Source organism: Anolis carolinensis, chromosome 2, assembly GCF_035594765.1.
Source record: "Anolis carolinensis isolate JA03-04 chromosome 2, rAnoCar3.1.pri, whole genome shotgun sequence".
NCBI classification, from domain to species: Eukaryota; Metazoa; Chordata; class Lepidosauria; order Squamata; family Dactyloidae; genus Anolis; species Anolis carolinensis.
This window is the reverse complement of record NC_085842.1, coordinates 231,837,462-231,909,550: the sequence shown is the minus strand read 5'-3', so window position 1 is coordinate 231,909,550 and position 72,089 is coordinate 231,837,462. Positions and strand designations below refer to the sequence as shown.

Below are 72,089 nucleotides of genomic sequence, written 5' to 3'. Positions count from 1 at the left end.
CATTAATGGCCTTGCCAGCTTCATCCCTGTAGGAATTTCTTGTCTGAAATTCCCCTGTTTTTGACTGTTGTTGTTTATTTACTGTCCTGATTTGAGAGTTTTTTAATACTGGCAGCCAGATTATGTTCATTTTCACGGTTTCCCTCTTTCTGTTGAAATTGTCCACATGCTTGTGGATTTCAATGGCTTCTCTGTATAATCTGACATGGTGGTTGTTAGAGTGTTTCAGCATTTCTGTGTTCTCAAATAATATGCTGTGTCCAGGTTGGCTCATCAATTGCTTTGCCATGGCTGACCACCCTGGACATTCCACAGATATATAAACCCCACTTGCCTAGTATCCAAAATACCTCACAACCTCTGAGGATGCCTGCCATAGATGTGGGTGAAACGTCAGGAGAAAATGCTTCTGGAATATGGCCATTTAGGCTTCTGAAATATGACAATGCAGCCCGAAAAACTCACAGCAACCCAGTGATTGCAGCCATGAAAGCCTTTGACAACGCATTAAACAAGGATTGTTTCTACCACTGGGTGGGGAGAATAACAGGAAATGGAAAGGGGAGGAATGGGTTTCCTCCTTCAATCTACCATCCACCCCCATAAAATGGATTATCCTTTTCTCTCTAGTGCCCCTAGTGGCCTCCGCTAGGATAATGAACAGTACCCAAATCAGCACTGTCATGAGGTTTTTGTGTTTTCCTGGCTGTATGGCCATGTTCCACATCTACCGCAGGCATCCTCAGAGGTTGTGAGGTATACTGTCTGAGTTTATGGGATTTGTTTCAGCTTGTGCAACCTGATAATGTGGACAAGATCCTTGGAGCGGTGAGGGCAACCACCTGTGCCCTTGATCCTTTCCCTTCCTGGCTTTTAAAACAGGCCAGTGGTGGGTTAGTAGATTGGTTTGTGAGAATTATTAATGCGTCTTTAGAGCAGGGCAAATTTCCATCTTGCCTTAAACACGCCATAGTGAGGCCAGTTCTGAAGAAGGCTTCTTTAGATTCTATCGTTTTAAGTAACTTCAGACCAATCTCTAACCTCCCTTTTTTGGGCAAGATCTTGGAGCGGGTGGTTGCCTCTCAGCTATAGGGATTCTTGGAAGACACTGATTTTCTGGACCAATCGCAGTCTGGCTTCAGTCCTGGGTACAGTACTGAGACAGCTTTGGTCGCCTTGGTGAATGACCTCGGCGGGGAGCTGGACAGGGGGAGTTTGCCCCTGCTAGTTCTCTTGGACATCTCAGCGGCTTTCGATACCATTGACCATGGTATCCTTCTGGGACGACTCTCTGGATTGGGCCTTGGGGGCACAGCTTAGCTGTGGCTCCAGTCCTTTCTGGAGGGCCGTTCCCAGTCGGTGAAGCTGGGGGACACCTGCTCGGACCCCTGGCCTGTGGGGTCCCGCAAGGTTCTATTCTGTCCCCCATGCTTTTTAATATCTACATGGAACTGCTGGGAGAGGTCATCCAGAGTTTTGGAGTTCGGTGCCATCTCTACGCAGATGACACCCAACTCTATTACTCTTTTCCACCAAAATCCAAGGAAGCCCCTTGGATACTGGACCAGTGCCTGGCCGCTGTGTTGGTCTGGATGAGGGCGAACAAGCTGAGGCTTAATCCTAACAAGACAGAGGTCCTCCAGGTCAGTCGTATGTCTGATGGGGCATAGGGTGGCTTGACGGGGTCACACTCCCCCTGAAGGCGCAGGTCCGCAGCTTGGGGGTCCTCCTGGTCTCAGAGCTGATACTTGATGCTCAGGTGTCGGCGGTGGCTGGGAGGGCCTTTGCACAATTAAAACTTGTGCGCCAGCTGCGACCGTGCCTCGAGAAGTCAGATCTGGCCATGGTGGTCCATGCCTTAGTTACCTCTAGACTGGATTATTGCAATGCACTCTACGTGGGGTTGCCCTTGAAAACGGCCCGGAAACTTCAACTAGTCCAGTGCTTGGCAGCTAGGCTACTAACTGGAGCAAATTACAAGGTGCGGTCTACCCCTCTGTTTAAGGAGCTCCGTTGGCTGCCATTTATTTTCCAAGCCCAATTCAAGGTGCAGGTTATCACCTATAAAGCCCTTAATGGTTCGGGACCAGAGGTGGTTCAACCACCAGGTGAACTAGGCACTTGCCTGTGGCACCATTCTGTTGGGGGCACAGTTGAGGCACTTCCTGGTGCGTGCTCTGGACCCGCTCGGCTTCAGGGCCTGTGCCCAGCTTCCAAGGCCTGCATCTGGCCTTCGGAAAATAAACGGCCCAAACCTATGGCAGAGGTTGTGAGGTCTGTTGGAAGCTAGGTAAGTGGGGTTTAAGTGTGGAAAGTCCAGGGTGGGAGAAAGAGCTCTTGTCTGTTTGAGGCTAGTGTGAATGTTGCAATTGGCCAGTTTGATTAGCAATTAATGGCCTTGCAGATTCAAAGCCTGGCTGCTTCCTCCCTGGGGGCATCCTTGGTTGGGAGGTGTTAGCTGGCCCTGATTGTTTCTTGTCTGGAATTCCCCTGTTTTCAGAGTGTTGTTCTTTATTTAGGCTTTTCCTTAATCCCTCCTTATTATCCAACATTTTAGCTTATCCAACGCGTTTATTTTTCAGTGATTGGTTTGAGTGGGGGCGCCAAAATTCTTTTCGACTACACTTGAAAATCACTTTGGGCCTGCCCTGTTCGGGACCCACCTACCTTCGTGACCGTATTTCCCCCTATGAACCTGCACGGGCTCTCCGTTCATCAGGGGAGGCCCTCCTCTCGATCCCACCACTGTCTCAATCGCAGTTGGTGGGGACGAGGGAGAGGGTCTTCTCCATAGTGCCCCCCCCCCCCCCGCTCTGGAACTCTCTCCCCAGGGAGATTAGGCAGACTCCTACCCTCCTTATTTTTCGGAAGAGCCTGAAAACTTGACTCTTCCAACAGGCTTTTGGCAACTGATTTCCTTAGTTTGGGATTGCCCTCTTTATCCATTCTATTTTTATAGTATTTTTAACTCCTTAGCCGTATATAGTCTTTAGGTGTATGCCTCCTCCAGCACTTTAATGGGATAATAGTCCCTGGTACCTACCTCTTTCCTAATCTGTACCTTACAAAACTATTGCACTTTTCTGGCCCACTACCCCTTTTAGGAGCCAACCCAGGTTTTTTTTTTAATCAAAGTGTGTTTATTGTTTATTGGTATATGTGATTTTATTTGTTTATGATTTGTTTTTATTGCTGAGTTTTATATTGCTTGTTGCCTGGGCTTGGCCCCATGTAAGCCGCCCTGAGTCCCCTTGGGGAGATGGGGCAGGGTATAAAAATAAAATTATTATTATTATTGACACAACGACGTTGTATGACACAGCAAACAAGATAGATATGCTGGATTTCGTTTCACAAAACCACAAGTTGAACACTTCCCAAGTGTCTAGGACTGTGTGATGTATTTTCGGATGATGCGTGCAGATCCCAGCAGGGTGGCCTTTTGCAGTTGGCAGATTGTAATTTTGTCAATGTCTATTGTTTCCAAATGCCGGCTGAGATCTTTTGGCACGGGACCACCTGCACTGGCTTCTGCCAGAGTCTTTGAAGTTCAATCTTGAGGTCCTGATAGCGGCTGAGTTTTTCCTGTTGTTTTTCGTCAATGCGACTGTCACCTGGGATGGCAACATCAATGATCCAAACCTTGTTCTTTTCCACAACTGTGATGTCTGGTGTGTTGTGTTCCAGAACTTTGTCAGTCTGGATTCGGAAGTCCCACAGTATCTTTGCGTGTTCATTTTCCACGACCTTTGCTGGTTTGTGATCCCACCAGTTGTTGTTATTATTATTATTATTATTATTATTATTATTATTATTATTATTATTATTATTATTATTATATTATTCCAGAGACTGGGTGCAGTTGTTCCCAAGACCACCAGTAACAAGAAAGTTCAGAAGCTACACCAGTGACTCTAAGACACTCCCTACTTTTAGAGATGTCTATATAGAAAAAAACTGTGTCTTAATTTTAAAGAAATGCAGTATTTATACAATATACATGCACAGGTAGTTCTCAAGTTAGGAATAAGATAGGCGAGAAGAGAAGAGTGGTGGGGGGGAGGAGTGGGCGGATCTCGGTGCTCCTCCCAATCAGGTGCGACTGAGAGGAGGAGAGCGAAGGGGTGAAACCTTTAAAAGGAAGGGCTTGGCTCAACCCATCATCCCCGCCTTCCGCCTCCTGGCCGACGTGAGCGCCTCCTTCTCCTCCTCTCTCTGAGCGTGCTAGCCTCGCAGCATGTCAAAGAGCATCCGTGGTCGCGCTCGGGCTCGGAGGCGCTGCCTGCGCCGCCTGACGTCACTTCTGCCACGGCTCCTCCAGATGGTGGGCCTGCGGGACCCTCGATGGAAGAGGCTGGTTGGCAAGAAGCGCCGCCGCTTCCGCAGGAGACCCCGTTCGGGTAAGAACAGGCCCAGGGGCCCCCGATGCCGAGGCAGGCCTTGGCACCGAGTCCCCACCCCACCTTTCCAAGTCGTCCTCCGCTTCTGCTCATCTCTGGGTGCGCTTCGCAGCCATGCAGGTGGATGCTACCTCCTTGATCATACTTAGCCAGAGAAAATATTCGGGAGTGGGGTGGGGTGAAAGTTTTTTTAGCGAATCATGAAGAGTAGTTCCATAACGCAAAATAATTTAGAAATCAGGCTCCATCAATAGACTTCACTGGACACTCGAGACAGATCAACTTCAGTGGGCACTGGTTAACCAGTTAAAATTCATGAGTAAACCAGGTTGTTTTTTTTTGGAGGGGGGTGTTGAACCCCTAACCCCCTCCCCCTACAGCCCTGATACTTATAAGTTGTAGCACCCTCGCTCTTGGGCAGAGAAGGAGACAGACCATGTGAAATTATGACCACTAGGACTCCACCACATGGTGGTGAAAGTGCGGTTAAACAGCACTCATTCTTTTCTTTCTTTCTTTCTTTCTTTTTTTTCGGGAAGGGAGTTTCTGCATGTCGAGGAAATAAATAACTACATCTTTTGTATCTGCAATTGCTTCTCTCTCTATTCCCGCCCAAATTCACGGTGTAAGTCCTCCTCCTCCTCCTCCTCCTCCTCCTCCTCCTCCTCCTCCCTCTCTCTCTCTCTCTCTCTCTCTCTCTCTCTCTCTCTCTCTCTCTCTCTCTCTCTCTCTCTCTCTCTCTCTCTCTCTCTCTCTCTCTCCCTCCCTCTTACCTCTGCCTCCATTTTCTATCTATCGCTCATTTCATGGCTCTCTTCCCGCCCAGCTTTGGCTGCTTCAAGTTCATTGAAACCTCTTCTGCTTTTCTCATCTTGAATATAGAAGAAACTGAGGGACAGTTCATATTACAGGCTATTTTTTTCCAGACTTTTTCTCAACTCCATTTCTTACTGAGCTTCACCCATTTTAGGGTGATTCGTGGAGCCGGAGCTGGCGCAATGGGTTAAACCCTTGTGCCGGTGACCGATAGGTCGGCTGTTCGAATCTGAGGAGAGCGGGTGAGCTCCCTCTGTCAGCTCCAGCTCCATGCGGAGACATGAGAGAAGCCTCCCACAGGATGGTGAAACATCAAACATCCAGGCGTCCCCTGGGCAACAGGGACGGCCAATTCTCTCACACCAGAAGCGACTTGTAGTTTCTCAAGTCGCTCCTGACACGAAAAAAAGGTGATTCGTATATATGTCATATAGTTGTGAGGGTTTGGGGAAATAATTTTGAACCAAATGGAGGACATGGAACTGATTCATTAACTCCCACTGGGAAATCGTTCAGGAGTGGAGTATTTTTTTCTCAAAACTATTGTGGTACGAACTCCATTTTTGGAGGTGCCAGAAAGAAGGTTGAATCTACATTGTATAAGGTGCAATAAATACAGATATTTAAATATCAAAGGAAAACATAATTGGCATCATCAATACATAAAACAATAACCCAATAAACAACACCACAATAAAATCTATCAACTCTAAAATAAACATCCTTAAAACTTTAGGGTAATTATGGGCATATGTGTTGTCGAAGGCCGGAATCACTGGGTGGCTGTGAGTTCTCCAGGCTGTATGGCCATGTTCCAGAAGCATTCTCTCCTGACGTTTCGCCCACATCTATGGTTGTGAAGTCTCGCAGCCTCTGAGGATGCAGCAACCCATAAAATGAATAGCAACCAACCAGTCATATAAAATGCTTTCGGTGGAAAAAAAAAACACCACTGGATCTACAATTTAAAAATCCTTTGGGCTCCATACCTACTGAAAGGCTTGGTTAAAAAGTCAAGTTTTTAGGTTTTTAGGTATCTATCTATCCATCTATCCTATCTTTCATCTTTCTATATATCTATCCATCTATCTATCTGTCTAGTCCATCATTGACCAAGAAAGAGAGCCACAAGAGGAAATGAGCAGTAATAGTCTTCTTTTAATAGCAATTACACCGGCGTCGGAAAAGGGGGTTCACTGTGGAGCTTTGGCTTCCCTCCCTTGCCTCCTTCTCAAATGAATCTGTCTTGGCTCAAAAGGACACCTTCCTGTGTTTGTTCCCAACAGGGAAGCGGGGCTAGGAGCTCAGCCTTGGAACTGGATTTCGACCACCGAGGAAACGACGGTGAGTGGGGTCCTGGGGGTCTTCCATGTGTTTTTGCCCAGGCCTTTGGTCTAACAGGCCTAACCAAGGAAGCCCATGGAGAAGGAGGGTGGTCCAAAACTCTCTGGCAGGTCGAAACATTCAAGTGACCTTTTGGAAAGTTTCTAGAAGGGATGGAAATCAAACGTCCGTCATAAGGACTGTCCCGCAATTCATCCTGGTGTCTCGACTCCTCCTAGAATAATAAGGGAACGCCCACCCATCTCGCCTCACCTTGTTCAATGGAAGTTTTGGAGTTGAGATCTGATGGTGTGGGCTGAAAAATAACGCTGGCCCACACACATGTTGGTGCCTCAAAGGTTAGCCCTGTTTCTGGGTATATTTGACCTGCTGATTCCAAAAATAGCACCAATTTTCCCCCATCGGCCCTGGTTTTTGAGATACTCACCCATAAGAAAATCATGATAGCCAAAAAACTAGAGCTGTTGCGGTTTATCCAAGACAATTTTCTTGATCCCCACCCCAAAGACTGGCTGTGTAACGAATCCTCAGATATAGTGTTATTTTTTCAAAATTTGTTTGAAAATTCCACTTATTAGAAGAAAAAAATCTCCACCTTTGTCTCTTGCAAAAGTCTTTGACTGTGAGAATCCCCTTTTATGGAATCGGGTTCAGCTGCACCATTTTTGCATTTTATGGTGTTAGCTGGCCTTGATTGATTCTTGACTGGGATCCCTCTGTTTTCAGAGTGTTGTTCTTTATTTACTATCCTGATTTTAGAGGTTTTTTTTTAAAAAAAATACTGATAGCCAGATTTTGTTCATTGTCATGGTTTCTTCCTTTCTGTTGAAATTGTCCAGTCCACATACTTGTGGATTTCAATGGCTCAAACAGACAAGAGTTCTTTCTCCCACCTTGGACCTTCCACAGATATATAAACCCCATTTGCCTAGTTTCCAACAGACCTCACAATCTGTGAGGATGCCTACTAGAGAGGTGCGCGAAATGTCAGGAAAGAATGGTTCTGTAACATGGACATACAGCCCGGAAAAATCACAGCAACCCCATGATTCCAGCCATATAAGCCTTGACAACACGTTGTTGTTGTTGTTGTTGTTATCTTCAGAAGATTAGGGCTGAATCTACACTGTCATAGAATCCAGGTTTTGGAAGCAGATAATCCACATTGTCTGCTTTGAACTGGATTGTATGTGTTTACACTGTCATATAATCCAGTTCAAAACAGATAATCTGTATTTTGTATGGCAGTGTAGATCCAGCCTAAATAGATAAGGCATACTTCTGGCTGTTGGGTGGTATTGACCGGACACATCAAATATAATAGCGATGGAAAACCAGATCCCCTGTCGAGCCATGCATTTGATGGAACTGTGTTTTAGGCTCCTTCCACACAGCTGAATAAAATCCCACATTACCTGCTTTGAACTGGAATATATGGCAGTGTGGACTCAGATAACCCAGTTCTGGGTTATATGGCTATGTAGAAGGGCCCTTAGTTTACTGCTTAATGAAAGTGAACTAGCTTTTCAAGAACTGAGGCCGCCAAATCGAGACGGCCAATTCATGCACCCATATAACGGCATTGACTTACAGTATAGGGATCTACACTGACCATAGACTGCATTGTTTGACAGTGTAGACCCAGCCTGTAAAATATCCTTCGGTTTTACTGCGAACAAAAGGTTCCCAGAAGTTCTAACATTGTTTTTCCCCCCTCGGTTGTTTGTTTACCTTCTCATTCTGTCTCTGGATGAAGCTTCTGGAGAATGAAAGCAATTTTGAGAAACTTTGACATTCCCGGGGATGTTGGAGTATGAAGCGAGCCAAGTCTCCCCGTCTCCAAAGCGCGATTTCCTCCTGTCCAGACGACGGCTGTCGGGGGCCTTGGAGAAACCTCGGGGAACGATCGACACTCGAATACATTCCCTTTGCATTTTTCTAAATAAAGGGTTTTTGGCCTCGTCTGAGTTGGTGTGAAGATCTTTTCTTTCCTTATTAAAGTTTGGGTTGCTGGGATATTCTTCCCACAGAACTTGGGGCCCTTCCACACAGTCATATATCACGGTTAGAAAATCCCACAATATCTGCTTTGAACTGGAATATCTGAGCCCACACTGCCATATAACCCAGTTCAAAGCAGAGAATGCGGGATTTTATACAGCTGTGTGGAAGGGGCCTCATTTGATCAGTGGTCCTCCAGGTGTTTTGGACTTCAGCTCCCAGCATTTTAGTCACCCAAAGTTGTTATTGTTGTTGTTGTTGTCTCTCATTGCCAAACACAAGAGTTGTAATGGGATAGCAGCCCTGTTTAGTCCACCAAAGTTATTATTGACAAAGTTATTATTATTACTGACAAATCGTATCACAAAATTGCAAGTCCAACACTTCCCATGTGTTTAGGACTTATTAGGATGTATTATTATTATTATTATTATTATTATTATTATTATTATTATTATTATTACTAGCCCCATTGCCACACATCAGTTGTAATGAGAAAGAAGCCCTTTGTAAGGCCCTGTTTAGTCCCCCAAAGTTTAATCCCAACAAAGGATTACCCCAGGCAGGAAGTAGCCAGGCTTTGAAGCTGCATGGCCATTTAATGCTAATCAAGGTGTCCTATTGCACCATTCACACCCGTCTCAAAGAGACAAGAGTTCTTTCTCCCACTCTGGACTTTCCACACATATATAAACCCAACTTGTTTCCAACAGATTTCACATCCTCTGAGGATGTCTGCCATAGATGTGGGCAACCCGGAAAACTCACAGTAACCCAACTAAGGAAATTTTAGTAGGTTTTAAAAATTTTTGAAATAACATAAATACATTTTGCTAGTCAGCTCCCAAATATAGCTTAACGGCCCATATCAAGAAATAATCCTGGATTCAACGCTTAAACTTCTATTTTGAATCATGTATAGAAACATTTGCATTATTTTGGAGTTTTTAATGTATGGTGTCTTTGAAAATCCAAATATAACATTAATACCTTCAATATCACAGTTATAAGGCAGTATGCAATATTTTCAACTATCAAAATATTGCATTTTTTTAAAAAATAATAAAATTCTGAAATCTCAAAAATACATATCCAATTTAGCATCTAGTTGGCCAAGTCTATTAGTTTTCTACAGGTATTAAGTTAAGGAACTTTCATGTTAACTAATACCTATATCACCTTAGCTTGGCCTACTGTAGTGACAAATGGCATATTTTCATGTCCCCCCTCTTATATATATTTTCTGGGTTTTGCCAATCCTGAAGCAGTAGAAACATATTCCAGTGAATTGCCCTTTAGAGAAATGAGCAGGGTCATTATTTACCCAGGGATAACACTGAAACCAGATGTGTCTTATTTCTTATAGCTTTACATAATATATATATTTCACAATACTAAACTTAATTCAGCAAACACAGAAGACTGAAATATGAAGTAACAACACAAAATAATGTTCATTGTCATACCAACCACTTCAACCACGTTTAAAGAAGGCGTTGTGACATTTGTTCCCAGTTTAAAAATGTAATTACTAGTCTCTCTTTGATGAATCATAGAGTTGAATAATCTAAGCAATAACATTCAAACACTAGGCTATCTTTCGCTTTTGTACAGATCTTCAAAATTATAGGCTACATAATGATATTGGATGTGCAATCATGCTGTTATTGTTATCACTATTTAAATAATACATGTTCTCTATAACCCTCCTTCCCATTACCCAAACTGAAGAAATGCAAAGGGAAAGATGGCTGACAGCAATGAAAGAGAGATAAGAATAAGAATTGTCAAAAAGATACCAGATACACAGTAGTAAAATGAGTAGAAATTTGAAAAAAACCCATGCTAGTTATTATATTGTTACATTAAGTGGTAACAACTTCTTAAAGTTTTCTGATTAGTTGACTATCAGTACCTATCTCAAGGTCTTTGTGTTTTTTAAAATCTATTATGATTTAATAATGTTTTCCAGACCTGGACAGTGAAGTTTTTAGTTTGCACTGCAGCATAAAAGACCACATTTTTTTTCAAAATGATGTAAGGTGCATCTACACTGTCAAAACTGCAGTGTATTAACTTATGTGCATTCATACAATGCATGCAGACTGATGCAATTTAACCCTTTAACCCGGGGTAAACTATTTAATGCGGTTCAGGCAATCCAAGGAGATGGTATGGCTGTTCCTTCCTGCTTTCTTCACACCTGATTTTTCCTCAGAGAAGAAAATAAATCCATCTACCACATAGCATGCAGCCTCATCTTCCTGTTCTGTACCACCTGACTGGCAAAAGAACCTGTGTGTGTGTGTGTGTGTGTGTGTGTGTGTTGAAAACCTGAAAACTGAGCCCATGCCCAGTGGTGGTGAACTGGCTTCAGCTTGGCTGGGCTGTTAGGACAGTGTCCCACGATCTGTGTGGCTGTATTGTGGTTCAGAACCTGCATTTTTCATGCTAGTTCTGAGCTGCATTATGTACCTGTGTAGAAGGGCCAATGATCTCCTGTTTAGGTAGCAAATAGCCTAAAATCAGGTCAAAAAGAACATTCGAAGCAAGAGTCAAATACATTTTCTATTGGAAATAACTGCACCCAGTCTCTGGGCAGAGATTCTTTTGGAAATAAATTGCAATCATAACCTTATTGTAAAGGAAAAATTATGTTATATCTGTTTGGCAAATGTGAATCTCTATGAACATGTGGAAGCCACCCTTTTGAAAACCACTAGTCAAGAAAAGCATGATCTTGTTAGAAGTCAACCCTTTGAACAAGTGATATTCATAAGCATTCATGCGATGACTTACAGGTAACAGCTGTTAATCTGAAGAACCATGTCTTTGAACTGCCCAGGACAGACACGCCGCTATAAAAATATATTGGGTTAGCAGAGGATGGTTGTTGCTTTGAAATTGAAATTGCATTTGCAATAGTAATTGTAATTGCAGTTGACCAAAACATATACAATCTCTTGAAACCTCTTAAAGTATGTGCTCAGATATTTTTTTTAAAAAAACAAAGTCTTCTTTTAAAAATAACACATCTTGTTTACTCACAAACATCTTGTATTAATTCACCATACAGGAACATATCTTATTAAAGTTCAGTCATAGATAGGATGTAGTTCTCTGTGTGTCAAGTACACCGGGTATCATTCTTTAGGTATAGTTGTACTCCCTGAAGTCCATAAATCATACTTCTGTACTGAAGCCAAAACAGCACTGTGCATCCACTCCACTGGGGTCTGATGCAAACATGCATCCACCTCCACTGAGGTGTAAGGCAGACACACATCAACTTCCATTGAGGGGATAGAGGATACAATACAAAATGGAGTCCTGAATCTGAACATGCTCAGTACAAAATCACATGTCTATAACACCCCCCCCCCCTCCACACACACACCAAAGATGTACAGTCAAACTGGCAATTCAACATACACATAGAATACAGATTAACAAATATATACATAAACAAATAAACAGTGAAAAGCTCGGGAGGTTGCTATTTCCAACATTTTCTGCTGTGTTTCGAAATCCTAAGTGCCTTGGCCTTTTTCTTTGCATGCTGTTAACCAAACTGTACAGTATTGGGGGGGGTTGGTGGTAATAATCACAAATGTTTATGTTCCTAAGTAACTTTCAATTAATGCTGTATAATCTGAAGTGGAAAGTTAGAAAGACTGAGCTGTACGGGTTCCTTATGTACAGGCATGGGAAAGGCAGATGGATTGGTGTTGAGAATCTGTGAGCTGTTAGGCTCAAAAATAACCCTCTTTGTGAGGTAGATTCCCAAAAATATAGCAGAGTGGCAGAAGCACGCCTTCCAAACAGCAGAAACTTACATGAGGTGAGCTAAGGGAAGCGTTTCTTCTTTAGGATGGCAAAGGATTGCAAAGTCAGCTTAAAAGTTCAAAAGGTATTTATTGAGGTAAAAAGAAATCCATTGTAGATAGAAAAGGTTTTGGAGCTAACTAGCTGTCTAAGCTAGCTTCTAAGGCAGGTAGGCAGGTGAAAATAACAAAGATATCTAAATAGCTACATTTTGCCTAAGAGAGTGGCAAAATGTGTCCTTCTTGGTAAGAAGACAAAGGGAGAAGAATGGTGACCACCGCATGGTCTGTGCCTTCTCTTTTTGGAGCAATAAAAATTCCAATCTACATAGAGGAAGTTACCTCATCCCTGAAGAGATCACATGGCTAAAACAACAAGGTGAAGGGAGTGGATGTAAACAGGATAGGAAGAGGGAAAACAGCAAAGCCTATCTGGGCATGCATGGATTATAGAGAGGATTCCCTCAGTCTATTCTATCTACTACCTATCTAATAAATGAGACTTATGTAGTCCAGGATGATTTCCAACAATTGGAAGGGATGGTGCCCCCCCTCGTTCACTTAACACCAACTTGACTCGTTACTGACAATAGCAATAGATGGTGCCAAGCTGGGCAGTTGGCCAGTGCCAACTTACAAAGAAGACCAGGTGCAATGACACCCCTCTAAGTATCTCTGAAGCAAAGTCTAGGGGAGTGAATGAGGTCTTGGACAAAACAAAGAATCCTGTAAATGACAGCCAATAACTGAAAATTTCCCGCTTCATTTTCTCTGAAAATGAGTTCACCAAAGCGCAAAAGAACTGGTTATAATGGAACCCCCACCACCACCACCACCACCCTTGGCTACACCCTGATGGTCTTCTTCTTTATTCGTTCAGTCGTTTCGGACTCTTCCAGTGTCTCAGCAGACAACCATCTGATGGTACCATCAATAAAGGCATGGAGATTCATCCCTTTAGCTTATGTGTAGTTCTGTGCCTGTTGTTACTAATCCAAGGAATGGGATTATGGAGAATATTACTCTTCTCGATATCTGGAGAAGATATTTAAAGAGGTTTGTTTTCTTCTGTTGATTGTGAAATGTTCTCCCATAAAGTCAGGGCCGGCCGGAGATATTTTTTTATGTAAAGCGGGGGTGCTGAAAAGCGCCCCCGCCACCGGCGCCCTGGCCCCGCCCAGCGTGCCCTGGCCCCGCCTCCCACGCTGCGTGGGAGGCGGGGCCAGGGCGAATAGTGAGGGGGCGGGGCCAGAGTTGGCCCCGCCCCCCGTGCCCTGGCCCCGCCTCCCACGCAGCGTGGGAGGCGGGGCCAGGGCACGCTGGGCGGGGGGGCGGGGCCAGAGTTGGCCCCGCCTCCCACGCTACCCCCGCTCGCCCGTCTGGCCTTTTGTAGCAGGCCAGACTCAGTCTGGCCTGCTACACAAGGCCAGACGGGCGAGCGGGGGTAACGTGGGAGGCGGGGCCAGCTCTGACGCCGCTCCCCCCCCCCGCCCAGCGTGCCTTGGCCCCGCCTCCCACGCTGCGTGGGAGGCAGGGCCAAGGCACGCTGGGCGGGGGGGGGAGCGGCGTCAGAGCTGGCCCCGCCTCCCACGCTACTCCCGCTCGCCCGTCTGGCCTTTTCTAGCAGGCCAGACGGGCCAGGGCGCACTGGGCGGGAGGCGGGGCACCGTCAGGGCGGTGCCCCGCCTCCCGCCCAGCCTGACGGCGCCCCCCCGGGCCTGCGCCCGAGGCGGCGGCGTCAGCTGCCGCATGAGTGGGGCCGGCCCTGCATAAAGTGTTAGTTGAGGTAACGCTATCGTTTTCGAAACATTCTGTGGGTTATAGGAATACCGGTAGTTGAGGATAGGAAGGGGGTTTCTTTTGAAATCGAGGAAGGCGAATTGGATTGACAAGTCCTTCCAAATGGAAGGAGACCCGACTTTTCCTGTTGAGCCCTGGCAGACTTTTCCTGATAAGTAACTGACCTTTCTAGGGAGATCTCTACTTATATGGGTTTATCAGAATGAAACTGTAATGCTGTTTCTAAGAGTTGCCCCATCGTAGTAGGAGTTGTGTTTGGAGTCGCTCTGTTCAGAATTTGATTATGTTTAGTGTGCTTTTTCCTTATTAGTGAGCACCAGAGACTATCAAAAATGATAGTTTAGTTTCAGTTATCTCAAGACAGAGACCTATAAAACAATTACTGCTCAAGAACAGTTCTGAAATGCCAAATTCAATTCCATCACCTCATGTTTTTTATCCTAACAAAGCAGACATCATACATTCATATCGTGGATCTCAACCTGGGGTCCCTAGATGTTTTTGGCCTACAACTTCCAGAAATCCCAGCCCGTTTACCTACTGTTGGGATTTCTGGGAGTTGAAAGCCAAAAACATCTGGGGACCCCAGGTTGAGAACCACTATACAATCTCCAAACATAACCTTAAATACTATCAGGCTAAGACTTTTGAATTTGGAAATACAGCATTTTTGAGGTTGTCATGCTTTCAAAATGTAGCTCAAATATTTATGCTGTTTTCCACTGTTATCTGATCTAATAACTAATATTTCAGTTAAGATAATTGCAGGCCACAAAAGCGCCTTGAGGTTATCCAATGCTAACAGATTCTCATAATCACATTGACACACACAAAGCATAGCTTGAATAGATATATACAAAACAATGTTTTTGCTTCTTCAAGTTTGTATCGCTTGGACGGTTTTTGTCTATATTAATTTGTGGTCACCCTAAGTGTATCTTCCTGACAAGATTTGTTCAGGGGCTGAAAGATTTGCCTCTGAGTCTGAAAGAATGTGACTTGCCAAACTGTAGTTTCTATAACCAAACAGAATCCTAACCAAATTCTCTCTTGCCCAGTCCTATCATATGTGACACCATAATATTCATCACACAAAGTTGACAGGTACACACTAATGTGTTAATGTCAACTAGGCATGTCAATAATGACATTATAGCGGCAAAACCTGCTGAATGTCTGTATTAAAAGGGGTAACCCCAACAGGTGAGAGATGAGATGCTTACCTATTCCTTTTGTGGACATTGAAGTGGAAAGATTTCCTAGTGGGGACTCCTTGCAAAGGAAGGCCAGCTGTCAGCTCTAGTTTGTAGTGCAGTTTTCTTGTACTGATTCTTTGTCTGCTGCATTTTGATGTGTTTCTGATTTTGACTTCAATCAAAGCAGGTTCTTCACTTTCCTTTACATATTCTGCCAGGGCATGGTTTTCTTCTTTGACTGCTTGTTTTATTTGTAAGAGTCCTCTGCCACCAGATCTTCTAGGCAGATATAGCCGGTCAACATCACTGCGAGGATGCAGTGAATGATGAACAGTCATTAGTTTTCTTGTTTTTCTGTCCAAATTGTCCAGTTCCTCCTGCATCCAATTTATAATGCCAGAGGTATATCTTATGACAGGTATGGCCCAGGTGTTTATGGCCTTGATGGTGTTGCCTCCATTGAGCTTGCTTTTGAACATTTTTCTGACCCTTCGAGTGTATTCTTTGCTGACCACAGTTTTTATAGGTTCATGTTTGATGTTGTCCAGCTGTAGTATGCCCAGATATTTGTAGGCCTCTGGTTGGTGACATTTTATCATTTGGCCATTAGGCAATTATTATTATTATTATTATTATTATTATTATTATTATTATTATTGTGGTTGTGGTTGTTGCTTTTGTTATTATTATTATCATCATTATTATTATTACCATATTTTTCTTTTTTGATCGAGACCCAAAGCGGCAACCGAGTTCTGTTAGAAATATATCCCACCAACCCACACTTAGCAAGGGAAGAAAGGGTCTCCACACGACTCAGAGGGGGCCAAAAACCGTTTATTTAGAGAACTGCAGGAGGAACGTCCTCCGAATTTTTCTCAAGGCGAACGACAGCCGTCCTCTGGATCTGAAGAAATCCCGCATCCCGGGGAGCCTTGGCTTGTTTCCCTCCCAGCAGACCTTAGAAGGCGCCTCCAAATGGCTTTCCATCTCTAGAAGTTTAATCCAGAAAGAGAATGAGAAGGTAACTAACCACCAAAAATGTGGTTTGATGAGGAAATAACGTTTCAGTGGAGACACCTTTCCCCTTTGATAAAACTGCCTATAGCTCTGAAACAACTACTTTTATTTCGCAAGAAGCTTTCCTGGAGGGCTCTCTCAAATTCGAAGCATCACCAGATTATCCGATTTCCCTTTGCGTTTACATTAGACGTTTCTAGCCAATGCCATCTAACAACTGGGTATTTACGCGCCTGTGGTCTCCTAAGGTCCCAATTCGGCTGCCACTGAAAGCTGGGTATTCAATGAGCCGAGAGAAGCCCAAATAGAAAAAAGTCCCCATTCAACCGAGTGAAGCTGTGTTTACTTCCTGGAGTAGACTCCTCGCTGACAATCCTCTTATTTTCCTTTTACAATATCTCAGGGAGATATTTGGGGGGGGGGGGGGGGGAGAGAGAGAGAGAGAGATTTTCCGCTCTGTATGGTCATGTTCCAGAAGCAATCTCTCCTGACCTTTCGCCCACATCTATGGCAGAGGTTGTGAGATATATTGGAAACTAGACAAGGGAAGTTTATATATCTGTGGAAGGTCCAGGGTGGTAGAAAGAACTCTTGTCTGCTGGAGGCAAGTGTGAATGTTGCAATTAATCACTTTGAATCGCATTGAAAAGCCTTGCAGCTTCAAGGCCTGGGACATGAAAGGCACTGCAGACTAATCCAACCAGAGAAGTCAGCCATAGCAGAGCACTTGATGAACCAACCTGGACACAGCATGTTACTTGACAACACAGAAATGCTGGACCACTCTCACAACCACCATGTTAGACTACACAGAGAAGCCACTGAAATCCATAAGCATATGGACAATTTCAACAGAAAGGAGGAAACCATGAACATGAACCAAATCTGGCTCCCAGTATTTTTTTTAAAAAAAAAACACACTCTAAAATCAGGACAGTAAAGTAAAAACAACACTCTGAAAATAGGGGAATTCCAGACAGGAAACAATCAGGGCCAGCTAACAACTCCCAACAAAGGATTCCCCCAGACAAGTTTCAGACAGCCTTTGAAGCTGCAAGGCTTTTCAATGCTAATCAAGGTGGCCAATTGCAACATTCAACATTGCCTCCAACAGACAAGAGTTCTTTCTCCCACCCTGGACATCATTCCACAGATATATAAACCCCTCTTGCCTAGTCTCCAAGAGACCTCACATCCTCTGAGGATGCCTGCCATAGATGTGGGCGAAACGTCAGGAGAGAATGCTTCTGGAACATGGCCATACAGCCCAGTAAATTCACAGCAACCCAGTGGCCACGAAAGCCTTCGACAACACAAATGGGGGAGGCTTTGGATTGCCAAAGGACCCTCGAACCAAGCTTCGGATTAAGACCTTTGGAGGCCCTGAGCACTATATTTCGGTTCCTCCACAGATATCTAATTCGGCAATGGGGAATTTCTGGGATGCCCCCTTCCCTTGATACTGAAGCATTGCGTATTTAGGTCAGGTTTAGGGTAACCCAGCCCTGCTCTTAACATTAGTCAAAGACGTCTCTTTGTTATAGCACGCTATTGCCCTCAACTGCGTATTTTGAATTTAGGGTGCTTTGTATTGTGCTTCGGTATTGAAAGCTCTTTTATGTTGCTGATGTTTAATAGTTAGGAGCCCCTGGTGATGCAGCGGGGTAAACCACTGAGCTGCTGAACTTGCTGAGCGAAAGATTAGTAGTTGGGTTCCAGGGAGCAGAGTGAGCTCCTGCTATTAGCCCCAGCGTCTGCCAACCTAGCAGTTCGAAAACATGCAAATGTGAGTAGATGAATAGGGACAGCTCTGGCGGGAAGGTAAGGGCGCTCCATGCAGTCATGCGGCCACATGACCTTGAAGATGTCTGCGAACAATGCCGGCTCTTCCACCTAGAAATGGAGATGAGCACCAACCCCCAGAGTCCTACACGACTGTCAGGGGAACGAAACCTTTACCTTTACCTAATAGTTAACCCAGCCATATCTAGACTCTGAGACTCAGCCCAAACTATTTGATCTCAGCTCAGACTCAAACCCTCACATCTCAACCCATCTCAGCCCGGTTGAAAAAGAAGGGTGGAATGCATGGGTGTTCCCTTTTTTGTGAGGGGGGAGTCGAGACACCAAGATGATTTGAGGGACTATAGGCCAGGGGTCCTCAAACTTTTTAAGTGGAGGGCCAGTTCATGGTCCCTCAGATTGTTGAGGGGCCGAATTATCATTTTGGAAAAAAAAAAAAAAACAAACCAAATTCCTATGCACACTGCACATATCTTATTTGTAGTGCAAACCCCACCTAACAACCTTTATTTATTTATTTATTTGCTGCATTTATACCCCCACCCTCTCTCAACCCAAAGGAGACTCAGAGTGGCTTACAAGTTGTATGTACATACAATATATATGTATATTTTTCGTGTCAGGAGCAACCGGAGTTGCTTCTGGAGTGAGAGAATTGGCCGTCTGCAAGGACGTTGCCCAGGGGACGCCCGGATGTTTTTGATGTATTTATCATCCTTGTGGGAGGCTTCTCTCATGTCCCCGTATGGAACTAGAGCTGAAAGAGGGAGCTCATCCGCACTCTCCCTGGGTGGGATTCGAACCTGGCAGCCTTCAGGTCAGCAACCCAACCTTCAAGTCACGAGGCTTTTATCCCCTAGGCCACTGGAGGCTCCTATATATTATATTACTAGCATAGTGCAATATTAGCATTATATATGAATATATTGTACTATACCACTATACCATAATATTATTAGTAATATTACATTTAATATATAATATATAATTAATATTATTATATTATACAATATTATTATATTGTATTATTATTATTATTAGCCGCCCTGAGTCCCCTATTGGGTGAGAAGGGCGGGCATATAAATACTGAAATAAATAAATATTATATTGTATTACATTATAATATTATTATCAAGATTATATGTATGCACAATATATTATATTATTACCATAGCACAATATTAGTAAATGAAAGAACAATACAATATTTAAAAATAAAAACAGTTTTAGCCAACATACCGAAAACCTTTCAGGATTTCAATAGGAAGTTTGCCTGCTTCTGGCCAAAGTTAAGTAGGATTGTTGTTGTTGTGTGCCTTCAAGTCATTTCAGACTTTGGGCGAGCCTAAGTCTAAAACTGAGGGCGGGGGCCGGGTAAATGACTTTGGAGGGCCGCATCCGGCCCATGGGCCTTAGTTTGGGGACCCCTGCTATAGGCTGTGTAGTTGACGGTTTATCCATTGGAGAGTAGGGACTCTCCAAAGGGTCACTCGAAAGTTGGGCTTTCCACCTGCCCCAGGGTTTCGGACCACCCTCCTTCCCCACAGGCTTCCTTGGCTAGACCTGTTGGATCAAAGGCCTTGGGCATAAACACGTGGAGGACCTCCAGGACCCCACTCACCGTCCTTTTCTCGACGTGAAGGCAGGTGGGCGCCATCCAGACCCCAAGGCTGCGCTCCTAGCCACGCTTCCCTGTTGGGAACAAACACAGGAAGATGTCCTTTCTGAGCCAAGGCAAGAGAAGCCAGTGAACCCTTTCCCCCCCCCCCCCCCCCCCCCCCGACGCACGATGGAATGGCTACAAGAAGAGCAAAAGGGCCCAGTTCAAAGCAGATATTGTGGATTTTCTGACATGATATTCTGGGTTATATGACTCTGTGGAAAGGTCCCTAGTCTCACATCTTTGTGGAGCTCCAATTCTTTTTCAATACAAGTGCAAAATGAAGATTATTTTCCACCTTACTATAAGTTTTGTTTCACTTAGAAAAATAAAGTTGATTATTGTTTATATTTTGATATATAATGGCAACAAAAATATGTACTCAGGGGCTCTAAATGGGGGAACATGGAAAGAGTATCAATTCCTATGCAGTCCAGGAATGCATCTCCACTGTAGAATTAATACAGGTTATTATAATATTAACTTCTAGGGCTCAATCCTGTGCAATCCCAGGAGTTGTGGTCTTACAAAATTCTTTACCCTTCTGTGCCAAAGAGTGCTGATGTCTCACCAAACCATAACTCCCAGGATTTCATAGCTTTGAGCCCTGACAATTAAAGTGGTGTCAAACTGAATTCTTTCTACAGGAGAAAGGCACCCTGTGCTGAACTTTCAGGATCAAGCAATGAATTGCAAGCACCTCAGAGCTCCACACAGATGTGAGACTAGGGGCCCTTCCACACAGCCCATATAACAACCATATCTATCAAGGCAGATAATCCACAATATCTGCTTTGAACGGAGTCGTCTGAGTCCACACTGCCACATAATTCAGTTCTGTGTGGATTTTATACAGCTGTCTAGAAGTGGGCTTGAGTCTAGACTGTCATACAATCCACTTCAAAACAGATAATCTGGCTTTTATATGGCAGTGTAGATGGGGCCATATATTCCAATTTACATTGGGTTAACGGTCGCAAAATAGCCTGTCCGCCTGCCCTGTATTATTTCCTCCCTTTCTCCGCCTAACACTCCGTTGTTGTTGTTGTTGTTGTTGTTGTTGTTGTTGTTATTTGCCTTCAAGTCACCCACCCTGCCCCTGTTTCTGGGAAACTTCCCAGAAAGTTTCTCCTTACCTTCGAGGGCTGAGAGAGTGTGACCTGCCCATCCATTGTGTTTCAAGGAGCATAAAAGTTTTCATGGACTCCTGAAGCATCTCTGGGCCAGCACATTGTCTATTTCTCCAATATTTCCCATTGCCATTCAACAAGGGCCATTTAGAAAGGCACAGAACAGAGTCGGGGGTTGAATCCGGTTTCCCGGAGCCACTACACCTGGCTGGTCCACCCCCAGCCTCCCAGGAGGGAAAAATAACCGGGAGAAAAGCCAGGCCGCCCACTTTCAGGAGTTGGGATCCGGTAACATGCAGAACTTAAACCGCTTGTGGTAGGAATGCACCGCCTCGGCCCCAGCCTGTTTTGGGGGGCCATCTACACTGGAGCATGAATGCAGTTTGACACCACTTGAAATTATCATGACTGGATGCTATGGCATCCTGAGAGTTGCCATTCTTTTCTGGAGCTTAAATTCCATTCCCCACCTCCACCTTCTCCCAAAAACTGAAAGGAATAATAATAATAATAATAATAATAATAATAATAATAATAATAATAATAATAATAATAATATCTTTACTTATATCCCGCTTTTCTCCCCCCCCCCCGAACACCCGGTGGCACAGTGTGTTAAAGTTCTGAGCTGCTGAACTTGCCGACCCGAAAGGTCACAGGTTCGAATCCGGGGAGCGGAGCGCCCGCTGTTAGCTCCAGCTTCAGCCAACCTAGCAGTTCGAAAACATGCAAATGTGAGTGAGTAGATCTGCGGGAAGGTAATGGCGCGCTATGCCGTCATGCCGGCCACATGACCTTGGAGGTATCTACGGACCACTCCAGCTCTTCGGCTTAGAGTCAGACATGACTGGATTTAACGTCAGGGGAAACCTTTACCTACCTTTTCTCTCTAACGGGACCCAAAGCAGCTCACAGCATAATACAATACAGATCAAAGCACATTTCACACAAAATACAAGACAACAAGCACACAAAGCACAACAAAGTCCAGAAATAAGACATAAATAAAGATTAAGCATTCAAAGCATTCAAAACCAATTACAGTTTTTGTGGAGACTCGTTAATTAAATACAATAGAGTCTCACTTATCCAACATAAACGGGGCCGGCAGAATGTTGGATAAGCGAATATGTTGGATAATAAGGAGGGATTAAGGAAAAGCCTATTAAACATCAAATTAGGTTATGATTTTACAAATTAAGCACCAAAACATCATGTTATACAACAAATTTGACAGAAAAAGTAGTTCAATACTTAGTAATGCTACATAGTAATTACTGTATTTACGCATTTAGCACCAAAATATCACTATGTATTGAAAACATTGACTACAAAAATGCGTTGGATAATCCAGAACGTTGGATAAGTGAGACTCTACTGTAGTATATTTCGTTAAGATCAGTCATCAGTGATAAACATGAGCCAGCGAGAAAATTAAGAGAAGTCTCCACAATAAATATATATTTTTAAAAAATCTGAAAACAAAAAAAAGTCCTCACTAAAGTTCAGGAGGAACCGAGTAGAGTACTCTAGACTCGCAGTCCCTGAGTTTTCAGGTTGGATCTACACCGCCATATATCCCAGGATGTCCCAGATTATTTGCTTTGAACTAAATTATATGAGGCCTCTTCTTCACTGCCATATAATCAAGATTATCGAAGCAGGTAATCTACATTATATGCTTTGGACTGGATTATATGAGTCTGCACTGCCATATAATCCAATTCAAAGAAGATAATTTGGATTTTATAAGCCAGTGTAAGAGGGGGTTAACTCTACACTGTCAGATAATTTGGGATAAGAAGATAATCTGGGACACGAATTTGGGAAATAGGGCAGTGTGGAGGAGGCCTGAGTCTACACTGCCAGGTAAACTGGGATAAGAAAATAATCTGGGATCCGATCCTGGGATATAGGGCAGTCTCATATCCCTCCGAATCGAATATCGAGTTCAAGACAGCATTAAAAACATTAAAAAGGATAAACACTTAAACCCACAAACCCGGAATTATTGCATCTGTTGAAGAGGATGGAGTCTGAGGCCCCTTCCACACAGCTGAATAAAATCCCACATTATCTGCTTTGAACTTGAATATATGACAGTGTGGACTCAGATAACTCAGTTCAAAGCAGATATTGTGGAATTTTCTGCCTTGATATTGTGGGTTATATGGCTGTGTGGAAAGGCTTTGAGGTTATCTGCACTGCCATATAATGCAGTTTGAAACTGAATTGAAACTGAGTCCAGACTGCATTATAGGAGTCTACACTGACCATGTAATGAATTGTCAAGCTGCATTATATGTCAATGTCAGTGTAGATGGGACCTGAGAAGACTTGGAAGGTGGGTCCATTGGTGAAAGAAAAAGCTTAAAATGTAGGCCTTTAAAAGAACAGAACAGAATTTGTCATTGCTAGGCCCTTATCTGTCTCAAAAAAGGAAGGAAGGAAGGAAGGAAGGAAGGAAGGAAGGAAGGAAGGAAGGAAGGAAGGAAGGAAGGAAGGGTGGAGAATCTGGTGAATCCTCCCGTCTCAGCTCATACCACATTCCAGCTAAAGAAGACAGTAAAAGGATCCATTTTGAGTCTCCTGTTGCAAGTTTTGTAAGATGGCTGCTTTTTCTGGCAGAGGCTTCCTGCCAAGGTGCAGGGGTGGAGGAAGGGACGAGCATACTCTTGTCTTTTCTATCTCAAACTAGGCCTCATTTCATAAAGCAGGAAGTTGTGCAAGCCTATCTGGGCAGAGGCAAGCCAGCTTCTGTTTCTTAGCTGATGTTTTTCTACACACACACACACACACAAACTTACAAAGAACAGGCAAGAGTCTTTTCAATATATAGGGAACTGATTTTCCTCCTATAAGGTATTAGGAACACAGCATCCAATTCAATGTGTATTATTGTTCTAGGCCAAGGCCAAGACTCAGGCCTCTTCTACATTGCCATATACTGCTGTCCAGTGCAGTTAAGAAACTATATCACAGGGCAATAATGCAGCTCTATTGCATTATATGAGCCTACACTTACCATATAATGCAGCTTCACACTTAATTCTATGGCAGTGCAGATGGGACCAAAGCAGTTTCAAGCTGCATTTATTCTACAGGGGAGATGCATCCCTTGGCATCCTTACTTGAAAGTAATTCCTATTGCATTTGATGGCTTCCTTTTAGGTAAATGCTCCGAGGTTGCTCTTCTATACACTCCTAGCTGGAAATAAGAACCACTGAAGACTTTTTACTCTTATATTTTGTGTTTACTTTTGAGTAAAGACTCCTACTTCTGCCACTCCTGAAAGTGCAACACCGCCCTTCCTTGCCTTTCCCCGAAACAAGCAAAATAGCACTCAATGGGTGGATCTGCACTGAATAAACCAAGAGGATTTATTGTGTTCACAAAAATCCTACTGATTACAATTGGGTTGTAGGAATGTAAACTCTAAAGAAATGCCTCAATAGACAAGAGTAGGATGGAGTTGTTTTTAAAACACCTTTCAATGGACAAGAATCTTGCTGCTGTAAAAGAAAAGGTCAACAGTGTTTTAACTCTTGAGTAACACGAGGAGGTAGAGGAGATATTTACTTCAGGTTTTATTTAATTTAAATGTTTATATGCTGTGGGTTTTCAATTGCATTGTTTTTAATATTGCGAATAGAGAGAAAATACAGAGATAACAATATAATAATAATGATAATACCAATATTATTGTGTTGTCCAAGGCTTTTATGGCCGGATTCACTGGGCTGCTGTAAGTTTTGGCTGTATGACCATGTTCCAGAAGCATTCTCTCCTGACGTTTCACCCACATCTATGGCAGGTATCCTCAGAGGTTGTGAGGTTTGTTAGAAACTAGTCAAGTGGGTTTATATATTGGTGGAATGTCCAGGGTGGGAGGAAGAACTCTTGTCTGTCTGAGGCAAGTGTAAATTTTGCAATTGATCACCTTGGTTAGCATTGAATAGCCTTGCAGCTTCAAGGCCTGGCTGATTCCTGCCTGGGGAGATCATTTGTTGGGAGTGTTAATTGGCCCTGATTGTTTCATGCCTGGAATTCTCCTGTTTTCAGAATATTGTCCTGATTTTAGAGGTTTTTTAAAATATTGGTAGCCAGATTTTGATCATTTTCATGCTTTCCTCCTTTCTGTTGAAATTGTCCACCTGCTTGTGGATTTCAATAGCTTCTCTGTGTCGTCTGACATGGTGGTTGTTGGAGTGGTCGAGCATTTCTGTGTTCTCAAATAATATGCTGTGTCCAGGTGGGTTCATCAGGTGCTTTGCTATGGCTGACTTCTCTGGTTGAATCTGCAAGGCCATTAAAAGCTAATCAAGGTGATCAATTGCAACATTAACACCTGCCTCCAACAGACAAGAGTTCTTTCTTCCACGGATATATAAACCCCACTTGCCTAGTTTCCAAGAGACCTCACCACTTCCGAGGATGCCTGCCATAGAAGCAGGCGAAACGTCAGGAGAGAATGCTTCTGGAGCATGGCCATACAGCCCGGAAAACTCACAGCAACCCAATAACAATAATAATAACAATAAATATTACGGAAGCCTATTGCTTGTTTTCTCTTGAAATCCACCCACCATTGATCTATTTTCTTTTTTTGGCCAATGATGGACTACAATCTTTAACTACAGTGAAGAAAGCCTCTCTGTCCGAACACTTCCACTACGAATTTAATTATATTGCCACTTTGACTTTTCACTCCAAATAATCTTCTTCGAATCCCCCCCAAATACAACTTTTCAAATAAATTGCTCCCTAAACCCACCCAAGGAGTGAAGCCCCTCTGGGTGCGACACTCAGAAGAGGGCAACTATGCCTCTCCCAAATGCAAGGGTGTTAAAGATTAACAAGTGCAGTCAATCCTTTTGATTTAATTTCATAACATTCTGTTTCTTGTGTTGTCGAAGGCTTTCATGGCCGAAATCACTGGCTGGCTGTGAGTTTGCCGGGGTGTTTGGCCATGTTCCAGAAGCATTCTCTTCTGACGTTTCGCCCACATCTATGATGTCAAGATGCAAAAGCCTAGCTGACTTGTTCACATCCTGCCAGAGCAATGGGGAGGGAGATAGCCGGAATGATAAGAAACATTTGTGTCCTATAGCTTCCAAGGACTGACATATGGCAGGCATCCTCAGAGGTGTGAGGTCTGGATCAGTGGGGTATATATCCGTGGAATGTCCAGGGAGACAAGTGTGAATGTTGCAATTAGCTAGCTTGATTAGCTTCAAAACTGCCAGGCAATTCAATGCTAATCAAGCTGGCCAATTACAATATTCACACTTGCCTTCCACAGATATAGACGCCGCACTTACTCAGTTTCCAACACAGCTATCCATTCTGTTTATTATTTAGGAATGTTTTTTTTAAAAAAGAGAGCGAATGATTTCTCTAAAGTGAAAGTCAGCAAGAAAAATAATGATGGGGTCGGGGATTTATGTCCCTAAGTAATAACGAGGGTATCAAGAAAATATAGAAAATCACAGTTTGTAACAGAAGAGGTTTTCGATTTCCCAGTAAGAGTCAACGAGTTTCACTGACTCCATTTTCTAATTCCTCAAATCTCTAAAACCACACGACTATCAATGAATCACACAAGGCTACATTTAGTGATATAATAATAATAATAATAATAATAATAATAATAATAATAATAATAATAATAATAATAAGGTTAAATATGTTGGGAAAGGTTAAATATGTTGGGAAAGGTTAAATATGTTGGGAAAATGTTAAGAAAACATTTGACTGTGATTTTAAACATCTTTCAATGTATGCAAACTCGGCTTTTATAGTTATAGTTAGTTATCTGTATTAGTGTGTGTAAAACAGTCAAAAAGCTCAAACCACAAGAAAATATTTTATTGCCTGTTCTCATTCTTATGGGGTAATTTTTTTATTAATGTGATATGTAAACATGATGTGTTTAGATATATTCTGAAATTCTCTTGACCATGAACATATATTCCCTGCCTTGCAAGGAGTTTTTTTTTTAAATTACGTTATGATTTCTGAATATGATATGGAGGGGGGAGAAGTAGCTGGTCATTTTATTTTGAAAAGTTTTGAATTTGAGTGATGGTAGAGTATGTTATACTTAGTTAGTACAAGTTGTCATTTGAATGCAGATCAAGACACATTCCATTATTTTTGAATGTATATTTTCTTATTGTATATTAGATGGTAGGGACCCCCGGTGGCACAGTTAAGGCGCTGAGCTGCTGAACTTGCAGACCAAAAGGTCGCAGGTTCGAATCCGGGGAGCGGAATGAGCGCCCGCTGTTAGCTCCAGCTTCTGCCAACCTAGCAGCTCGAAAACATGCCAATGTGAGTAAATCAATAGGTACCGCTCCGGCGGGAAGGTAACGGCACATGACCTTGGAGGTGTCTACGGACAACGCCGGCTCTTTGGCTTAGAAATGGAGATGAGTACCAACCCCCAGAGTCGGATACAAGGGGACTTAACGTCAGGGGAAACCTTTACCTTTACCTATATTAGATTGTGTGTGTGAAATAATTAATAAAATAATTTCAACAAGGAAATAATAATAATAATAATAATAATAATAATAAATTTTATTTTCTTCCATGTGCAATAAGAAAGAGACTTAAAAAGTCAGGGAAAAGGGTCGGTAACTCTTGATGCATCTGCACTGCAAAACTAATGCAGTTTGACACTACTTCAACTCCAACGGCGCAATGCCATAGAATATGGGAAGTTTTAGTTTTACACGGTCTTGATCTTTCCTTAAAGGAGAGTGCTCAGCGAATTTCAAATCCCAGGGTCCATGGCATCCACTCATGGCAGTTAAAGTGGTGTCAAACTGCAATGTAGATGCACCCGCGGAAAGGCCGAAAGTCTAGGAATTGCAAAAATGAGCCTGAAAGTGAGAATTTGGAGGTCTAAGCCATATAAGACAAAGAAGGCCCCGGATTTGCATTCTATCGTTGTCTCAATTTCCCTGCATTTCCTGGCTCAGCCTGACAGATATTAAGTCAGGGATCCTAGAAATTAGTGCTCGCTTTCAGTATGTGGTTGAAATTCAGATTTGTCTGAATTGAAGTCTATCTCCTGTCTCTGCCTAGGGTTCCTTTTGCTGCATCCAAGATACGAAAACAGATTATTATGACCCTTTCCACACTGCCATATAAAATCCAGATTATCTGGTTTGAACTCGATTATATGGCAGTGTAGAAGGAGCCAATGCTTCATGGCCGGAATCACTGGGTTGCTGTGAGTTTTCAGGGCGAAGACATAGGGCCCTTCCATATCCCAGAATACCAAGCCAGAAAATCCCACAATATCTACTTTGAACCGGAATATATGTCAGTGTGGACTCTGATAACCCAGTTCAAAGCAGATATTGTGGGATTTCCAGCCTTGATACTCTATGACCCTGAGGTCATCTGCACTGCCATATAATGCAGTTTGAAACTGAGTTCAGACTGCATTATAGGAGTCTACACAGACCATACAATGAATTTTCAAGCTGCGTTATAAGTCAATGTATTTGTAGATGAGGCCTGAGGAGACTTGGAAGGTGGGTCCAAAATGCATTGATTCAACAGTTAGATGCACCCCGTAGGTGGAGGAAAAAGCTTTAAATGGGGAAAGGGGGTTAAAATAACAGAATTTGCTATTGCTGGGCCTCTATGTCTAAAAAAAGACAGACAGACAGACAGACAGACAGACAGAAAGAAAAAAAGAAGAATAAATAGAAGAATATAGGGCAGTACAGATCCAGCCTCATATTCCTCCTAATGGCATATGGAGTTAAAGACAACATTACAAACATTTAAAATGATAAGCACCTAAACCCACAAACCCAGAAATATTGCATCAGTTGAAGAGAATAGTGTCTGAGGCCACTTCCACACATCTGAATAAAATCCCACATTATCTGCTTTGCACTGGAATATATGACAGTTTGGATTCAGATAGTGTGGGATTTTCCGCCTTGATATTGTGGGTTATAGGGCTGTGTGGAAGGGCCCTGAGGTCATCTGCACTATCATATAATGCAGTTTGAAACTGAATTGAAACTGAGTCCAGACTGCATTATAGGAGTCTACACAGATCATATAACGAAATTTCAAGCTGCATTCTTTGTCAATGTCAGTGTAGATGGGGCCTGAGACTTGGAAGGTGGGTCCAAAGTGCATGAATTCGACAGTGTCATGCACCCCTTAGGTGAAGGAAAGAGCTTAAAATGGGGGTTTAAAAGAACAGAAGTTGCCATTGCTAGGCCCTTATCTGTCTCAAAAAGAAAGAAAGAAAGAAAGAAAGAAAGAAAGAAAGAAAGAAAGAAAGAAAGAAAGAAAGAAAGCAAGCAAGCAACTGATGGTGGAGAACCTGATGAATCCTCTTGTCTCATCTCATTCTACATTCCAGCTAAAGGATCCATTTTGAGTCTCCTGTTGCAAGTTTTGTAAGATGGCTGCTTTTTCTGGCAGAGGCTTCCTGCCAAGGTGCAGGGGTGGAGGAAGGGACGAGCATATTCTTGTCTTTTCTATCTCAAACTAGGCCTCATTTCATAAAGCAGGAAGTTGCGCAAGCCTATCTGGGCAGAGGCAAGCCAGCTTCTGTTTCTTGGCTGGTGTTTTTCTATACACACAAACATATGCCCTTTTTGCACAGCATAAACTTACAAAGAACAGGCAAGAGTCTTTTCAATATAGAGGGAATGGATTTTCCTCCTACAAGGTATTAGGAACACAGCATCCACTTCAATGTATATTATTGTTCTAGGCCAAGGCCAAGACTCAGGCCTCTTCTACATTGCCATATACTGCTGTCCAGTGCAGTTAAGAAACTATATCACAGGGCAATAATGCAGCTCTATTGCATTATATGAGCCTACACTTACCATGTAATACAGCTTCAAATTTAATTATATGGCAGTGATGGGACCAAAGCGGTTTCAAGCTGCATTTATTCTACAGGGAAAATGCATCCTTTGACTTCCTTACTTGAAAGTCATTCCCATTGTATTTAGGTAAATGAACCTGAGGTCACCCTTCTATAAGGTCCTAGCTGAGAATAAGAACCACTCAAGATTTTTTATTCTTCTTTTTTTGTTTTTACTTTTGTATTTACTTTTGGGAAAAGACTCATACTTTGAGCAAAGATCTTTGGGGGAATAAGGTGGCCTATAAATAATGCATTGTATTATTATTATTATTATTATTCTCCTGCCACTCCTGAAAGTACAACACCATCTTTCCTGAAACGAGAGAAATAGCACTCTATAGGGGGATCTGCACTGAATAAACCAAGAGGGGTTAATGGTTTCATAAAAATCCCACAGATTACAATTGGGTTGTAGGAAAGTAACCTTCAAAGAAATGAATCAACAGACAAGCGAAGTATGGAGGTTTTTTTTTTAAACTACCACCTTTCTATGCATAAGAATCTTGCTGCTGTGAAAGAGAAGGTTAAGTGTTTTAAATCTGGAATAATAGGAAGAGGTGAAAAGAAACAGGAGGAGGTGGAGGAGATATTTACTGTCGGTTTCATTTTGTTTAAATATTTATATGCGGTGGGGTTTCAATTATTTTTTAAATATTGTGAATCGAGAGAAAAAGCGACATAATAATTTAAAATTAAATATTTTAAAATTAAAATAATAATCATACTAATAATATTTACAGAAGCCTATTGCTTATTTTCTCTTGAAATCCGCCCACCATTGATCTATTTTGTTCTTGGTCAATGATCGACTACAATCTTCATCTACAGTGAAGAAGGACTCTCTGTCTGAACACTCGAGTTACTTATTTATATCTTTCCCAATGTACTTTAATTACTGGGTTGCTGTGAGTTTTTCGGGCTGTATGGCCATGTTCCAGAAGCATTCTCTCCTGAGTTTCGCCTGCATCTATAGCAGGCATCCTCAGAGGTTGTGAGGTCTGTTGGCTACTAGGCAAGTGGTGTGTGTGTGTCTATCTATCTATCTATCTATCTATCTATCTATCTATCTATCTATCTATCTATCTATCTGTATCTATCTATCTATCTCTCTGTTTATCTGTGGAATGTCCGGGGTGGGAGAAAAAACTCTTGTCTGCTTGAGGCAAGTGTGAATATTGCAGGCAGAAGGAGAAACTAAATGGCTTCTTGGAATCAAGAAAACATCATTTGGTGATAGCAACTCGGCTCTTTTAAAAAGCAGCTCACAAATTGCAACATTCACACTTGCCTCCAGCAGACAAGAGTTCTTTCTCCCATGTTGGACATTCCACAGTTGTATATATATAAAAACATACTTGCCTGGTGTCCAACAGACATCACAATCTCTGAGGATGCCTGCCATAGATGCGGGCAAAACGTCAGGAGAGAATGCTTCTGGAACATGGCCATACAGGCCGGAAAACTCACAGCAACCCAATGATTCCGGCCCTGAAAGCCCTCGACAACATACTCCAATTACATTTCCACTCCATATTTCCACTTTCACTTTTACCTCCAAATTATCTCCTTCAAAATTCTCCCCCAAAATACAACTTTTCAAGTAAATTGCTTCCTAAATTCACCCGAGCGAAGCCTCTCTTGGTGCGACACTCAGAAGAGGGCAAAATGCCTATCCTGAATGCCATAGTGTTAAAGACTAATGAGTACAGTCAATTCTTTTAATTTAATTTCAGAATATTCTGTTTATTATTTAGGAGGTATTTTTTAAAGAATGGTTTCCTTAAAAAGTGAAACTCAGCACGGGAAATGGAGTTTGTAACAGAAGAGGTTTGCGATTTCCCTGGCTCCATTTTCTACAGACATTTAGTGATATAATAATGATGGCAATAATATTTTACTTGCCTCTCTTCCCCATGTCATAAGAAAGAGACTTGAGAAAAAATAAGCGAAAAGAGTCGGTGATTTTTGATGCATCTGCACTGCAGAATTAACACGGTTTGACACTAATACAGTTTGAGACTACAGAGTGAAGAGGAAGACAGCTCCATCGTGTTCCTGCAAGATTACCTTGGGAGCCCCTCAGTATGTACAATATAATAATATATAGAAATAATAATAATAATAATAATAATAATAATAATAATAATAATAATATATTATTATTATTATTATTATTAATAATAATAATAATAATAATGTTGTAGTATAATATATTAAATAATATATACTACAATTTATGATATAGTACAATATATTATATAATACTAATAGTATAATATACTGGCAGTGTATTATATATATTGCGGTATAATAATATAGTATAATATAATATATTATAATATAACAATTGTAAATTATAGATTACATGTAATATTACTAGTAATATTACAGTATAGTGGTATAGTACATTATCATAATATACAATACTAATATTGTGCTATGCTAAATATTAATATTATTTAGCATTATTATTTATATTATATAAATAATATTGATTTTAATATTATAATGCAGTACAATATAATACTAATAAGATCACAATATAATAATATATAATAATATATTACATATCATATTACCGATAATGGATAATAATATATCATGATATACTGTTTTGTTGTTGTATATCTGTATATTTGAAGTTGTAATGTTTTTTATTGTGAGCCGCTTTGAGTCTCCATATGGAGAGATAAAATGGGATCTAAATAAATAAATAAAATACATTTCTTCAACTCCCATGGCTCAATGCTATGGAATTTGGGAAGTTTTAGTTCCAAATCCCAGCAAATTTCAAATCCCAGGATCCATGGCATCGAGCAGTTAAAGTGGTGTCAAACTGCAGTATAGACGCACCCACGGAAAGGCCGAAAGTCTAGGAATCGCAAAAATGAGCCTGAAAGTGAGAATTTGGAGGCCTAAGCCACATAAGACAAAGAAGGCCCCTGATTTGCATTCTATCATTGTCTCAATTTCCCCGCATCTCTTGGCTCAGCCTGACAGATATTAAATCAGGGATTCTAGAAATTAGTGCTCACTTTCAGTATGTGGTTGAAATTCAGATTTGTCTGAACTGAGGTCTGTCTCGTGTCTCTGCCTAGGGTTCCTTTTGCTGCATTCAATATAAGAAAACAGATTATTATGACCCTTTCCACACTGCCATATAAAATCCAGATTATTTGCTTTGAACTCGATTATATGACAGTGTAGAAGGAGCCAATGCGTAGTCGAAGGCTTTTGTGACCGGAATCATTGGGTTGCTTTGAGTTTTCAAGGCGAAGACATAGGCCCTTCCATACAGCCCTATATCCCAGAATACCGAGGCAGGAAATCCCACAATATCTGCTTTGAACTGGAGTATATGTCAGTGTGGACTCAGATAACCCACTTCAAAGCAGATATTGTGGGGTTTCCTGCCTTGATACTCTGGGTTATATGGCTGTGTGGAAGGGCCCATAGACGATAGAAAGGAAGGCAGAAAGAAAGGGAGAAAGGGAGAAAAGAAGAAAGGAATGAAGGAAGAAAAAAAGAAAGAAAGGAAGGAAGAAAGGAAGAAAGACAGGCACCATGAGAAGAGCGAAGACAGAAGGCCCTTCCACACAGCTCTATATCCCAGAATACCAAGCCAGAAAATCCCACAATATCTGCTCTGAACTGGGTTATCTGAGTCCCCACTGCCATATATTCCATTCAAAGCAGAGAATGTGGGATTTTATTCAGCTGTGTGGAAGGAGCCTCAGAATACCAACAAGAGTGTTCAAGAGAGTTTAGAAGTAATGATCATTACGTTCAGTGAAATATACAGTAGTTAATTCCAAGGGATGAAGAAAAGCTGTCTTTTTGAGAGTAACATGGATCGGTAAGGTATTATCATCATCATCATCATCATCATCATCATCATCATCATCATTACATGTATGTTTATTGTGTTTATTTATATCCCGCTTTCTCTCCACAAAGGAGATTCCCTTCCACACAGCTGTATAAATTCCCATATTCTCTGCTTTGAAATGGGTTATCTGAGTCCACACTCAGATAATGTGGGATTTTAGCCCACATTATCTGTGTATTTTAGCCCTGTGTGAAGCAGGGCTCTTCTACGGCCCTGCTTCAAGTTCATGGGGCCTGTCTTTCTTCCTTTCTTCCTGAGTCCACACTCAGATAATGTGGGATTTTCTGCCTTGATATTCTAGGATAAAGGCTGTGTGGAAAGGCTCATAGACGATAGAAAGGAAAGAAGAAAGAAAGAAAGAAAGAGCCTCCTTCAACACTCCTATATTATCCAGATGATCAAAGCAGACAATCTAGACCTGGCCCGTAGCCAGGATTTTGTTTTGGGTAGGGGGGTCTGGGACTTTGGTTGGGGGGGGGGGAGGGCTGAGTCTGAGTGAGAGAGGATCTACCCTAGCAAACCTTTTGTATCAGAAGTAATGATCATTAAGTTCAGTGAAATACACTGTAGTTAATTCCAAGGGATGAAGAAAAGCTGTCTTTTAAAGAGTGACATGGTATTATTATTATTATCATCATTACATGTATGTTTATTGTGTTTATTTATATCCCACTTTCTCTCCACAAAGGAGACTCACAGACCCCTTCCACACAGCTGTATAAATTCCCACATTCTCTGCTTTGAAAAGGGTTATCTGAGTCCACACTCAGATAATGTGGGATTTTCTGCCTTGATATTCTGGGACAAAAGGGCTGTGTGGAAGGGCGCATAGACGATAGAAAGGAAAGAAGGAAGGAAGGAAGGAAGGAAGGAAGAAAGACAGGAAGGAAGGAAGAAAAAGAAAGAAAGAAAGAAAGAGCCTCCTCCAGCACTCTTATATCATCCAGATGATCAAGCCAGGATTTTGATTGGGGGGGGGGGGGGGGGGCTAGGACTTTGGTTGGGGGCGGGGTGAGTCTGAGTGAGAGAGGATCTACCCTAGCAAACCATTTGTATCGTTATCCCAATACCCCCATGCATATGGGATATACTGAGCATAGTGATCAGATCATCATATGAATAAACATAACAGTTCAAATAATAAATGTAAGGCCTTCTCGCGGACCACTCTGAATGCCCCTCATGTCCCCCCCCCCCCCTACATGCCTGATTTGGACTGACAATGGCAGTGTAGAAAGGGCCCGAGAGAGCCCGACAAGGCGCCATGAACTTGACTCCGCCAAGCCCGGCCTGGAGAAGCGCTCAAAGAAATGACGCTACAGCGGGGGCAGTTCCTGTTTTCCTCACCGCGATGAAACAAAGGGAAAGGAAGGCAGGCAAGCAAGCAAGCAAGAGCCGCGAACTAGTCCCGGGTTGGAGGAGAGCGAAAACCTTGCGAAGATGCCAAGATGTGGTTCCTGAATTCCTCGGGAAAGAAGGAAGGGAAGGAGGGATGCCAAGCGCCCTCTCCTTACCGCTTTCCGAGGGAGGGGCCCTCTTCTTCAGGACCAGGAGCATGGAGTGGGGCAGTGTCTTCCGCTGCACGACCCTCCGGATGATCCGGAGCAGGATGGGCTTGAGGTGGCTGCGCAGAGCTCTCCCGGGCCTCGCGCCGCCGCGGACGGTGCAGCAGATCCGGGCCCTCATGCCGAGGCCAGGCATGTCCTACGCCACACGTTTCCAAGGTCTCGAGGATCGGAAGGGAAGGAGTAGAATAGGGGTGCGTGTGGGCGGGGGGGGGGGGGGGCAGGAGAGCATCCGGTGAGAAGGGAGAGAGGCGGAAGGGGGCGTCCAAGGCCTGGGCAAAGCGGCACCTTGCAAACGCGCCTCCCAACAAGGGTAGAAAGCTAAACCCCTCCTCTTGCAGACGATCGCGCGGGGGAGGGAGGGGGGGGAATTGCCGTCAGGTTCCACTGAGATCCCTCCATTCCTCCCTCCTTCCACGCCTTCCTTCTGTCACCCTGCAGCCATGCCAAGGGAGTGTCCTTAAACAACAAACAAACTGTTGCTGAAGGGTTGTCGAAGGCTTTCATGGCCGGGATCACAGGGTTCCAGCCAGTAGATGAAGCTATTCAATGCTAATTAAGGTGATTAACTATAACATTCACACTGGCCTCCAACTGACAAGAGTTCTTCTCTCACCCTGGACTTTCCACACACAGACACAGACACACACACACACACACACACACACACATATATATATATATACATTCCTTGCTTAGTTTCTCCATACCTCACAACCTCTGAGGATGCCTGCCATAGATATGGGTGAAACGTCAAGAGATAATACTTCTAGAACATGGCCATACAGCCCGGAAAACATACAACAACCCTGTGATCCCGGCCATGAAAGCCTTCGACAACACAACAAACAAACTGTTGCCGAAGGGTTGTCGAAGGCTTTCACGGCCAGGATCACAGGGTTCCAGCCAGTAGATGAAGCTATTCAATTCTAATTAAGGTGATTAACTACAACATTCACACTGGCCTCCAACTTTTTTTTTTCGTGTCAGGAGCAACCTGAATTGCTTCTGGTGTGAGAGAATTGGCCGCCTGCAAGGACGTTACCCAGGAGACGCCCGGATGTTTTTGATGTTTTTGCCATCCTTGTGAGAGACTTCTCTCATGTCCCCGCATGGAGCTGGAGCTGATAGACGGAGCTCATCCGCACTCTCTCTGGGTGGGATTCGAACCTGGCAGCTTTCAGGTCAGCAACCCAACCTTCAAGTCAGGAGGCTTTAGCCCACTCCGCCACCGGGAGCTCCGGAGTTCTTCTCTCACCCTGGACTTTCCACAGATATATATAAACCTTCCTTACTTAGTTTCTCCATACCTCACAACCTCTGAGGATGCCTGCCATAGATGTGGGCGAAATGTCAGGAGAGAATACTTCTGGGACATGGTCATACAGCCTGGAAAACATACAACAACCCTGTTGCCGAAGGTTTTCATGGCCGGAAGCACTGGGTTGTTGTGAGTTTTCCAGGCTGTATGGCCATGTTCCAGAACCATTCTCTCCTCACGTTTCGCCCACATCTATGGCAGGCATCCTCAGAAGTTGTGAAGTATCATACCTCACAACCTCTGAGGATGCTTGCCACAGATGTGGGCGAAACGTGAGGAGAGAATCCTTCTAGAACATGGCTACACAGCCCGGAAAATGCACAACAACCCGTGAAAGCCTCCGTCAAAAAGCTATACTCCACTCACAGTTGATCACATTGGGCCGACCAGCCAATAAAGAGCGCTCTGATCAAACCAATCAGCATCGCGGGGAGGGCCGAGCGAGAAGCCGTGCTCCCAACAGACAGGTCGCCTCCTGACTCCGACCGGTTTCCGCCTTCGGGGCCTTTCCGCAGCAAAATGAAAGCGGCTTGACAGCGCTTGACTTGCCAAAGGCTCCGTGCTAAGGAATCCTGGAAGTTGTAACTCTTGAGAAGAGAGGAGGCTGGAGACTTTGTCAAAGGACAACTCCCAGGATTGGGTAGCACGGGACCACGGTGGCGGAAAGGGATGTCAAACTGCTTTCGTTCTGTATAGTGTTGTCTGTGTATTTGTTTAGACCAGACATGGGCCAACTTCGGTGCTCCCTCCAGGTGTTTTGGACTCCAACTCCCACCATTCCGAACAGCCTCAGGCCCTTTCCTTTTCCCCCTCAGCCGCTTAAGCGGCTGAGGGGGAAAAGGAAAGGGCCTGAGGCTGTTCGGAATAGTGGGAGTTGGAGTCCAAAACACCTGGAGGGAGCACCGAAGTTGGCCCATGCCTGGTTTAGACCCTAAACACACAACCAAGACACTTCAGAGAAACCTTAGGAGATCCGCAACGGGCGCAATTCGATCCCAAGAAACCTCCTTCTTCTCCTTGATCCCGGTGACTTACAGACTTACAGAAAGGGATCCCTCTCCTGGCCAGGCCAAAAGGGAGGAAGCAGCAGCAGCCGGAGGAAGAAGAAACCGATGCATTTCAGAGGTAAGGATCCATTCGCGGCTTCCCAGCTTCCCGGGCGCAGTGGGTTAAACCCTTGTGCCATCAGGACTGCTGACCTGAAGGTTGCCTTGCTGACCTGAAGTTTGCCGGTTGGACTCCATCCCAGCTCGGATGAGCTCTCTCTATCAGCTCCAGCTCCATAGTGGGACATGAGAAAAGCTTCCCACAAAAATGGTAAAAACATAAAAACATCCTCGCAGTCCCCTGGGTAACGTCCTTGCAGACAGCCAATTCTCTCACACCAGAAGCAACTTGCAGTTTCTCAAGTCCTGACACGGAAAAAAAAAAACCCTTCAAGGTGGGACTCTCAGCTCAGGCATGGAGAGCGAGTCACACACTCTCTCAGCCTCAGATGCAAACACCTCTGAACAAATCCTGCCATCAGTCGGCAAACACTCTCTTCCTTGTAGCCGACCATCTCTTCGTCCTGGTTCCCCCCTTGGCCCCCTTTGAGCCCCCGAAAGAAGGGGAGGAGAAGATACTGGAGCCCTCGGCCCTCTCCAAAGACGCTTAAAGACCCTTCGGGGAATCACGCGTGTCTGAAACGGGACGGGGAGAGCCGGCTCCCTCCTTCGCTTTCAGTCCTTCGGTTTCCGTACAAAAAGAGGACAAGGGAGAGGCTCAAGTCTGAGCGAAACTGATGCTCGATCCTCCTGACGTTGTTCGTGAAACCAGTCCCCCCAGTATGACTCAGATGGATCAGAGAGTTTATTTCTCTGTCGAGAAATAAACAAAAGAAACAGAAGCAAACTCCCCACAGGGCTACTCCCTTCCATGTGCAGCTAGTTTGAACCCAACTGGACTGTCAGGGCTCCTTGTTGTGGATTTAGGGGAATTGTAGTTTCACAAGGTCTGCCAAAGAGAGCAGGGCCCCTCCAGACTGCAGATCTCAATATTTCACCCAAAGTGGTTTAGTGAACCATCTTTTCTTTCTTGGGAAAGGCCGGATTCACTCTGGAGCTCAATGCGGCCCTGTTTAGGGCATCAGGGGAAGCGGACACCAGGGGAATTTTCAATGGAAAGGATTCCTTATTATGCAAACTATACAACTGAACCAGGTTCCACACAAAAGGGTGGGTCCCAGAATAGAAGACTTTGTAATTAGAAAAACAAAACAAAACATCAGAATACTCCCCCCCCCCCATACAGATAAAGTGCAAGTATGCAAAATGAATATTATTTTCCATCTTACTGTCAGTTTTGTTTTACTTAGAAAAATAAGAGTTTTTTTAAGTTGACTATTGTTTATGTTTTGATTGAGATATATATGGTGGCATCAAAATCTTCTGTGTGCTTAGGGCCTCTAAAGGAGTAAATACAGTAGAGTCTCGCTTATCCAACCTCCACTTATCCAACATTCTGGATTATCCAACACAGTCGGCCTGTTAGTAGTCAATGTTTTCGTAGTCAATGTTTTCAATATAGTGCTAAATTCTTGTACATTACGTTACCGCGTATTGAACTGCTTTTTCTGTTGATTTGTTGTAAAGCATGATGTTTTGGTGCTTCATTTGTAAAATCATAATGTGATTTAATGTTTAATAGGCTTTTCCTTAATCCCTCCTTATTATCCAACATTTTCACTTATCCAACATTCTGCCAGCCTTTTTATGTTGGATAAGTGAGACTCTACTGTATGGAAAGAGTATCAATTGTAGTTTCACAAGGTCTTTAGCTTTCTCAGCCAGGTGCCCCACCAAACTGCAAGTCTCAATAGCATTGAGCCATGGTGTCAGGCTGAAGTGGTGTCAGCCTGCATTCATTGTGTAGACTCGGGTTAGCCAGTCGCTTTTTCTTTGGGGAAAGGCCGAATTTTCCTTGGAAAGGATATCTTTTATGCAAACTGTGCAACCGAACCAAGTTCCACAAATGGGGTGGGGGGCTCCCACAATAAAAGAACAAGCAAGAGAAAACTTTTCCGAGAAAGAGAAAGTGGAAGTATGTAAAATGAATATTATTTCCCATCTTACTGTATGTTTTGTTTCACTTAGAAAAATAATGTTTTGTTTACAGTTGAGTGTAAACAACTGTAAACAAAATATTATTGCAACCAGCCTGTAGGCAGGCCTTGGTTTGATCATAGCCCTGGATGACTTGGCTTCCCACCTAAACCATCCCCTCTTTCCTTTCCCCACAAGAGAAGCTAGACTTCTTCCATTTATTTCTTGTCTTGGGTTTATTCATCGTACTGCCTTGTTCACCAGAGATCAAGAAATAACAAGTCTTTTTGAATTTACTGTACTATCCACTGTGTTTTATAGAGTAAAGAAAAGCAATAGCAAAGGTCATTGCTGCTAAAAACATTTTTATTGCTCATCTTAAATATAACATGTAAGATTTAATTTACAAGATACTATCTCTTTTGGTAGATAGCTTTAACTATGCTTTTCCAATTATATTCTAGGTTTATGGAGTTTTAACTTTTGTATCACATGTGTGCTTTCATATATGCTTTCATGATTGCATTTGAACTATGTTTTAATATGTGATTTTATAGATGTGTTTGGTTATGTTGTGCCACATCTCCAGTTAAAACAAGAGGCAGGTAATAAATATATTATAGGGTTGCTGTGAGTTTTCTGGGCTGTATAACCGTGTGCATCCTCAGAGGTTGTGAGGTTTGTTGGAAATTAAGCAAGTGAAGTTTATATATCTGTGAAAGGTCCAGGATGAGAGAAGGAACGCTTGTCTGTTGGAAGTGTGAATGTTGTAATTAATCACCTTGATTAGCATTGAAAAGCCTTTTAGCTTCAAAGCCTGGCTGATTACTGCCTGAGGGAATCTTTTGTTGGGAGGTGTTAGCTGGCCATGATTGTTTCATATCTGGAATTCCCCTGTCTTGTGAATGTTGTTCTTTATTTACTGTCCAGATTTTGTTTGAGTTTGCAGACTAACTCAACAAGAGAAATAAGCCATAGCAGAGAACTTGATGAATCAACATGGACACAGCATATTATTTGAGACTATAGAAATGCCGGACCACTCTAGCAACTATCATGTCAGACTACACAGAGAAGCCATTGAAATCCACAAGTAGCATGTGGACAATTTCAACAGAAAGGAGGAAACCATGAAAATGAACAAAATCTGGCTACCAGTATTAAAAAAAACTCTAAAATCAGGACAGGAAATAAAGAACAACACTCTGAAAACGGGGGAATTCCAGACATGAAACAATCAGGGTCAGCTAACACCTCCCAAACAAAGGATTTCCCCAGGCAAGAAGCAGCCAGGTCTTGAAGCTGCAAGGCTATTCAATACTAATCAAGGCAACATTCACACTTCCAACAGACAAGAGTTCTTTCTTCCACCTTGGACCTTCCACAAATATATAAACCTCATTTGCTTAGTTTCCAGCAAACCTCACACTTCTGAGAATGCCTGTCATAAATGTGGGCAAGACGTCAGGAGAGAATGCTTCTGGAGCATAGCCATACAGCCTGGAAAATTCACAGCAACCCAGTGATTCTGGCCATGAAAGCCTTTGACAACACATCAAATTTATTATTATTATTATTATTATTATTAGTAGTAGTATTATTAAAGTACACAAACATGAAGTTGGCAAAATAAATGTTCTTATCCATACCACCCATTAAAATTGACATGTTCTTCTCTGACTGCAGGATGCTAACTTATATACAATATTCCTCCTCTCCAAACATCTGTAGTGATATCTTTTCTTAGGATAATGAAATGTGTTTTTCTTACATATCAAAGTTATAATGTCTCTCCTTTTTTTGAGCTGGAGTGGTGAAATTTTCATAACTGTGTGTTGTTTTGTTTACATCACTCCTCACCCAGCCCTTCTTTCACAAGGCCAGGCCTGCAGGTATGGTTCCTTCTTTTAATTTAACAGCAAGGATCAGATAATGATAGTCCTTTTTCTGGCCAAATACAAACTTGACTCCTGCCTCTCTCCCCTGCAATCCCAGTGTGCTAGTCTAACCACAAGTGCAGAAATTGGACACATGTGACTGTATAGTGCCTGCCAATTGGCCACCGGGCATGTCTGCTGTTTGTTTCATTGCTGAGTCACCTCTGAATCTGGTCATGTATTTTGGAATAACAGAATTCATTCTGAGAAGGTGGAAGTTCAGCAGGCGTAGTGGTGCCAATGAAGAGGCTACCGGGAGTGCATCTACACTGTAGAATTGATCCATTTGAGACCACTTTCACCACTATGGCTCATTGGAAAGTGTACATGTTCTATTGACCACCTTGATTAGCATTGAATAACCTTGCAGCTTCAAAGTTTGACTGCTTTCTGCCTGGGACAATCTTTTGTTGGGAGGTGATAAGCTGACCCTGATTGTTTTGTGTCTGGAATTCCCCTGTTTATGAGTGTTGTTCCTTATTTACTGTTCTGATTTTAGAGTTTTTTTTTAATACTGGCTTGGAAGCTGCAAGGATATTCAATGCTAATCAAGGTGGCCAATTCCAACATTCACACCTGCCTCCAAGAGACAAGAGTTCTTTCTCCCACCCTGGACCTTCCACAGATATGTAAACCCCACTTGCCTAGTTTTCAGCAGATCTCACAACCTCTGAGGATGCCTGCTATAGATGTGAGTGAAATGCCAGGAGATAATACAGCCTGGAAAATTCACAGCAACCCAGAATAAATTATTGAAAAGAGTAAGTGAGGTATGAGTAAATATGTAATATAGTCAACAGTTGAAAAAAAAAAGGATTGGAAGTAATCGTTTTCTTTCTTTTTCTTTCTCCCCCCTCCCCCTTTTATCTATATACATTTTAATGTCATGGTGAAATCCTTAATTTTAAAACTCACTCCAAGATAATTCCAGTAGTGTAAGCAATTTTTTGGGGTTGGTTTTTTTTTTTTGGGGGGGGGGGGAGTTCCCCAAACCATACCAGTTTCTGTATCTGTAACCAGCTCAGAGGACACACGATTCTTATCTTTATAACACATTAATTTAAAGGAAGAACAACTCTTTATCATTTCCAGGTTTTGGCTACCCTTTTGGATGCCATTATGCTAATTTGATCTGTACTGAGAGCAAGAGAATAACAGCACTTGAGGCTATTATCAATGGGATCTTAGGCTGGCTCTACACTGTAGAATTAATGCATTTTGACACCATTTTAAATGACATAGCTCAATACTATGGAATCTTGGGAATGGTAGTTTTCCAGACTCTTTAGCCTTCTCTGCCAAAAGAATCCTGGTGCCTCAACAAACTACAAATCCTATGATTCTATAACTGTGATTTATAGTTGTATCGAAATGTGGTAATTCTACATTGTAGGTGCAACCTCAATGTTAAAAAGCTAAATACTGAGCTGTGAGAATTACGGTTTAATTGGATATTTTCCATTTGTGGTGATTTCTTGCTTTCTGTAGTCAGGTATCCAGACTATTTTGGGTGTCAATCCTCTTACCTGCTGGCAATACCTTCTTAGTGGTGGCTCCATGTTTCTCAAATACTTTGTTGTAGTCCAAGAGCTTGGTTCACATACAGTACAATCCTAAGCATATTTTGACAGAGTTAAGCCTTTCTCCATTGTTCTGTTCCCAAGTAAATATGCCAAAGTCTTAGATTTAATATATATAGGATTTCCAGTTAAATTTATATTATTTACTAGGAAATGTAGTTGCTATTTTCCAGAGTTTGAGTTTTCATATTATTTACATATGTGATGCATCCAGGATCATCCATGAGGTTTCCATGGATAAATAGGGATCTGAACCCTACATTCCAAGGTCCTAATCCAACATGCAAACCATGATATCATGCTGGCTGTCAAGGCAAAATGTACCTGGTGCTTTAGCAGCTCAAGTCAAAGATCTACATCACCCCAATAGTGGTTACGATCTGAAAAAGACCATGAGGGACAACAGAAGGGTCGATACTTATGATAGAATGTGAAAAATACATAGAAACATGTCACAGCACAGTGTACCAGTAGCCATGCCAGCAGGCCCGTAGCCAGGATTTTGATTTTGGGGGGAGGGGGGGGGGGCTGAGTCTGGGTGAGCAAGCCTTTTGTATCGTTATCCCAATACCCCCATGCATATGGGATATATTGAGCATGGTGATCAGATCATGATATGAATAAACATAACAGTTTAAATAATAAATGTTATTTATTTACTTTCATTAACAAAATGTTTAGAATACTTTTTGACTTATTTTTTACTTTTCAGCAACAGTCTTCTTTTCTTCTCCCCGGCCATTTTGTCAATTACTTTTTCTGGTTTGATATGATGTCCCGATGGATGGAAACTATTGCTAGTCCACTAAGTCTCTGGTCTGTCATTAAACTTCTAGATACACTTTTCACTCTCTTCATGGTTGAAAACAATCTTTCCACACTGCATGTCATTACTGGCTCTAAATTACATAATCTGCCTTTGGAGGCAGCATATTAGTAGCATAACTACATTTTAACATAGAAGAACTGTTTAATAATAATAATAATAATAATAATAATAATAATAATAATAATAATAATAATAATAATAATAGAATTGCAAAGACTGTGGCACAAGCCAGTCAAGGTGGTCCCAGTGGTGATCGCAGAGCCGGCCCTAGGTATTTTTCAAGTGTAGGCAAACAGAATTTTCGCGCCTCCCCCAAACCAATCACTGAAAAATAAAAGCATTGGATAAGCGAAAATGTTGGATAATAAGGAGGGATTAAGGAAAAGTCTATTAAACATCAAATTACATTAAGATTTTACAAATTAAACACCAAAACATCATGTTTTACAACAAATCAACAGAAAAAGCAATCTCGACTGTGCCCCCGTATGTTTTGTGCCCGAAGCGACCGCTTAATTCGCCTCATTGTTGAGCCGGCTCTGGGTAATCGGCACACTGGGTGCAGTGCCTAAAGACCTTGGCCTGCACTTAAATACAATTGATGCTGACAAAATTACTATCTGCCAGCTGCAGAAGACCACCTTACTGGGATCTGCATGTATTATTCGCCGATACATCACACAGTCCTAGACATTTGGGAAGTATCCGACATGTGATCTAATACAACAGCCAGCAGAGTGTCTGCTGTGGACTCATCTTGTTGGGTTTCTAATAATAATAATAATAATAATAATAATAATAATAATAACAACAACAACATTGCATGGAAAGTTCCTTGACAAAATTGAAGGAAAAGCTGATAAGGAGAAGACCTGGCTCTGGCTCACGAATGGGACCCTGAAGAAGGAGACAGAAGGCCTGATCCTTGCAGACCAGGAGCAAGCCATCAGGACAAATACAATTAAGGCCAAGATCGAAAAATCAGCTAATGACCCAAAATGCAGACTGTGCAAGGAAGCTGACGAAACCATTGATCATCTCCTCAGCTCCTGTAAGAAAATCGCACAGACAGACTACAAACAGAGGCACAGCTATGTGGCTCAAATGATTCATTGGAAGTTATGCCTCAAGTACCACCTCCCAGCAGCAAAGAACTGGTGGGATTACAAATTTGCAAAAGTATTAGAAAATGGACACGCAAAGATACTGTGGGACTTCTGAATCCAGACTGACAAAGTTCTGGAACACAACATACCAGATGTCACACTTGTGGAAAAGAAAAAGGTTTGGATAATTGAAGTTGCCATCCCAGGTGACAGTCGCATTGACAAAAAACAACAGGAAAAACTCAGCCGCTATCAGGACCTCAAGATTGAACTTCAAAGACTCTGGCAGAAACCAGTGCAGGTGGTCCCGGTGGTGATCGGCACATTGGGTGCCATGCCAAAAGATCTCAGCTGGCATTTGGAAACAATAGACATTGACAAAATTACAATCTGCGAACTGCAAAAGGCCACCCTACTGGGATCTGCGCGCATCATCCAAAAATACATCACACAGTCCTAGACACTTGGGAAGTGTTCGACTTGTGATTTTGTGATACAAAATCCAGCATGTCTATCTTGTTTCCTGTGTCATAAAATAATAACAAAACAGGGCATTGAACCAAGCCAATGCTGGATCTGGACCAAACTTGACACATAGAGCCAATGTGATCAACTGTGCATAGAGGCAGGGATTGGGGAATGATTGCTCTTTTTCAAATGGTAGTTGTTGTTTACCTGGATCCAGAGAGTCCCAGAAGGCAGCTGAAAGGCTCCACGCACTCCACTCCCAGCCACGAGTGTGGCAAGACTTCAATGCACAGGCACAAAGTCCTGCCGAGTGCATGGGCGAGGCCTGCCGAGTGCACAAGTGCACAAGGCCTCTTGCGGCCTCCAAATGGTCTGTGGTCTGTGGTGGGGTGGCATCCTCTTTGGTGCTTGGGCTGTCAGCTTACTCCCCTTCCTCTCACAGCACCTAAGATCGAAACCAGGGGCACTGAAAAGGAAAGAGAGTGCACTGAGGTCCCAGGCGTGGACAAGCATGCCACCATGCCACATACCAGTAAGGCCTTCTCGTGGACCACCCTGAGAATTACGGGGGGGGGGGGGGGGGAGGGGCTGAAGCCCCTCAAGCCTCCCCCCCCCTATATGCCTGCATGCCAGGTAGAGTTTGTGAAAGCTGGAGCACATAACAATTCAAGCACCTTTCAACCTTGTTTCTCACAAGAATGAAGATGCTCTTCTCCTGAAAGGTGACTATTAAGGAAATATTTCAAAGTGAAAGAGAGAGGGAAAGACATGACCAAGCTGTGCTGTGGAACCCAGTGACAGTTCATCAGGAAATGGAAGAAACCACAAGAAATCAAAAAGGCAAGCAACACATGCAGGGGAGGAAAAAAATCAGTTGGTACTGGTTCTACCAGTTTGGACTTTTGCACTTGGGAATTCTCAAAATCCGGAAACATTGTGGCAAGTTCCAATGGGTTGTGATCTTGTGCTTGGATTATGGAAGGAGGACTGTTTACACCCACTTCGGAGAAAAAGAGAGATGTAGTTTATTGGAGGCAACTGTGGTCGCATGTTATTCAATATTTTTCGAGTATGATTTCAGGCAGTCATTATTATTCTGTGATAGGTTCAACAACAAGCACTTATTTAAACTTGTTTAGTACAGTTCTGATGACTAATTCCAGACTCTTTTTGTTCTGTTTTGACAGATAAACAAGATCTAGTTGGGAGTGGCTTTACCACTAGACAGCCGCAGACGTTGGCAGTGGGTTCTTGGAAAGCAAGAACAAGATTTTTGAAGATGCACAATGCACCTTGCACACTGAAGCTGGCCTTTTGCCCTCAGGTATAGTGCTGACTGCCATCTCTTGACCAATGATAAAGAAAGATTCAACTGCCAGTCTAGTTGGCTATAAGGAGGGGAACATCATATCCTTTTCCTTAGGTAGCAAAATGTCTTTGGTTACCCCAGAACCTGGTTCAATCATCACTTCACCCCACAAAGTCTCCTGTCAAGAGTTATTCTTGGAAATCTTGTTGCTTTCTGCTTTGTGGTTTGGGCCCATTCACCCCATAGTACTCATATCTCACTTTAATTGCCATGCTATGTCCTCTGGAATTGTAGAATTTGTAATTTGATGACACTGTAATGTTTTCTACCTCTAATTCAATTGCTAATCACAGTTAAAATGGAATAATAGCAGTTTAATTCTGTAGTTTGAATGGCAGTTAGTGAGGTCTAATTGCATCCAATGCAGGTACATGTTTAAATTGCATGTTGACAGAGGTAGGGCAAATTGCATCCCATTTTACTTGCATCAGCAAATGTTGATTCAGGGATTAGAATGGTTATGGTACTTTTTTTGGATCACAATTCTTGACATCCCCCAATCAGCAGGGTCACTGTCTCTGTGGAGTGCTCAGAAATATAATCCTAAAAAGATATATTCACAATGGAAGAATGGAGAATTAATAATAATAATGATGATGATGGAGCCCCCGATGCCGCAGTAGGTTAAACCACTGAGCTGCTGAACTTGCTGACTGAAAGGTCGGCAGTTCAAATCCGGGGAGCGGGATGAGCTCCCACTGTTAGCCTCAGCTTCTGCCAACCTAGCAGTTCAAAAATATGCAAATGTGAGTAGATCAATAATTACCTCTCTGGTAACAACGCTCCATGCAGTCATGCCAGCCACATTACCTTGGAGGTGTCTAAGCCGGCTCTTTGGCTTAGAAATGGAGATGTGCACCAACCCTCAGAATTAGACATGACTAGACTAAATGTCAGGGGAAAACCTTTACCCCTAATAATAATAACTTTATTTGTATCTCTACACCATCTCCCAAAAGGGACTCAGGACAGTTTACAAAACAGCATACAATAATGCCATAAAAACACATAAAAATGCAGGTGAGCTACATCAAGATATTAAACAATAACAATATCAATTAACATAGAACAACACTTGCTTAAAAATAAAAAATAAAAGCCCAAACTCAATTTGAATAAAATAATCAATAAAACTCAACAATAGCTAGCTACTATTAAAATGGGCAATACAATATCCCAGCCACAGCTGAATTGCAAGTATGTAATATTAAAGTGCCAGAGTCAATGACAATTTGTTGGTCCTCTAGTTTAGCTGATGTCTTGGTCATTTTCAAAGGCCTGCTTGAAGAGCCATGTTTTCCATTCCTTGCAGAAACATTGCAGTGTGGGGGCTTACCTAATTTCCCTGGGGTGAGCCTTCCAAAGCTGGGGACCACTACCAAGAAGGCCCTTTCCCTCGTTCCTACCAGCCAAGCTTGAGACGGAGGTGGGACTGAGAGGAGGGCCTCTCCGGCAGATCTTAGAGCTCGTGCCAGTTCATAGGGGGAGAGGCGGTCATGAAGATAGTTTGGACCTGAATCTGTGCTTTGAATTGGGATCGGAAACTTGTCAGAGTCAGTGGAGCTGCTTTAATATGGGATTGGTATGCTCCCTGGAGCCCCCCGTGGTACAGTGGGTTAAACCAATAAGCTTCTTAACTTGGTGACTGAAAGGTTGGTGGTTCAAATCCGTGGAGTGGGGTGAGCTCCTATTGTTAGCTCCAGCTTCTGCCAACCTAGCAGTTTGAAAACATGCACATGTGAGTAGATCAATGGGTACCTCTCCGGTGGGAAGGTAACGGTGCTCCATGCAGTCATACCAGCCACATGACCTTTGGAGGCATCTACAGACAATGACGGCTTTTTGGCTTAGAAATGGAGATGAGCACCAACCCCCAGAGTTGGACATGACTAGACTTAACATCAGGGGAAACCTTTGCATTTATGCTCCCTATAGCTGGCTCCCATTAGTAATCTGGCTGCAGACCTTTGCACTAATTGCAGTTTCTGAGCGGCCTTCAAAGGTAGCCCCATGTAGAGTGCATTACACTAATCCATTCTAGATGTAAATAAGGCATGGATCACTGTAGCTAAGGCAGGCTTTTTGAGGTATGGTAGTAGCTGGCACACAAGTTTTAACTGTGTGAATGCTCTCCTAGCCACTGTTGACACCTGAGCTTCCACCATCAGCACTGAGTCCAGAAGGACCCTCAGACTGCATCAAGGTTACAGAATGGGCCCAAAACCCCAAATTTGTGTGGCTTCTAAAAAAAAACCTCATTGAAGCCTTTTTGAGATTTGAAACAACTTGTGGACTTTTTGCGCAGTAAGAAACAAGACATAAAGGCCTGTGGTTATGATAATTAGTCATTCTAGTAATACACATTTTAAAAATTTAGGTTTTATTCATTACAGGAGTGGAATTCAGAGCCTTTGTTTGTTTTGTATTTCCCCCCTCTTCTAATCTTTATTCCTTCTTCTCCTCTTCCATCTTACTGTGTTTTAAAATGTTTTGAATGTTTTTTGAATGTGTATAATATTTTGATTGAGATTTTTACATGGTCAGTGCCAATGGTAATGTTAACATAAAAATAAATAAATATAGAAATTTTAAAAAGTATCAATTTACCTATGCAAAGCTTAAGTGATTTGGTCATTTCATTTTAAATGTTCAGAATGTTAATTTTGATTAAGCTTGTTGATACATGCTGGAAAAAAAGCTATCTTTCCATGCTATAATTAGGAGGTCAAATAGGGAGGGCGTTTTTTTTTTTAATCCATGGATAGTATGTGGGTGTGTGTATGTCTTCAATTCGCCTGCCAACTTATAATGACTTCATCCATTTCATAGTTTTCTTTGGCAAGGAATACTCAGATGCTGTTTTGCCAGTTTTTTGCTGGCTCACAAAAGTCTTACTGTAACTAATCTGCTTCTTATACAAAATCATATTCTTTTCGCTTACAGATTGGAAGTCCCTACCCACCACCTGGACAAATTCTGAAAAATCAGAAGACATAAAGAGCTCATCTGATCAGATAAGACATCCCTAGATGTTCAGACACTAGACCTGAAATATGTTGCTGCACAGTCCCATAAACAGAAGTTAAATGTTGGTTTATTCCCACGTAAGTATCTCACAAACTATACCTTTAAGAGTCCAAGCTCAGCCAACGGTCTAGGCTGGAGGAGGAAACTCTGACCTCATTTCTACTGCTATATAATCCAGTTTCTCAATCCAGATTATATGCTTTGAATTGGATTATATGGCAGTTTAGACTCATATAATCCAGTTCAAATCATATAATTTAGATTCAGAAATGGGATTATATGGCAGTGGAGATCCAGCCTCCCATAGAATTAACAAGAAGAGAGAAGGGTGTGTGTGGAGTTGGAACAGTGGGGCTTGTAGTTTTCATTTCAATGAAGTAGTGAATCCATTGCAGGCTTTAGTACATCCCTTAGGTCTCTTCCACACAGCTGCATAAAATCCACATTGAGCTGGATTATATAGCAGTGTGGATTCAGATAATCCAATTCAAAGCAGATATTGTAGATTATCTGCCTTGATTGTTTTTGTTTATTCGTTCAGTCGCTTCCAATTCTTCTTGACCTCATGGACCAGGCCACACTAGAGCTACCTGTCAGCTGTGGCCACCCTGAGCTCTTTCAAGGTCAAGCCAGTCACTTCAAGGATACCATCCATTTATCTTGCCCTTAGTCGGCGCCCCTTCCTTTTTCCTTCCATTTTCCCCAGCATCATTATCTTCTCCAAGATTTCCTGTCTTCTCTTTATGTGGCCAAAGTACTTCACCTTTGCCTCTGATATCCTTCCCCTGAGTGAGCAGCCGGGCATTATTTCCTGGTGTGTGGACTGGTTGGATCTTCTTGTGGTCCAAGGCACTGTCAGAATTTTCCTCCAACACCACATCTTCATTTGCTCAGCCTTCCTTATGTGCCTTGATATTCTCGGTTACATGGCTGTGTGGAAAAGCCCTTAAATGTATTCTCCCAAGGCACTGAACAAATTTGAGGGCTCAGCAATTTGGATACATCCTTGAAAGCCTGGGCTCCAGTCCAAAGGGAATTTAGCCAAATGATACATAAGCCTGGTTTGAGGACATTGTTGGATACAGAGTTTTGAAATAATGAGCTACAAATAATATAGCATCTGCATAGAGTAACGTTTTGTGCAATAATGTTGCATTTTAAAAGTATTGGAATGGGTGAGGAGAAAGCCATTGCATTTTTAATGTACCAGTTACTTTTCAAAGGGTATTTTAAGTTCTATTCCATATTTTTGTCCTAAGATTCCCCTGTTTAAGTAGAGACAAGTAACCAGCAGCCCAAGTTACTTTTCCAGCATCATAATTATGGGAATAAATCACTTAAAATAAATCACTTTCCCCCAAAGTTAGATCTAAATCAAATTATATTTGTAGTCTACCCCACTGGAAACCAAAAAGGATCTGGAGAGTTTGATGTGTGCCTGTCCTGAGCTGTCGCTTTCCCTCTCCAAAGGAAGCAAACTTTGATCCTCATGATTGATGAAGATGTAGTTTTCTGGTGGTCATGGACCATCAAAGGGGAGGGGAAAAGGAGCAGCCTAAGACCCCTTCTACACTATCATATAAAATCCAGATTATCTTCTTTGAACTGGATTATATGGCAGTGTAGACTCATGTAATCCAGTTCAAAGAAGATAATGTGTATTATCTGATTTGATCATTTGGATTATATGGCAGTGTAGAAAGGGCCTAAGGCCCCTTCTCCAGCTGAATAAAATCCCACATTATTTTCTTTGAACTGGGTTATCTGGTAGTGTGGACTCAGATAACCTAGTTTAAATCAGATATTGTGGACTATCTGCCTTGATATTCTGGATTATATGGCTGTGTGGAAGGGCCTTCGACAACAAATGGCACCAAGACTCTTGAGAACAGATTAGTGGACCAAACCCCCTACAAAACCCCCAGTTTTCTATAGGAAAGCCCATAGCAGTTAAAATGAATTAATAATGCTATCAAAGCTGTAGAATGAATGTGGCCCAACTCTAAAGCAGAAAAATCACTAGAATTGAGAGGATGGCTGTTGATGGTGGACCCTATGGGGAGAGGTTTTGAATGAACCAGGTTCTGAGATGACCCAAGATGTTTTGCTATTTGTAGAAAAGGAGATGAAACTCATACACAACTGGTAGATGAATGGTCATGGGATAACATGCTCCAGTATATATTGGAGGCTGTAGGCTGCCTTAGATGTGGAGGACAGACTGTATGACACAGCTCCATCTTCAAAGATCTTGTTGTTGCTCGGCAGACAGCTCCGCTGCCACCTCTGAGACTGTCTTGTGGTGAAACCAGTCCCAACTAGGTTGTTTTTATCATTCATAACACGACTGAGAGACTCTGGAATTAGTCATCAAAACTGTACTAAACGATCAAGCTCTAAGAAAGGTTAAGTGATTGTTGTTGTTGAGCCTACCCTGGAATAATAAACACTGCTTGCGATCTTACTCCAGATTAATAGAAACATTTAATAGTGTGTGGCTACAGTAAACCAAATTGGTATAATCAACCCTCACTCTATAATCCAAGAGCAAGACTGCATTACAAAACTCATTGGAATTTCCTCCAATGTTTCCTGATTTAGAGGATTCCTAAATTGCATCCCAATTGCCAGGTTTTCAGGGATTACAGTTTTTATTAAACATAGTCAGTGGTATGGAGAATGAGAGTTGCAGCTCACTATAACTAGAGAGTCAGAATCTTGAGGGTCCCTATGGTAGATTTTTATATTGTTCAAGCTTAGATGTTGAAAATAGCATTTTGCTAGCACAACTATCCTCTCCTGGGTGGGTACTTGACATAGTCTTTACAGCTGGTCTGCTCACTAGCTAAGCCAGGTTCCTTGCTTGATACCTCCATGTCTTGCTCCTTGGTTTTCTGAATTGTTTTGTTCTTATATTCTGTGAATTGTACCCACTAAGGATGTGGGAAAGGGATGGACAAACAGAAAAAGAATTGCCATCCCTGTTGAGTAGGAAACATAGTGTGATGTTGCTAGTATTCAATTGCAGAGATTCTAATCATTTGGACCTCCAGATATTTTAAACTTTCCCACCTTTTACCACGCTAGCTGGAATTTCTGGAAATTGAAATTCATAAAAGTATGGAAGACTAATATTTGACAACCAATGATCTCCTGGACACATATCTAGAATAAATGCAGTTTGACACCACTTTAACAGCCATATCTCAGTAATGTAGAAGCCTGCGAGTTGCATTTTGGTGATATCATGGTTTGCAAAGATACTATATGTGTGTTAACTGGAAAATCAAATGCATGAAGCCGATTGGTTGGGAATCAGTTTGCAACTGTTGCTGTCCTGCTGCTGGTGAACCGGTTTGAACAGGTTTCTCTCTCTCTGTGTGTGTGAGTCTACTGAATACTGGCTGGAAAGAAGATGGCTCTGTACTCAGAGAGGCTTGACTATTTCTGAGGCCTTGTTTGCTGCTGATCTTCACTGAAGCAGATTTATGGACTAAGAAAGGACTGCTTATGCCTGCTGATTTCTGTAAGCAATCAGAAGGACTATTGTAAATACCATTGTTCTGTACATCTCTTGGACTTAGGAAAAGTTCCTGTTATTTGTTCTGCAAAGCTGAGTGGTGCATCATTCTGCAGGGTGATTCTAGGTTCATGGGCACACGTAAAAGCTTCTATCGATCATCCACAATCCACAGCAGGTGAGGTACCAGCACTCTTTGGCAGAGAAGGCAAGAGACCTTGGAAAACCAAATCTCCCAGAATTCCATTGCATTGAATCATGGCAGTTAAACTTCATTACTTCCACAGTGTTGATACACACATTTAAATGTGCAATTTAATTTTGCGAAACTTCCCTATTTGAGATCTGCATTTATTTGCTTTTCAAAGAACATGAGAAAACCGGGGGTATTTGCTTCTGGCCTGGTTAGGTTTCCCTGTGAATTTTCTGAATGATGTTGTATAGATGTTTAACCAGTGGGTTTGGTATACCACTGTCACTTTAAAAGAAACCACTTTTCTGCTCTTCTGCGCATAATAATTAAAATGCAATTTATAACTCTTAGCATACCTCATGTACTTGAATGGAACAGAACAGGAAGGATTAGAACTCTTATGTTTGGACCATAAAATACTACAGGGAAATCCTTGTTGGTATGCTTCATCTCTTAAATGGACCAACTGAGGTTTTCAGAGCTAATACTTTTAAATATTAAAAACAAACACAAACAGACCAATGGTACAGCGATTTAAACATTGTACTAAAATTCTGGGGCCCCTAGTGGCACAGTGTGTTAAAGCACTGAGCTGCTGAACTTGCGGACTGAAAAGCCAGGTTCAAATCCCGGGAGTGGAATGAGCGCTCGCTGTTGCTCCAGCTTCTGCCAACCTAGCAGTTTGAAAACATGCCAATGTGAGTAGATCACATTGCGGGATCACCCGGCGGGAAGGTAACGGTGCTCCATGCAGTCATGCCAGCCACATGACCTTGGAGGTGTCTACGGACAACGCTGGCTCTTCGGCTTAGAAATGGAGATGAACACCAACCCCCAGAGTCAGTCACGATTGGAATTAACATCAGACTTAACATCAGGGGAAACCTTTACCTTTTTACTAAAACTCTGGAGATTGAGACTTGAGTTCCTCCTCGGTTATGAAAACTCATTGAGGCCCCTTCTACACAGAGGTACAAAATCCACATTGAATTGGATTATATGGCAGTGTGGACCCAGATAACCGAGTTCAAAACAGATATTATGGATTCTCTGCCTTGATCTTCTGGTTTATATGGCTGTGTGGAAGGGCCTTGAGTGACCTCGACCCATGACAGGTTTATCACTATAAGTCAGAAATGACTTGAAGTCACACAACAGCAACAGGAACAGACTGTGATCAAGGCAGCAAAACATTGGATTCTATGGCACAGGCCAAGCCAACAATTTCAAATGCATGGTTGGATATAAATCTGACAATTTGAGTTGTATTTATAGAAACTATTATTTTCCTGTCTGGGAAGTTAAAATATACAATTTTTACCAAATCAAAGTATCCTTATAATTGGGATTAAGACAGTAGCCAAAATCTACTAACTTGTATTTTCCACCTGTTATCTGTAGCAATTGTGTGGTACATCTCTTATTATGAAAATAACACATGCTCTTAGTTTCTCCAAGTAGAATCATAAATGCACACACTAAGGAAGTATATCTAAGGGAACATGCCCGCCTTATATGGTTTACTGAAATTTCAACCTTAAATGGTTTACTGAAGTGGTTTACTGAATCCAAAGTCAAAAGAGCAGAAGAGACACACTTAACCAAATAAACATTTTATGAACCAAAAAGTATACTATGGCAGAAAATTTCCTCCAGAGAGGACAAAACTGAACAAGCCTAGTCCAGATTATGTGTGGTCAGTCTTGTTGAAATCAATGGGGATTAGGGGTTTTACTCTTCCATTAACTACAGTAATCTCAGTGGGGTTTAGATGTTCACTTTCCCCCTGAATGGCCTGTTGCATCCATAATAATATATCTTTAATCACTGGGCAGAACATAAATAAAATAAATTAAAAGTCGATTAACCATACCATTGATATCTGAACACCTAAGTCCCTAGGGTTAGGCAGAATGAGGCAGTTGCTTCAAGTAATAGAACATTGAAGTTGGGAGTGGTGGTGACTAATATACAACCCACCCAACTTAAAGTTAGCCAAAGTAGCAGAAGCAGGTAGTACCTGGAATTCCTCACTGTTGGCCAAAGTGACTGGGGTTGCATCTACATGGTAGAATTAATGCAATTTGACACCACTTTAGGATGCCATGGATGAATGCTATGAAATCATAGGATTTGTACTTTTGCAAAGTCTTTAGTCTTTACTGCAGAACAATGTGATTGGCAAACTCTAAATCCTAGGATTCCATAGCATTTGGCCATTGCAGTTAAAGTGGGCTCAAACTACATCCATTCTACAGTGTAGATCAGGCATGGGCAAACTTCAGGTTCTAGGTTTTTTTGGATTTCAACCCCTACAATTCCTAACAGTCTATTGGCTGTTAGGAATTGTGGGAGTTGAAGTCCAAAACACCTGGAGGGGCCAAAGTTTGCCCAGGCCTGTTGTAGATGCACTCTGGGTCTTCTGGGAGTAGAAGCCCCAAACAGTAGTTCCCAAACTCTGTTTTAATATGCATTTTGGACTCCAAATCACAGATTTGATTCTATGATTCTAAGTCCAAGATGCCTTGACCAATAATCAAGGACTCTTGGAGGTGAAGTATTGGAAGGTCAGAGTTTGAGAATCACGGCCCCAAACCAAACATTGTGAACCAGTGAACAGAGGCTTCTTCCAGTGGAGGATGGGGGTCAAGCAAGTACAGTGCAGTCAAGGGCCAGCCAAGGGTTCTGTATATAGTAGGCACAATAGCTTCACCCATTGCCTTGCTCCCTCTTCGCTCCTAGAGGGGGCGCTCTCCATTGCCCTCTCTTGGCCCCTTCCACACAGCTGAATAAAATCCACATTGAACTGGATTATATGGCAGTGTGGACTCAGATAACCCAGTTCAAAGCAGATATTGTGGATCATCTGCCTTGATATTCCGGGTTATAGGGCTGTGTGGAAGGGCCTGTAGAGTTTTCCAAGAAGAAATAGAGCTCAGGTTTGGCTCAAGAGGAACTGGACCACGTGGCTGTGCCCCTCTTCTTGGGCCAGGTCAATGGGGAGGCGGCCTTGGGCGTCAGGCAAGTTCAAGCGAGCACCTCCTTGATGCAGCACCTTTATGGTGTCCAGGAAGCCCTCCCGGGCAGCATCGTGGGTTGGGAGGAAGCCAGAGGGGTCTGGCCTGTTGGGATTGGCCCCTGCCTCCAGAAGCAGTGCTGCAATTTGGGGGCTCCCCATCATCATCACCTGGAAGAAAAAAAAAAGGGGGGGGGGAAGAGAAGCACAGTCAGCCAGCCTCCAATGCAAGAAAGTGATGCACTATTCCAGTGGTTTACTTTGGTCCCAATTTTAATACAGTTCAATAATAATAACAATAATAGCCTAATCATTATCATCATTCATAATAGTTATTATTATTATTATTTAACTGTGCTACAACTGGGACTTAATAACAATAATTCAGAGCAAATCTCAATCTAGGGTGCGTCTACCTTGGAGAATGAATGCCAAGGCTGATTTTATTAATGCAGCTTGACCCCACTTTAATTGCCATGGTTCAAGGTTATGGTATTGAGAGAGTTGTGGTTGGCAAAGCACCAGCCCTCTTTGCCAGAGAAGGCTAAAGACCTTGTAAAAGCACAACTCTCCTGATCCAATTGCAAGGAGCCATGGCAGTGAATTGAATTGAATTGGATCCTTTTATTTTCTTCCATCTAATGGATTGTTTCCTAGGGTACATCCACAGCGCAGAATTAATTTGCTTTGACACCACTTCAAGCTGCCATGGCTCTATGCTATGGAATCATGAGAGTGGTAGTTGGGTAAGCCACCATCAGTCTTTGACAGAGAGGGCAAAAGACCTTGTAAAACTATAACTCCCAAGATTGCATAGTGTTGAGCCATGCCTGTTAAAATAGTATCAAACTGCATTAATTCTACAGTGTACATGCACCCATTTTAATACGCAACTCAATTCTTCAGCATTCTCTACCCATTCTAGGCCTAATTTAGGGTTTCTGAGGGTCCTTCTAGACAGGCCCTCTATCCCAGGACATGCTCCCAGGTTTTCTGTTTTAAACTGGATTATATGAGTCCGCACTGCCAGATAGTCTGGGATAAACCAAAAACCTGGGATCATATCCTGGGATATAGGGCCTGTCTGGAAGTGCCCTAATTGATAAACTCTCTCCCAAACCTCAACCCCGCCCCACCCAGTGTTCAACTGTATTTGAATTTCCAGGGTGCGTCTGAGTAATGCACTAAATACAGTGCATGCCTCTTTGGAATCAAACATGCACACTATAATTAAAGACAACTATTAAAGACAAGAGATAGTCAGAGACTGGGGAAAGGAAGTGGGTGGATGTCCTAAAAGCACCTTTAAGACTGTTATTTTAGCATGAGTTTATCCACCATGCAAAGCCCCTTCTAAACAGCTAAATAAAATCCCACATTTTCTGCTTTGAACTGGGATATATGGCAGTGTGGACTCAGATATTCCAGTTCAAAGAAGATATTGTGGATTTTTCTGCCTTGATATTTTGGGTTATATGACTGTGTGGAAGGGCCCTCAGAGAACCCAGTTCAAATCAGATATTGTGGGATTTTCTGCCTTGATATTCTGGGTTATATGGCTGTGTGGAAACACCCCAAGTCACCCACTCTCAGCCCCAGAAAAGTGGGAAATGACTCAAGAGCACACAACAACAACAGAAACTAGCTTTCCTAGATATAAGTCTGCTTCTTCAGAGACCCTTACAGTGTGATATGAAACCATATGCTTTTAAGCATTGTTTTGTGGTTGTGGAAATAGGATTGAATATAATACAGTGTAATAAGATACAGAATGCTTGAGAGTGTGACCCTGGCCATATATCTTCAGAAGATTGGGTGAGATGCTATAGGTTTATCTAGTAACTTTGAAGACCATAATCTATGTAAGTCTGAAAGAGTAAAAGACAAGCACAGTTGAATGCTAGGAAAAAGAAATAACTTCATTTGGGGGGGGGGAGGGGCAGGGAGGTGAAGTCAGTATACATTCATAGATGGTTGCAACACTAAGATGCTGTAGAATTAATGCTGTTTAACAGCATTTTAATTTCCATGGCTCACTGCTATGGAATCATTGTAGTTATAGCTTTACAAAGTCTTTAGCCTCCACTGACAAAGGGTCTGGTGCCTTCCCAAACTACAACCCCCATGATTCCATATTTTTGAACCATGGTATTTCAAGTGGTGTCAAACTGCATTAATCCTACACTGTAGATTACTGTGTAGCTCTGTTTGGCAACTTGGGTGAAAAAGAAAATATATGGAGGAGCAGAAGAATCCAATGACAACACACAAGAAACAAATGATAGCAGAGCTAACCAAAGGGAGAAGGAGGGAAAGAAAAACACCAACTCTCTTATCAAACCCAAATATTGACATTTAATGTTATAAAATAATAAATGAGTGTTTACCCAGGGCCTGAATCTATAGAGGTATTTTTGTTTTTGTCAGAGTCTGTGTCAACATAGATTGTTTGATCAAAGGGCCAGGACCTAAGATCTGCTTCAGTCTGTCCTCCTTCTGTTGGTGTGTGTCATTTTGTTATGTGACTAATTCAGGTTGGATTTACACTGCCATATAATGCAGTTCAAACTCTGGGCTGATTTAGTTTCAAACCCTGCAGTTCCAAAGGAAATGTTGATTGGATTGTGTTTTGGAAAAGAGGTTAGGGATCAGAAACCAATTCAAGTCCTCCTCCTCTAAGTCAGTAAAGAAGAGATTAGGAAATGGGGACTCATCCAAAAGAGGATATTGTTTCTAAATGAAGCCACTCAGAATTCACAGTCAACAAGCCTTCCTTCCTCTCCCTTGAAATAGACAAAAGGCACTGAAAACACAATAAGTAATCCCCCACTTCAGACCCAAATTAAACACTAAATTGTGTAGGATTAGTTAAGGGATTAGAGTGAATTGATTTGAGAGTAGATTCCATTGAATTTCATGAGTAGCCATTTAGAAACACACCTTTGGGCTACAGGTACATTAACTTTTAAACTATTAGATCTTAAGAAGGCAAAAACTCCCCTAAAGTTGGATTGTTGTATGTTTTCTGGGCTGTATGGCCATGTTCTCTTTCGCCCACATCTATGGCAGGCATCCTCAGAGGCTAGGATGTTTATGCCTGCTTTACTCTGAAGGGAATATGGTCAGGATTGCAAATAATCTGCTTTGTTCAATTGGAACTGATATCCAAAGCCTGCACTCTTGCCTTGTAGGGAATGAGACCTATATAGGAATCAGGGAATCTTTTGTGATTTAATTCAGGGTGCATCCACATTGTAGAATTGATATCACTTAAACTACCATGGCTCAATGCTATGGAATAATGGGAGTTGTCATTTTGCAGTCTTCTCTGCCAAAGAGTGAAAGTGCTCCACCAAACTACAAACCCCAGGATTTGATAGACCTTAGCCATGGCAGTTAAAGGGATGTCAAACTACATGAGTTTTAAAGTGTAGATGTACTCCCAGATAGCTTTAGACAGGCTGCCCTTTCTTAGCCACACATACTTTAGTCCTTGTCAGAATATTAACTACACAATCCATTTTATGCTAAAAGAATACATGTACACAATTTTATATATGCAAAATCCAGTTAATGCTTGACTACACTAGTGCTTTTTACCAAAAATAGATTGGGGTATGTGTATGTGTATATACACAATGTTGGAGATAGCAACCTTCTTAAGCCTTCTCTATCTAATGTTTGTCTGTTTGTAATGTGTTGCTTATTTCCTGAAGTGTATGTTTCCTTTGCACTTTTTTTTTTAGCTCTATATACTTGAGGCAGTGGGAGGGTCTGCAAACCATGCTACTGATTCAGTGACTGCTTAGAATGCAGTTTAAAAAGGATGACAGTTAAAGAATGACAGTTGAGGCTTGAGTCTGTTTGAGTACAGAAGCCAGTGTAAGAAGTTAGAAGACAGTTGAGGCTTCAGTTCCTCGGAAGGAGACTGTTACTAAAGAGAGCTATACAAAGCAATATAGTTTTGAAGAGACTGTTAAAGATGATAAGTTAAAGATACAAACTGAAACGTTTTAAACCTTAACTTGACAAGAAATGTACCTGTATATTTAAATACATGTTGTATTTAACATGTTACTTTAAAGAAGTCTACTTGCATCTTTGTCTGCTGAGAGTGTGGAATAGAAACAAAATATTTATGTGCCCAGTGATCTTCCATTACCAAACTAAAGGAACACTCCTGAAACACTCCTAACAGGTCATAATCCAATAATCCAATACACAGAGAAAGAATGAGTCTTTTATTATAAAATGGACACAGAGAAATCTATATTTTTATTAAGGTATTAATGTATTAATATCCAATACTGTTTGGAATTCAGATGTTTGTAGCCAAGGAAAGAAATGAAAATCCCATTACCTTACTGACAACAGTCACTTAAAACAGAAGCAAATCCCCAACTTTAAACCAGGAATCTCCATCCTGGTTTAAAGTAAGAGCTGTTCAACAATGAAATTCACTTCCTCAGAGTGGGGCATAAGCACCTTTTTAGGAGGCTTTTAAACAGAGACTGGTCCATGAGGTCACGAAGAGTCGAAAACGACTGACGACGACGAAACAGAGACTGGATGGCCTTTTGTCCAGTGTGGTTTGGTAGTGCTTTTCATGCATGTCCGGGGATTGGACTGAATGACCCATGTGGTCCCTTCCAACTCTGTGATTCAATGATAATCCAGAAAACCATTAACTTTAAACCAGGAATCTCCAGCAGAAAAGCACTATTTACTTTTTTCGTATCATGCAAAAACCAGTGGGTACAGAATTTGGCAATCAAAAACTTGTTCACTCAAAATCTCATGAAAACCCAATTTCTGAATTAATGCCTATAGGATTTCAGTGTACAATGTAGACTTCAGGGTTAAGAAGAGCTCAACAGCTAGAGGCAAAGAGCAATTTCCTATATGATACTGTATTAGTCATTCCAAAATTATTATTAATTATTATTATTATTATTATTATTTTATTATGACACAGCAAACAAGATAGATATGTTGGATTTCGTATCACAAAATCACATGTCGAACACTTCCCAAGTGTCTAGGACTGTGTGATGTATTTTCGGATGATCCGTGCAGATCCCAGCAGGGTGGCCTTTTGCAGTTGGCAGATCGTAATTTTGTCAATGTCTATTGTTTCCAAATGCTGGCTGAGATCTTTTGGCATGGCACCCAATGCGCCGATCACCACCGGGACCACCTGCACTATTATTATTATTATTATTATTATTATTATTATTATTATTATTATTATTATTATTACTCCTCCTCCTCCTCCTCCTGTTCCAGCACCTTTGCCCACTGTGTGGCTTTGTGTATTACCTTCTTATCTTTAGAGACACAATTCAAATCTGCATCTTTTTTCAGTTCTCTTTTTGTTGATCTCTTGAAATTGTAGGATCTTTCCTGTGAAGGTCAGGCACCAATAAGTGCCAGTGTAAATTGCTCAAGGTCTCTCAATTCTGTTTTCTCAGTTTGGTTGGACTGGAGTGGACTCAAAGTTCACTGAGAGAATTAATGCTCACAAAGTTAAAGAGGCTAAAAATGCTGCACATTGTTCCCACTGAATCTCATTCCCGCTTCAACCTTTTCATATTCTCTCTTTCTCGTAAACAATCCATTTCTCTTATCCCCTTCGGATTATAACTGACACCTAATAATAATAATATCACCCATCTATTGTTACTGATACACCCCAGGTATTGTCAACATGGACATCTACACATTTGACACAACTTTCATGGTTATGGCTTAATGCTATGGGATGCCGGGAATTGTAGTTTTACCAGGAAAGTACCCAGGCTGGGAAAGACTGTCATAATCTATTCCTGGGCTTCCCCTTTTTAGTACATAACAAGTTGAAACCCCAAAAGTAACAATATATTATGTAATATTAATAGTATAATATACTGGTAGTGTATTATATATATTGTGGTATAATAATATAGAACAATATAATAATATAATAATTGTATATTATATATTACATGTCATATTACTAACAATATCGTAATAAAGTGGTATAGTACAACATAGTAATACCAATATTGTACTATACTAATAATAAAATATATTGTATATATGTATAATATTGATAATAATATTATACTGTAATACAATATAATACTCATAATAACACACTATAATATAGGATAATAATATCTTAATATAGTAATACTAATACATATTACTACTACCACCGATAATATATAATAATATATGATGATGTACTGTTTTATTGTTGTACATTTGTGTATTTTAAGTTGTAATGTTTTTGATTTTGAGTCTCCGTGGGGTATAAATAAAAATAAATAAATAAAACTATTCAGAATTGTATAATTCTTTCTCTTGGCTATGTATATATGATATTTGGTGGGGCAATGCCTTGACTAGCCCAAAATCCTATAAGTGCTGGTTTGACATCCCACCTCAAGCCACAAGGAGTGGCATTTTTTATCATCATCATCATCATCATCATCATCATCCTCACTACTACTACTACTTGCCATGGCTCAATGCTATTAAATGAGGGGAGTTTTACAAAGTCTTTAGCCTTTTTTGCCAAAGAGAAGTGACTGCCTCGTCAAACTACAACTTTCATTTCTATATCAGCGAGTCATGAAAATTAAACTGGAGTCAAACTGCATTTAACCGACCCTCTATGGCTCAGTTCGCTACTCTGAATTAAAAGTGGAATCTTTGGGACACTTCACAGTTTACAGTCTTCCTGCTATGGCTCAGTTTAGCTACTCTGAATTCAAAGCGGAATCTTTGGGACACTTCATTTTACAGTTTAGAGTCTTTGACTGCGATGAACTATATAGGCCGAATTCTGTTGCTGGTGCGAAATAAAATACACCTACAGGATTAACAAAGGAGCCAGACTGGTTTCAAGGGCTAGGCTACGACTCTGGAGGCTTGGGCAAGTTGAAGGCAAGCCTCCTCTGAACATATCTGGGCAGCAAAAATAATAAAAAAGTTTTTAAAATTAAAAAGAGACCGTTTTCGACGTTCCCCGCCGACCTTTCCGCCATGGCTTTTGGCTTTGTTTTGTTTTGTTAGAGGAGACGAACAAAACTGACCTTAACGCTGATAGGGAATTTAAGAATGAGTCTTTCCTTGAGAAAACGGGGGGAAACCTTAGAAAGCAGCGTTCAACTGAACAGAAGAGTAAGCAGGCCGGGACACACTTCCTAAGAAGTCACTGAACTTAATGGGTGTTACCTCCAGTTCATACCCATGGAGTTTTGCCATAAAATAATAATTCTACAGGCACTTTCTGCCTGATATGAATCTTTTCTGGCCTCTATTTTGAATCTAGTTTGAAAGATGTAGCCTAAACTGCCCATCATCATCATCATCATCATCACTATAACTACTATAATCATAATCAATGTACATTATTATCATCATCATCATTATTATTATTATTCCTACTAGCATCACCATAAATTTATTATTATTATTATTCCTACTATCAACATAAATGTATTATTATTATTATTATTCCTACTAGCATCATCCATTTACTTTATTATTATTTTCATTATTATAATCATAGAACTATCATCATGAATTTATATTATTATTATTATTATTATTATTATTACTATCATCGTCAATTTGCTTTGCCATCATAATCATTACTATTCTCATCAATTTACTTTATTATGATCATTAATGCAATTACTACTATCATTATAAATTTACTATATTATTATTATCATTCTTACTGTTACTACTAGCATCAATTTACTTTACTATTACCATCGTTATCATCATCACTATTACTAAAATAATCATTATTTTATATTATTATAATATTATAATATTATAACCACTATAATCAACCTCAATTCATTTTATTATTATCATTAATTATAATCGCCAATAATATCATTATTACTATCATCATCATTATCATCAATTTGCTTTATTATCATTCTTACTATTACTACTAGCATCATAAATTTATTATTATTTTCATTATTATCATCATACTACTACTATCACCATCAATTTATATTATTATTACAATCATCATCAATTTACTTTATCAAAATTATCATTATCATTATTACTATTCTCATAATCAATTTACTTTATTGTTATCATGAATACTATTACTACTATCACTACAAATTTACTATATTGTTATCATCATCATTTTATTATTACTACTAGCATCAATTTACTTTACTCACAATCTCTGAGGATGCCTGCCATAGATGTGGGTGAAACATCAGGAGAGAATGCTTCTGGAATATGGCCATAGGGCCGGGAAAACACACAACAACCCTGTGATCCCGGCAATGAAAGCTTTCGACAACAATTACTATTACAGTAGAGTCTCACTTATCCAAGCCTCGCTTATCCAAGTTTCTGGATTATCCAAGCCATTTTTGTAGTCAATGTTTTCAATATATCGTGATATTTTGGTGCTAAATTCGTAATTTACAGTAATTACAACATAACATGACTGCGTATTGAACTACTTTTTCTGTCAAATTTGTTTGTTTTGGTGCTTAATTTGTAAAATCATAATGTAATTTGATGTTTAATAGGCTTTTCCTTACTCCCTCCTTATTATCCAAGATATTCGCTTATCCAAGCTTCTGCCAGCCTGTTTAGCTTGGATAAGTGAGACTCTACTGTACTACTATATCATCAATTTACATTATTATATGTACATAGCATCACAGCACACAGGCACATTAGGCCCAAGTGTCTGGGATTCGTCTTACGTTGTTGTTGTTATATTTTTATCCCACCCTTCTGCCAGCCTAGCAGTTCGAAAACATCCAAATGTGAGTAGATCCAGCCCGCTTAGCTTGGATAAATGAGACTCTACTGTACTACTATATCATCAATTTACATTATTATATGTACATAGCATTACCGCACACAGGCACATTAGGCCCAAGTCTCTGGGATTCGTCTTATGTTGTTGTTATATTTTTATCCCACCCTTCTGCCAACCTAGCTGTTCGAAAACATGCAAATGTGAGTAGATCAATAGGTACCGTTCCAGCAGGAAGGTAACAGCGCTCCATGCAGTCATGCCGGCCACATGCCCTTGGAGGTGTCTACGGACAACGCCTGCTCTTCGGCTTAGAAATGGTGATGAGCACCCAAAGGCTTGCTAACCTGAATTCCGTAGCATTGAGGCATGGGAATTGAAGCGTTCTAGGTGCCTTCCTTCCATAGCGTAGATGTTCGACACTGAAACCACTACAGGGGACGGCAGAGCTCCTTTGGCCCAGGCTGTTTGGGACCGATGGGAGTTGCAGTCCAGCCCACCCCACCACTCCCCACCTGGATCGGGGTCCTGCCGTAGAAATTCACCGCGTTGGGGTCGGTCCCGCGCTCCAGCAGCATCTTCACGGCCTGCACGTCCCCCCGGGCAGCCGCGTTGCCCAGCTGGTGCGCCCAGTAGCCCGGCTCCATGGGCGAAAGGGACGCCTCGCTTCGCCTGCCTTCTCCTCCCGTGGGTTTCGCTTCGGCTCCCGAGACTGGGATTGCTGTCCCCTCCGCAAGGCTATAAAGACATGCCCGCGGGCGCCCCCTCTCGGTGGCTTGGGGCACGTCCCAAGTCTTAGCGGAGAGGGCGCATGCGCAGAATAAAAAGCACCTGACAGCTCCCTTCTGGGAACTTGCAAAATCATAGCCTCGCAGCGTTAGAAGGGACGTCCAGCTCAGGCCTGTAGCGAGGGGGGGGGGGGGGGGGGTTAGAGGTTCAACCCCCCCCCCCCCGAAATTTTTTAAGTTATAAAAAAAAACTCGTTTACTCATGAATTTTAACTGGTTAACCAAATCCCCATGCTAAGTCTATGAGATGCAAAACATTGAGTCCCTCCAGGCACTATCTCAAGCAGATATTGACAGGTTTGTAGCGAGGAGGGGTATGTGCTAGGGGTTCAACCCCCCCCCCCCGAAATTTTCAAAACCCCTCCCGAAATTTTTTTCTAGCTACGGCCCTGGTCCAGCTCAATGGAATCTTCCAGGCAGCAAAACCCAGTAAAACATTTTAGGACAGGAGAATAGTGTCTAGATCCAGGGAAGTCACGCTGCCCCTCTATTCTGCCTTTTCAGACCACACCTGGAATACTGTGTCCAATTCTGGGCACCACAATTGAAAGGAGATGTTGACAAGATGGAATGTGTCCAGAGCAGGGCGACTAGAATGATCAAGGGTCTGGACAACAAGCCCTATGAGGAGCGGCTTAAAGAGCTGGGCATGTTTAGCCTGCAGAAAAGGCTGAGAGGAGACATGATAGGTAAAGGTAAAGGTTTCCCTGATGTTAAGTTCAGTAGTGTCTGACTCTGGGGGTTGGTGCTCATCTCCATTTCTAAGGTGAAGAGCCAGCGTTGTCCGTAGACACCTCCAAGGTCATGTGGCCGGCATGACTGCATGGAACGCCGTTACCTTCCTGCCAGAGCGGTACCTGTTGATCTACTCACATTTGCATGTTTTCGAACTGCTAGGTTGGCAGAAGCTGGAGCGAGTGCTCACTCCCTGGATTTGAACCTGGGGCCTTTCGGTCTGCAAGTTCAGCAGCTCAGCGCTTTAATACACTGAGCCACCAGAGACATGATAACCATGTATAAATATGTGAGAGGAAGTCATAGGGAGGAGGGAGCAAGCTTCCTTTCTGCTGCTCTGGAGACTAGGATGCGGAACAATGGCTTTAAACTACAGGAAAGGATATTCCACCTGAACATCAGGAAAATCAGGAAGAACTTCCTCACTCTGAGAGCTGTTCGGCAGTGGAACTCTCTGCCCCAGACTGTGGTGGAGGCTTTTAAGCAGGGGCTGGATGGCCATCTGTCAAGGGTGCTTTGATTGTGACTTTCCTGCTTCTTGGCAGGGGGTTGGACTGGATGGCCCATGAGGTCTCTTCCAACTCTGATTCTATGATTCTAGATGGCCACCCAGTCTCTATTTCAAACCTCCAGGGAAGAAAACATTAGCCATATTCCTTCACCATTATGGAGTTCTTTCTAATGTTTAGAGGGGAATCTCTTTTCCTGCAATTTGAATCCATTGCTCCATGCCCTAGGCCTCTTCTACACTGCCATATAAAATCCAGACTATCTGCTTTGAACTGGATTATATAGCAGTGTAGACTCATATAATCTAGTTCAAAGCAGACAATGGCCCCAGGCCCTTCCACAGGGCTGTAGTCAAGGGGTGTTAGGAGTTCAACACCCTCCCAAATTTTTCAGGTTTTTTAAAAAAACCTGGCTTACTCATGAATTTTTACTGGTTAACCAAATCCCCATGAGTGTCCACTGAAGTTTATCTGTCCTGAGTGTCCACTGAAGTTTATGATAAGGGAGGAATATAAATACTGTAAATAAATAAATAAGGTAGAAATGGTAAAGGAAACCTAGTTAAAAATGAAAGACATATACGAAAGAGAAAAAAGCAATTAAACCATCATAAAAATAACACCAGTGAAAAACAGAAATCGAGGCAATATCAAGTCAAAGTCTAACACATTGTACAAGGCCACATTTTGTCTTTAAAACACCTTATGGATCTGAATAAAGATACAAAGAGTTCTAATCTAAGATTATATAGGAATACATTTGCAGACCCTGGAAGCAGCCACCAAGAAGGCCTTCTCCTATGTTCCCACCAAATACACCTCTGAGTATGGTGGGACAGATATCAAAACACGGCCAGTTGTGTAATATAGAGCTGCTCTTGTTTAGGATTGTCTCATATGCTTTTAAAAATTAACTATCACAGGGTTGTATTCTCAAACAGGAGCAACTGGTGGTTAGACGGTCAGTGGAGTTGCATCTACACTGTAGAATTAATGCAGTTTGACACAGTTTAACTGCCATGGTGAAACACTATGGAAACCTGAGAGTTGCTATCTCTGCCAAATAGTCCTGGTGTCTCACCAAACTATAACTCCCATGGTTCAATAGCATTGAGCCATGGCAGTTAGAATGGTGTCAAACTGCACCAATTCTACAATTTTTCTTCAAACTGCTCTGGATTTTCCATTGAATCAGTGGTTCTCAACCGGTGGGTCCCCAGATGTTTTGGCCTTCAACTCCCAGAAATCCTAACAGCTGGTAAACTGGCAGGGACTTCTGGGAGTCGTAGGCCAAAACACCTGGGGATTCACAGGTTGCGAACCATTGCACTAAATTCTAAAATTGCTATCCAAGGTGCTGAATCTCTTTGGAAAATAGGGATCAATTCCTTTTAAAATATGGACTAACAATGAGAGTGGATTCACATCCCCCACTGATGGTGGAGTCAGCAGCACTGATTCACTCACAATGTGCTTGCAGTTTTTTTTCTGACTTGTGGTGACCACAAGGTAAACTTGTCACCAGGTTTTCTTGTCAGAATTTGTTCAGAGGGGATTTAATTTCACCTTCCTCTGAGGCTGAGAGTGTGTGGCCTGCTCAAGGTTATCAAGTGGGTTTTTATGGATCACTCTGGTCCCTAGAGTGATAATTGAAAGTTCAAATCACTGTGCCATTCTGATTTTCTGCCTCACAATAGCACCCCCCTTCCACTCCTAGATCACTTTTTATGGCCTGAAACACTGCCAGTGCAAACACATTTTCTTCTTGATGTGCCAAAGAAGACAATGTTTCACTGGAGATTAATATAGCTAGGTGGTTAGTGATATTGCTGCTGCCAGTGAACTTGACTGTCAGACAGGCCACTCCTTTAGGTAGAATTAAGAGCCATTCCATACATATTTTTGTTAGAGAGTTGTGTTCACTAGCCAATAAAACTCTCATAGGAAACTGCAGCCATCTGGGGCTTCCTGAAAAACATACCTGTGTGACGCACTTGATCTCATTTGTCCTGTTTGAACTTTACATGCAGGTGGGCAGGTAGGGCTGGTGGGGGTGCATGTGACCCACAGCTTCAGGTGCTTTTGCCATACCCATCATCCCACTGCCTATCTTATCTGGGAAACAATGATCTTGATCAGAAAGATTACTGGGAGCAGGAAGAAATTAACATTGTCCAGTCCACATCCAATCCTGCAATATGGCATTTAATTTTTTAAGGTGTTTGTTTACAACATCAAGGAGGAAAGTCCTGTGGTTGAGATCGAGGCAGCTGGAGTTTCACATGAATGTAAAGCAATGTAACTAAAAAGCTGATGTGCTACGCTTTGATGGATACAAGATGAGAAGCACCATCCTATGAGCAGAAAAGAGTAAATACAGCATCAGAATTACTAGCAACCACTGTTACCTACAGTGTCTCTCTTGAAATCCCCTGGAAGCACAGAGCAGGCCGACCAACTGTAGCCCTATTACTGGGGAAATCCCAGTGGCACCATAAATTTCATTTTATGGTTTTAACCATCTGCTGGCTCTGCAGTTCATGGATAGGAAATGTATCTACAGTAAGTCTGTGTGATCAATGAAAAAAAAGTTTCAATACTCATTCCAAAATTGGGGAGGAGGATGAATTGTTTTTGAGGGTGTTTCCGAAAATATGGACCTAATTTTTTTTTGTAACTGTAATGAAGTAATTATTTTTGTGACTTTTTTTAAGTAATTGAGCAAGTGGGAAAACTACAGGGGCTCATTTATCTCATTTTTAGAGCTATTATGATGAAACTTGCTATAATTGTACCACACATTTTCCACTGCTAGCCCACCAAATTTCAGAACATTACACTTATTCACAATTTTTTGAATTTTTTACAAACAATATTTTGTTTTTTTTAACTACAAGAACTATCTACTTGAATTTTATATACAATGCATCAGATAACCAGGGCATCAATCCCCAAAAGTTTCAGAATGATTCACACATCTACTGATTTTTGGGGATTTTAAAAAGTTTAGACAAAAAAATTATACCCAAAAAGCCACAACAGCAATCCCCTTGAATGTCTGTCTAACAGTGCATGTGTAACATATGGTACACAATTAACCATAGAACATCAACTTAGCACAGATGTATACTATTATTTACTTTAGCCCTCTTTGCAGATTTAATAATTTTATTTATTATTAATAGATTGACTCTGAACAGCTGGCTGCTGAAGACCTCATTGGGCTTTCTGATGCTCAGCACTGCATTCTTGGAAATGTAGTTTAGGGCAGTGCCTTTTGAATTCCCTGCCACAGGGGCCTCACCTTCTCAAACTATATTTCCCAGAATGCTGTGTGCTCAGTCTCCCACCCAGCCCAGCTAACTGCCCTTTCTCTTGGCGATCAGCAAACAGCCTCGGTCTAGCAATGGCCTTTTTGGCTTTAACAAAGTTGCTTAATGCTTATACTGAAAATTAAACTGACTTTGAGAGGCTTCCAAATGTTACAGAATCTTAACAAAAATTATTGGTGAGTGTTTCAATTCGTAACCCCCCCCCCTTTTTTTGGATGTTTCTTAATAGCAATTCATTTACGTGAATCTAACGAATTACTAACGACTCACGGGACTAATGATAATTTTGCACAGCCCTAATATACAGGTGTAGTTGTGGTGGTGGCAATCCATAAATGAGGGCACTGTGTCTTTAAGCTGCTTCTAACTGATGGTGTTCATGAGATTTTTTTTTTTTTGGTCGGCCTTTGTCTTCCCCAGTCAAGGCCACCCAGTGAGCTTCCATAACCAAAGTAGTGAATCAGACCCTGGTCTTCAGAGTTGTAGCTTAGGACTCAAAACCACTACACCAAGCTGACTGTCTCCCAAATAGATACACCCCTGTAAAGAACCCTGGGTTTCTCAGGAAAAATTAGAAAGGTATAGAAAGAGAAAAGCATTACTTTAAAGTGAGTGATGGATCACCCTGATTCTAATCTTAACTAGGGTAGATCAATGTTCCCTTGAGACGTATATGTTTGTGTGTTCTAATTGATTCAGTCGGCCTACTCTATTTGGAACTCAATGTTTAAACTCCCTAAATTTAACCTCCCCCCCCCCCCAAAAGGAATATTTTCAAGCTCTTGATTGCAGGCATCTTCATTGGAAAGGAGCCTCTTGTGAGGGTTTTGTCATGAGCTAGGATTGGGATATATGAAATGCTAAAATTAGGTACCACCCTCTTGAGACGTAATTTGAATGGTTACATTCATTTCCAAGGGGCGAGGCTTCATGTTGTTTGTTTTGAACCAGACACTGAACTCAGGCAAGCCTGAGCTTGCTTTGCTGCATGTTCTCGATTAGGGAAGCATCTCTGGACAAGCCTCGGCTTGTCTTACCATATGTCACATCCCACAGAATGACGTCTCTCCCCTGCACTCAGTCCAGAGGTTTCTATAAATACATTGCAAGTCA

At 41.9% G+C, this 72,089-nt stretch overlaps 2 protein-coding genes and 2 long non-coding RNA genes across 4 annotated transcripts; 2 read left to right on the top strand and 2 right to left on the bottom strand.

Moving 5' to 3' along the window:
* Positions 1-3,808: 3,808 nt before the first annotated feature.
* Positions 3,809-8,607, top strand: LOC103277684 (uncharacterized). The gene is made up of 3 exons (XR_505612.3): positions 3,809-4,400; positions 6,503-6,560; positions 8,317-8,607. It is a non-coding gene; the product is annotated as an uncharacterized LOC103277684 (long non-coding RNA).
* A 7,593-nt stretch (positions 8,608-16,200) lies between these two features.
* On the bottom strand, positions 16,201-37,112 carry LOC103277682 (uncharacterized). Its single transcript, XM_062969402.1, has 4 exons — positions 37,103-37,112; positions 35,316-35,700; positions 19,826-19,896; positions 16,201-16,373 (listed from the first exon to the last, which is right to left on the bottom strand). The coding sequence occupies exons 1-4, from the start codon at positions 37,110-37,112 to the stop codon at positions 16,219-16,221; spliced, it is 621 nt and encodes a 206-aa protein (XP_062825472.1). The 3' UTR covers positions 16,201-16,218.
* A 498-nt stretch (positions 37,113-37,610) lies between these two features.
* LOC103277683 (uncharacterized) lies at positions 37,611-50,574 on the top strand. Its single transcript, XR_505611.3, has 3 exons — positions 37,611-37,812; positions 46,878-47,014; positions 50,003-50,574. It is a non-coding gene; the product is annotated as an uncharacterized LOC103277683 (long non-coding RNA).
* A 4,822-nt stretch (positions 50,575-55,396) lies between these two features.
* LOC100562668 (cyclin-dependent kinase 4 inhibitor B) lies at positions 55,397-66,340 on the bottom strand. Its single transcript, XM_003216618.3, has 2 exons — positions 66,128-66,340; positions 55,397-56,986 (listed from the first exon to the last, which is right to left on the bottom strand). Exons 1-2 carry the CDS (start codon positions 66,257-66,259, stop codon positions 56,735-56,737), a joined length of 384 nt encoding a protein of 127 aa, XP_003216666.1. The 5' UTR covers positions 66,260-66,340; the 3' UTR covers positions 55,397-56,734.
* Positions 66,341-72,089: the final 5,749 nt, after the last annotated feature.

Bases quoted from the DNA above. Each gene is read 5' to 3' on its own strand.
- LOC103277682 (XM_062969402.1), bottom strand. The intron at 19,897-35,315 runs GTAAGGAGAGGG...TGTTCCCAACAG, and splicing joins GGCCCCTCCCTCGGAAAGCG to GGAAGCGTGGCTAGGAGCGC. The intron at 16,374-19,825 runs GTGAGTGGGGTC...TTAAACTTCTAG, and splicing joins TTCACGTCGAGAAAAGGACG to AGATGGAAAGCCATTTGGAG.
- LOC100562668 (XM_003216618.3), bottom strand. From the start codon at position 66,259: ATGGAGCCGGGCTACTGGGCGCACCAGCTGGGCAACGCGGCTGCCCGG. The intron at 56,987-66,127 runs GTGGGGAGTGGT...TTTTTCTTCCAG, and splicing joins ACGGCAGGACCCCGATCCAG to GTGATGATGATGGGGAGCCC.